Source organism: Saccopteryx leptura, chromosome 2 (assembly GCF_036850995.1).
Source record: "Saccopteryx leptura isolate mSacLep1 chromosome 2, mSacLep1_pri_phased_curated, whole genome shotgun sequence".
Taxonomy (NCBI): Eukaryota; Metazoa; Chordata; class Mammalia; order Chiroptera; family Emballonuridae; genus Saccopteryx; species Saccopteryx leptura.
This window is the reverse complement of record NC_089504.1, coordinates 160,155,693-160,220,884: the sequence shown is the minus strand read 5'-3', so window position 1 is coordinate 160,220,884 and position 65,192 is coordinate 160,155,693. Positions and strand designations below refer to the sequence as shown.

General features: G+C 38.9%; 1 protein-coding gene across 6 annotated transcripts; it reads left to right on the top strand.

Moving 5' to 3' along the window:
* Positions 1-7,160: 7,160 nt before the first annotated feature.
* On the top strand, positions 7,161-56,056 carry MTMR6 (myotubularin related protein 6). Of its 6 annotated transcripts, none has more exons than XM_066369158.1 (14): positions 7,161-7,318; positions 17,279-17,395; positions 23,391-23,553; positions 25,160-25,317; positions 25,840-25,968; positions 29,878-30,012; positions 32,162-32,294; positions 41,661-41,770; positions 42,164-42,289; positions 44,839-44,888; positions 45,665-45,865; positions 47,798-47,929; positions 48,012-48,138; positions 51,076-56,056. In XM_066369158.1, exons 1-14 carry the CDS (start codon positions 7,295-7,297, stop codon positions 51,334-51,336), a joined length of 1,866 nt encoding a protein of 621 aa, XP_066225255.1. In that variant the 5' UTR covers positions 7,161-7,294; the 3' UTR covers positions 51,337-56,056. The 6 variants fall into 6 exon arrangements, with proteins under 6 accessions (XP_066225255.1, XP_066225259.1, XP_066225256.1 ...); XM_066369157.1 differs by lacking the exon at positions 7,161-7,318 and adding an exon at positions 7,482-7,556; XM_066369160.1 differs by lacking the exon at positions 7,161-7,318 and adding an exon at positions 7,485-7,606.
* The last annotated feature ends 9,136 nt before the right edge of the window (positions 56,057-65,192 follow it).

Genomic DNA, 65,192 nt, shown 5'->3' with positions numbered 1-65,192 from the left:
GAGCGTTGGACTGGGATGCAGAGGACCCGGGTTTGAGACCCCGAGGTCGCCAGCTTGAGTGCGGGCTCATCTGGTTTGAGGAAAAAAAAGTAAGGAATGTAAATTTGTGGTTTCCACATTGGGCTGCTGCCCAGGCGCCCACCTTAGAGAGAACCCTGATCACAAGTGCCATTTTAACAACCACTTCACTTAACAAAAATTAGGTATGAGTTCTGCCGAGGTCCTGTTGAGGAGGGGTGAGAGGAGAGCCTACAAAGCAGGCGTGGAGAGTGGCTGTGGAGAGTAAGAAAGCTGCTGCCTGGTCACCCCAAAGGAGACCAGTGTTCAATAAAGTGCTTGCTCAGCATGGAACACAACCAACCACTGTATTGACTAATGGAAATAGCCAAGTACGAATGGACAGAAAGACCAGACACAGATACCATTTTGGTAAATCAAGATTTACTTATCTAAAGGATTCAGAGGGAAGATCACATAAATCAGGATACACAGAAAAATGATTGGTAACCTTCTTTAAGACAATGAGCAAGCTCCTAAACTCTCAAATCCTGAGAGTTAGAGTTACACTGACCTTCTGGAAACATAATAATATGTCTCTCTCCAACCAAATGTGAGACTAAGACAGTTCTGGATGTTGCCTAATCTGGATATGTATACTTCACTGGGCCAGGTGCACCTCAATTGCAGGGTTATGGAATATTATAATATGATCACTTGAGTACAACATACAGTGTGCTCAGTTAAGAACAAATGTTTTGTCCTTCACTCAGCCTCCTGAAATGAACACAGCCTAATTCAGATAAATTTCTGAACTCATTGTTGAAGAATTAGAATGAGGGTCAGCAGGTATCCAGACATTTCTGGGAATACTAGAATGCATTCTGCTTAACAAATACATCCACATAACTATTATTTTTTTTTTCTTTTTTTTTTTTTCTTTCATTTTTCTGAAGCTGGAAACAGGGAGAGACAGTCAGACAGACTCCCGCAAGCGCCCGACCGGGATCCACCCGGCACGCCCACCAGGGGCAACGCTCTGCCCACCAGGGAGCGATGCTCTGCCCATCCTGGGCGTCGCCATGTTGCGACCAGAGCCACTCCAGCTCCTGAGGCAGAGGCCACAGAGCCATCCCCAGCGCCTGGGCCATCTTTGCTCCAATGGAGCCTTGGCTGCGGGAGGGGAAGAGAGAGACAGAGAGGAAAGCGAGGCGGAGGGGTGGAGAAGCAAATGGGCGCTTCTCCTGTGTGCCCTGGCCAGGAATCGAACCCGGGTCCTCCGCACGCTAGGCCGACGCTCTACCGCTGAGCCAACCGGCTAGGGCCATAACTATTATTTATTGAGGTCAGCCACTAGGCTTAAGTAAGTATTTATGTTCAATTATTTCATTTAACCAACACAAATAACTCATTGGATGAGATGATAAATACTGCTAGATAAGAAAACCAAGAGTTAGAGAAATTAAATAATTTTACTAAACTCACACAGCTAGTAAGTGGCAAAAATGAGATTTGAATTCAGATAGTTTTGATCTCAGAAATAATCCTCATCATAAACTTCATCTTCTGCAATAACACACCTAAAAATAAAAGTTGAGAAATATGCTCAACCTGTGATGATGCAGTGGATAAAGCGTCAACCTCGAATGCTGAGATGGCTGTTTCAAATCCTTGGGCTTAGTCAAGGCACATATGGGAAGCAACTACTACTACAAGTTGATGCTTCTGGCTCCTTCTCTTTCCCCTTTCTCTCCTCTGAAAATCAATAAATAAAATCTGGAAAAAAAAGTTGAGATATATAATCAAGTGAAATATTCTTACTCTTTTAATGTTTTATATTTATTTGAGAACAGATTAGGAAACATGATTGCTTTTATAACAGCCCATTTGCTGGTAAACAGTAAATATAATTCTAAAAGCATTAACATTTAAAATATGAAATGTTTTCTCACATGCCAATCACAGCATTAGACATCTCTTGGGCATTTTATAGGGAAAGGGTGTTTTTTTTTTAACAGTATAAAAATAAACATTAAACAGGGAGAAATGAATGCAGAAGACTCTGATTCCTCATTATTTCAAACTATCATGATTCTTTATTTTTTTGTGTATATTTGTTATCTTTTGTTACAAAAAAAACTTCATCTTTAAAGAAAAGGTCAATGCCATGACTAGATACCTCAATTGGTTAGAGCATCATCCTGAAGCTCAGAGGTTGCTGGTTCAATCCCTGGTCAGAGCACATACGGGAACATATAGATGTTCCTTTCTCTCTCCTGCTCTCTCCCTTCTTCCCTCTAAAATCAGTAAAATAAACATTTAAAATAAATAAGTAAAAGGTCAATTAAGAAAATGTTATTATTAAAATCATCAATAACTAGTGATGTCACTATTTTGTTTTTGTAGGCACATAAAAGGCAAAAATCTACATGTCCCCTAGAACTTGGATGAGAAGGGAGATTACAATATACACATAAAAATGAAGTGATCAAAGCATAGATGTTTTAAGACTCCTTAAAGAGACAGCAAGGCTTCTAGATCACATCCTGAAGATAGGAGCTTGACACAGTAGCATACTGAAAGAAAGAACAGGATTCTCAGAAGGGGAGTTGTTCAGCAATGAAGACTAAATTAGGGATATGTGATATATCTCTAATAATGAGGTTTCAGAGCTGCTTCCAATAGCTTCCCTGTTCAGAATCTCTACTATCTTGTTTTGCAGTTTGTATATCCCCATTGGGTTTATGGATGGATCCAGATGTTGCCTGAATTATGACAGCTTTAGAGGAAGAGGAAGAATATGCTGACTGACTCTCATGCTTGTCTTCTTTAAACTTTTATTTCTCCTGGTCAATGATTAAGTTGGTATTTTGAAATTCACCAGTCTTACAAATCCTAAGAAATAGGTCTCAGCTGTCTGGTCTTCTTTCAAATTGGCTTGTAACTTCAGTGGACTTTTCCACTGAAACTAACTATTAAATGCTCTGTTTGCATGAGTAAGGAGATCAAGACAGCAGAAAATACTTAACTTGAACAATTCTATTGGATTCAACATTTTTAGGGAAGGTTAAGTTTTAGAAACACTGGTGACCAGTGAAGTCTTCTTAAACTGGACTGCATGCTTTATAAACATGAGTAGGAATAGAACTAAGCCTCAGTAAACAAACCTCTTCTCCTTTCTCATGTCTCTTTATTTATTTTATTTATTTATTTATTTTTTTACAGAGGCAGAGATAGACAGGGACAGACAGACAGGAACGGAGAGAGATGAGAAGCATCAATCATCAGTTTCTCGTTGCGCGTTGCTACTTCTTAGTTGTTCATTGATTGCTTTCTCACATGTGCCTTGACCGTGGGCCTTCAGCAGACCGAGTAACCCCTTGCTGGAGCCAGCGACCTTGGGTCCAAGCTGGTGAGCTCTTTGCTCAAGCCAGATGAGCCCGCGCTCAAGCTGGTGAGCTCGGGGTCTCGAACCTGGGTCCTTCCGCATCCCAGTCCGACGCTCTATCCACTGCGCCACCACCTGGTCAGGCTCTTTATTTTTCTTAAGTGAACCTACTCCTCTGTAGTGACAGAGGAATTGGGGCTTTTTGTTACTTGCAGTAACCACCAGGTGGTATGAATCTAGGCTGTAAATCCAATCTAAAAATCTTTCTTCTTTTCTTCAAGGTGAGAGGAGGGGCAACAGAGACAAACTCTCGCATGCGCCTCTATTCCCCCCCACTCCAGCTATTTTTAGTGGCTGGCAGGCTGGCAAAGCTGCTCTCAGCACCCAGGCCATTCACTCCAGCCAATCCGGCCACGGCTGTGGGAGGGGGAAGGGGGAGAGAGAGAGAGGGAGAGAAAGAGAGTGAGAAAGAGAGAGAGAAAGAGAAAGAGAAAGAGAAAGAGAGAGAGAAGGGAGAGGAAGGTGTGGAGAAGCAGATGGTAGCTTCTCCTGCGTGCCCTGACTGGGAATCAAACCCAGGACATCCACACGCTGTGCTGATGCTCTGCTACTGAGCCAACTGGCCAGGGCCCAATCTAATAACTTTTCAGTAATTACTTAATATTGCCAAGACAGGTAATTATGCCCCCACCCCTTTTATTTTCTCTATGTCAATTTCCTGCAGTGTTCTGGGGCTTGGATTGGATGAGTTTGCTTCTGGCCCTGGTGTCATTGTAAGGAGCGTCCCCACAATATAATCCTCATTGGGGTGGGCCCTAGACTTTGACTTCTGAGCTTTGTGTTTTGTAAAGGCATCAAAACAGGTACTACATTTGTCTGGTTTGAAAATGGCCCTCTAGCACCAATTTCAGTATCCTGCTCACCATGTTCCCTTATATTTTGCACTTAAGTCCTCACTATCTTGTCAGTTACTTTGATGCTTTATAGAAATAGAAACTTACTATTTCCGTTTTTTAAAATGCAGTCATTTTGATAAGGTATCAAAATAGTATACAATCAATAACATGTATATATACAGTATATGATTGCTAGTGCACCACATGTAACCTATTTTCTAGGTGGTCTTTAGCACCCTCGCCCAGGAATGCAGGAGAACTACTGAAGCCTGATGCTCCCATACTCCTGAGGAGAACTACTGAAGCCTGATGCTCCTATACCCCTGAGGAGATGTCTGGCGCCCCAAAAGCAATCAAGTCCGCGATTAGGTTGGAATACCATGGAGAAGAAATTATGATCCTGAGAACCGGCCATGCTGCTTGATGACTCTTACAATGCCAGAACCAGCTATCCTGCTTTATGTTAAAACACAGACTCTACAGTCAAACTGCCTCTTTTTCATAGATCTAGGCTTTATCTGCTGTATGGTATTAGGCAAGTCATTCAACTTCATTGTTTTACTTTCCTCGTTTTTAAAACAAGGTAAGCAATAATTTTCTTCATAATACAGATAATGCACTTAGTACACTTTCTGCCACGATAATCACTAAGTGTTGGTTAACATCATTAATATTACCTCTCTAAAAGAATTCATAAGGGGAAATATGAGAACCGATAAGAGACAAGAATGGGAAAGGTAACCTGGGATGTGAGGTTAGCCTGTCTGGGAATAGGGAACAGGAAAAATGACAAAACCCTAGGGGAAAATAACATTGGAAAAAAGGTTTTATTAAGGAAGTCTTGTTCTATGTTATATAATGTAATTTGTCCTTTCCTGCTTTCTCAAAAGATCTTCAGTAAAGACCTGCATTGGTTTTCAATGTTTTTATTTGGGGTGGTGGTGGCAGGATTCGTATTTCTTTTGGATGTGAAAATGCACCCATACCAGTTTCTAGGTGGCTCAACCTTGTTCTTATTACATATTTTATCTTACAGGAGTACGTACCTTTGCCACAAAGACTGTTGTGTTTAATAAGCATCACCATTGCTTTGGCGATCTGTCTAAAACATAGCAGATACTCAAAACAGAGCGACACCAAGACAAGTTGTGTAAGATCAGCAAATGAAATGCTGACAAAATGAAACAGAAATTTTAATTAGAAAATTTAGTTGTCAAGGATCTGTGCTTTGACATAGGACATTAATCTGAAGAAAATTCTTATTGTTCCAAATATTTGCTTCTGTTCCTTTCTCTCTTTCTTTTCTTCAGATATTCCCACTACAGGTATGCCACGCCTTTTGTAACTGTCCCGCAGTTCTTAAATATTCTGTTCTATTTTTGGGGGGTCATTTTTTGTCTTTGCTTTTCAGTTTTGGAGGTTTCTACCAAAGCCCAGAGAGTTATTCCTCAGCCATGTCCAGCCTACTTAAATCTATCAAAGGCATTTTTCATAACTGTTTCAGTGTTGTTGTTTTTTTATCTCTAGCATTTCTTCTTGGTTCTTTCTTAGGATATGCGTCTCTCTGCTTACATTGCACATCTGTTCTTGCAGTGTCTACCCATTAGACCTGTTAGTATATAAATATAACTGTTTTACATGCCCTGTATGATCATTTCAATATCCTTACCATATGTGAACCTGGTTTTGATGCTTTCTATGTCTCTTCAAACTGTGCTCCTTTGCCTTTTTGTGTCTTGTAATTTTTTTTGATAGTCAGATATACTATAATAAGTAAAAGGAACTGCCATGCATTGATTCCCATGAAGGTTTCTGTTTGTGGGTTTCTGCTCCCACAGTTGTGATTGTCTGTATTCGCTTGTCTCCCTCTTTAATTTGGGGGGCAGTGGTTTGACCTGTGATCAGTTCTTTTTCAGGTATGAAAAGTTGTTGATTTTTCAGTTTGTTCAGGTTTTACTTGCTGTTAAGGTCTACTGCACATTTTTAACTGGATGTTAATGTAAAAAATACATATAACTGAGTCACTTAAAGATGGAATTGAAAATCCTATTCCAGAATTGCCTTGCACACCTTATGCCTCAAACAGGGCAAATTAGCTTTTGGACTGGGCCTAAAAGAATAGTGCATCGCAGACAAGAAACAGATATTATTGCTACTGGACTGATGGCTATACGAGTGAAAATTAAAAACATTGTTTAGAATTAACATCATTATATTTTATCTGCACCAATAAAAAAACCTTTCTTCTATTAATATAATTGTTTCCTTTCTATTATTTCTCATCAACAGCCCTTGCCTTTGTCTCCTAATCCAAACATTATTCGGATTTCTCTCTGAATTAGTGCTTCCTGAATAGCTTTTATTTTTTTTACTTCAAGTAAGTATTTGCTGCATCTTACTTTGGCTTTTTATATTTATGTCATCCCATAGCATCGAATATTTTGATTGTTTCAAACAAGGCTAAACTCAATATAGATTATTGTTTCCTTAGACTAAATTCTTGTGAGTAGAATTGCAGCTTAAAGAGAATGCACTGAAATTTGATGCTGTCCACTAGCAGGGTGATGGACTTCACGGACAAATCGCCCTCATTTACCAATTTTTTCATCCACGGCAAGTTCACAGAATTTATTCTTCAGAGGAACCAAATCCTTACAGGACCTTCCCCACATCCCTGTTTATCTGCCAGTGGTCCAGTGGACCGCTTTATGTCAGAGTTTATGAGCCCTCCACTGATAGGGGGCGCTATAGGAAGCGCCGCGTCCCCTGGACGAATCAGGCACCTCTCTTCTCCAGCCCATGCTCAGTTCCACCCCACTACCCCTTGGCCAACACCTAGTTTGGGGAAGTGTTTCTAGGCGACAACGCAGCCAGCTGCGCCTGCGCGGTGGGCTGGGCTGACGGTTGGCCGCGCTGGCCTGCGGAGCTAGTTCCTGCGGGGTCTGGCCACCGCCCACATTGTCCCACCACACGATACGCCGGCGAGGTGGGCTGCGGCCGCCATCTCCTCGGGATGGAGCATATCCGTACGACTAAGGTAGTCGGGCAAGGGAGACCGATGGCGCTGGCCTGGGTCTGGCGGGCGGAGGCGGCAGACGAGGAGAGCTTCGTGGGCCGGACGAGGGCTGAGGACCGGGCGTGCCCAGGAGGGCGGCGGCTGTGTGGGCCGGGAGGAGGGCGGAGGCCTCCGGTCCCCACGGAAATCCAGTTCCAGTCGTCAGTCCGGGGCGTCGGGTGCGATGACTTCGGCTGCTTGGGGCCGAGTCCCTGGAAAAGTACCGTCACCTTCTCAGCATATTCTTGGGCACAAACGGGGCTGTCTGAGGTGCGGGGTCTTTCGGCCTTTCGCCGTCTCGGACTGGAGAGCCGGTCGGCTCTCCGTGGCCATTCCGGTGTTGTGTAAGCTGTTCCGGATTCGCGGTGAACCGCCCGTGTGGCGCGGGGCGTCCCGGCGCAAGTTGTGGGGACGCTGAGGCCGCGCCGGGCGCGCCGCGCTCCTGTCCGCACTCCGGGCGTGAGGTCTGTGCTTCCGTCCCTGCGCTGGAGCTCCGTGGTCTTCGGGCGGGGAAGGAAAACACGGAATCCCGCATGATAAAGGGTCTGATGGGATTGATATTCAGCTGAGTTTATCAAATCCTGTGTGTCAGGTTTGTACGTTAAAAGGCGGCTGTTTAAGCCGTTCGCAAACCTGGCCTGTTGTGGTTCCGTTACGGCCCTTAAAGCGGAAGGACAGGACGTCACAATGATACCAGGTTGCTTTACCGAGGACACTTAAATTAGTCTTCGACTCTTCCGGGGGTGGGGGCGCCCTGGAGATGAGAAGAGACCGATACCTTGATTTTAAGATCGCTAGAGGGGAAACGGACGCAGCCCTGGGCGTCCCGGACTGCTGTTCGTGCTTTGCTGAAACGGGTTAACACCCTTTAAAGAATCTTTTCTCTTTAAAAAAAAAGGAAAGGAAAGGAACTCTAGAATTCAGGTGCCTGACACTCAGACTTTGAAAATAGAAGGGTGGGTGAATAACCAAACTAGTAGAAGTAGAAGGTGGAGAGGTGGAAAGGAGGACTGGAGCAGGCACCCAGTCAGGTTCTAGTGCGAGTTTCAAGGTTCCAGACGTGTGTTATATAGTAGCTGGCCTCACGTGACTTCCTTCTGTACCAGATTGAACCTCATTGGCGCATCTTTCATAATGCTGGGGACAGCAACAACACAGTAAAAGTGAACCCAGTTTAGTCAATTAGGTGATTGATTAGGTAAGTGACAGTTGGACTTTGTAAGGACTAAAATACTTATGACTAATTTTCTATTAAAATTACTTCTCAGGTGTTCTCCTTTATTACTTTGGATTATTTTTCTAGCATTGAATCACTACCACCACCCTGGAATAATCTTAAATGGCTTCATGTGTACTGCAATTAAACAGATATTTGCTAAGTACCTGTTTTGTGCCAGGCGCTGTACAGACACTAGGTATACAACAATGAACACAAGAAACATGGACCTCATAATGTATTTTGATAGTTGTTGGGTGGAGTATGATAGCTTCTTAAATTATAATTTACTTATAAGAATAACTTTATAATTTATACATTATAAAGATTGATTTGACAGAAAAAACAAGAACTACATGATTCCATACATTGGTGGAACATAAAAACAAGACTAAGAGACATGGACAAGAGTGTGGTGGTTACCAGGGGTGGGGGGAGGGAGGACGCAGGAGGGAGGGAGGGAGAGATTTAGGGGGAGGGGGAGGGGCACAGAGAAAACTAGATAGTGGGTGACAGAGGACAATCCTACTCTGGGCGAGGGGTATGCAACATAATTTAATGAGAAGATAACCTAGACATGTTTTCTTTGAATATATGTACCCTGAATTATTAATGTCATCCCATTAACATTAATAAAAATTTATTAAAATAAAAAAAAAGATTGATTTGAACGTAGCCAACTTTTTTTCTATTATGCATAGCCTTCACCTAGACGTAATTAATTTGCTGCAGAAATAATTTATTTCAAATTAAAAATGAATTACTTTGTTTAGCTGTCTTGAACTCTAGTCACTATGATCAAGAATTGACTATGAAGTAGGACTGTGTAACTAGTGACTCCTTTGTTGTGTAGACAGCTATATAGTTGATCCGTTGACACTTGAACAATGTGAGATTTAGAGACACTGACCCTATGCAGTTGAAAATCTGTTTATAACTTTATACTCACTCAAGGGGGATTAGTTCCAGGAACGTACCCCCCCCACACACACACACACACATACAGCCTGCTGTTGATATCAGAATGTATGGATATAAAATGGTATAGATCAATGCATACAGTTGGCCTTCTGCATCTGTCGATGCCCCACCATGGATTGAAAACAAGTAAAAGTGTTTATTGGAAAAAAAAATTCGTGTATAAGTGGACTGGCACAATTCAAACCTGTGTTGTTCAAGAGTCAACTATATTCAAAAAGTAGTAATTCTGTATCAATATAGCCAATTATCCAATATCATTTCACAATATTTACAGTTTCACAAATATGGTAGTTTATATAAAATGATCACATCTCTTAAAATGACACCACCGGTTGGGTACATTATTTCAGTTTACAAATGAAGAAATAGGGTTAGAGTGGTAGTAATCTACCCGATTAGATGTCGAGGTGTAGAGCAGGGGTCCCCAAACTACAGCCCGCGGGCCACATACGGCCCCCTGACGCCATTTATCCGGCCCCTGACGCACTTCCGGAAGGGACACCTTTTTCATTAGTGGTCAGTGAGAGGAGCACATTGACCATTTCATTAGCTAAAAGCAGGCCCATAGTTCCCATTGAAATAATGGTCAGTTTGTTGATTTGTCTGAGGGACAGTGACCTGGCCCCCTGTGTAAAAAGTTGGGGACCCCTGGTGTAGAGTGAAGATTTAAACCAAGGTTTGTCTAAATTCAAAGACTATGTAATGTTGCCTGGCATGTGGTGGTGCAGTGCATAGAGCGTTGACCTAGGTCCTAGGATGATGAGGTTGCAGGTTGAAACCCTGGGCTTGCCCGGTCAAGGGACACACAGCAAACAATGAACAACGAAAGTGAAGCAACTGTAAGTCGACACTTCTTGCTCCCCTCCACTCCTCTCTCTGTACAATCAATAGTTAAAATCTTAAGAAAAGACTATATAATGTGTTTTTCATTACCTCTAGTTTTAATCTTAATATAAAATGTATTAATATTAATTCAGAAATAAATCCTAAGAAAATTCTAAAAGCTGTATCTTCCTCAAACATCTTTTTTAAAAAAAAATTTATTTTATTTTATTACAGAGACAGAGAGTCAGAGAGAGGGAGAGATAGGGACAGACAGACAGGAACAGAGAGAAATGAGAAGCATCAATCATCAGTTTTTCATTGCGACACCTTAGTTGTTCATTGATTGATTTCTCATATGTGCCTTGATCATGGGCCTTCAGTAGACCGAGTAACCCCTTGCTGGAGCCAGCGACCTAGGGTCCAAAGTGGTGAGCTTTGCTCAAACCAGATGAGCCCACGCTCAAGCTGGTGACCTTGGGGTCTCGAACCTGGGTCCTCCGCATCCCAGTCAGGCTCAAACATCTTTTTTTTTTTTTACATTTTTATTAATTTTTTTAGAGAGAGGAGACGCACAGAGAGAAAGAGACAGAGAGAGGAAAGAGATAGAAAGAACAGAGGGAGGAGCAGGAAGCATCAACTACCATATGTGCCTTGACCAGGCAAGCCTGGGGTTTCGAACCGGTGACCTCAGCGTTCCAGGTCGACGCTTTTACCCACTGCGCCACCACGGGTCAGGCAAACATCTTCTTGACATAAGTAAATAATGTTTGTGGTATTGTTTCTTGTACTGTTTATGGTTATTGTTTTGTTTTTCTTACTAACAAGAGATTTATCAGGTAAAATATTTTAGCTGAATACTAATTAAATGGTTTTATAGTTTTAAATTTTAGGAATGGGTAATATACTGTTTTGGTCACATTTTTGTTTATTAATTGAATAGCATCAGTAAAAATGTCAAGCCTGAATTTGAAATTCTGAAAGAGCATTCCCTTAGCTATACTTACAAAGTGTCGCTACTTCCTGCCACTTTCAGTGCTCATTTTGCCATAATGAGATAGTCTTGCCAAGAAACAATGGGCATTATGTAGAGACAGTTCTTCTTTATGCAGTCTTTCTTCTTTCCCTGCCAGGCTCCGGTCCTTTGGCTGACATCATGTGTTGATGTAGAAATTTGTGCTGTTTGTGAATGGAACTTTACAGAATGAAATGAAAGAATATTTTCTTAACCTCTATATGAAAGACTGCTTCCTATTGATAGAATTTGTTAAATAATGGAATGTTTCATGAAAATCTGACACTAGGACTCAAATGGAATTATTCCAAAAATAATGCCCAGTTTGTCTTAGCTTGCTATCTCTTTTTATCATTAGAATGTAAAGTCATATATGTATGTACACAAACATGTTACCTGTTACAAGTAGCGTAGGAGATACAAAACTAAGATGGACCAAGGGTAAAGAGAAAATATGTTTTAATTGTCTTTGAAATATGAGCCAGTAGATTTTGAGGAGCACCTGAAAGCTTTCCCTACAAAATATTAAAGTGCCATTTTGACCTTTATTAATATTATCCCAGTGTACAGGTGAGAAAACTGAAACTTGCAGATATTAAATGAAATAACTTGTCCTGACTCAACAGCTATCTCTACTAAGGAACAGGTGGAGCTGGGAAATTGAATCCTGGTCTTTATGATACCAGTCATGTTCTCTTAAGCATTATACTCTCCAGCCTCACAAAGTATCATATTTCCCCGTGTATAAGACGCTCCCATGTATAAGACACACCTTAATTTGGGGCCTGAAATTTGAAAAAAATGTATTACATAAAGTTATTGAACTCAAGTTTTACTCATCATAAAATTCATACAACTCCTCATCATTGTCAAAACTCCCATCCATTAGTTCATCCTCATCTGTGTGATGACAAAACACTGTCTTCAACAATGAGCACAAAAACAAGTGTGAAAAAGTGGGAAATGCAAGTAAAAAAACCCCTTCAACCACTATATAAGATGCACCCAGCTTCTAGACCCCTAAATTTTCAAAAAGGTGCGTCTTGTAAATGGAGAAATATGGTAATTATCTAATGAAGAGATTTGAATAGTGATGTAAGTCGGTATGAGTAGGAACTGAAAGAAGGAGATGGTTGAGAGGAACTTAGGTGGTATGATTTTGTCTAGTAGGTAGATTTTTATGAGGGTAAATGTCCCAGATAAGTAGATTTGGGAGTTGTCCATGTTTAGGTAATCATTGAAATTTCCTATTGTGGATGAGCTTATTTATGCAAGAATATGCAGAGAAGAGTGCAAAGGTTAGAACCGTGGGAATACTTAAAAAGGGGCAAGCAGAAGAGCCAGGGAAAGAGTATTAAGGATTAAATGGGAAGTGGTGAATCACAGATGGGGAGGGAATAGTCTCACATATCTAATTTCCTTCTTTGCTTCCTCTGCCTCCCTTATTTGGCCCCTCCTCTTCTGCTCCCTCATTTTCTGTGGGGCAGGCACTATTACAGGTACAGGGGAAATGGTGGTGAATAAATCAGGCAAAAATCTCTGTCCATTAAATTTTTGTAGTTGGGGGAAGATAGAACAATAAACAAAATAAGACAAATATATAATCTGGTAGATGGTGGTAAATTCTGTGGAATGCAAGTGGGGTTGGGGAGGACAGTTGTAAATATGGTAATTAGGGAAGTCCTTATAGAGATAGTGACACTTGAGTATAGACCTGAAAGAGGTAAGGAAGTGAGGCATCTTTACGTGGGTGGGAGAGGTTACAGGAAGAGTTCCAGCAAAGGAAACAGCAAGAGCAAAAACCCTATGGTGGGCATGCTTGGTTGGTAAGAGCTAGCAAGACCAGTGTGTTTTGAGCAGAGTGAGTGAAGGAGAGAGCGTAGAAGGTTAAAGTTGGGGATAGGAACAAGTTACTATAGAGCCTTGAAAGCTGATGTGACATCTTTGCTTTTACTGTGTGAGACAGGAAGCCATTTATGGAATGTCAGCTGTGTCTAGCGCAGTAGGAAAGCAAAGCAAGAAAGCACAGTGAAGTGTCCCCAGATTTATGATGTTTCATTTGGTGATTGATTCAGCTAGATGCTGTTGTAGGAACTGGGGATACATAGACAAAAAAGATAAAAATCTCTGTCTTTTTTTTTTTTTTTTTGTATTTTTCTGAAGCTGGAAACAGGGAGAGATAGTCAGACAGACTCCCGCATGCGCCCGACCGGGATCCACCCGGCTCGCCCACCAGGGGGCGACGCTCTGCCCCTCCGGAGCATCGCTCTGTTGCGACCAGAGCCACTCTAGCGCCTGGGGCAGAGGCCAAGGAGCTGTCCCCAGCGCCCAGGCCATCTTTGCTCCAATGGAGCCTCGGCTGCGGGAGGGGAAGAAAGAGACAGAGAGGAAGGAGAGGGGGAGGGGTGGAGAAGCAGATGGGCGCTTCTCCTGTGTGCCCTGGTCGGGAATCGAACCCGGGACTTCTGCACGCCAGGCTGACGCTCTACCACTGAGCCAATCGGCCAGGGCCAAATCTCTGTCATTTTGATGGAAGGCAACTCAATACTCTTGAGGGGGAGGGAAGAGAGAAAGGAAGGGAGAGAGAGGTGAGAAGCATCAACTAACTTGTAATTGTGTCACTTTAGTTGTTCATTGATTGCTTTTCATTTGTGCCTTGACTGGGGGGGCTCCAGCAGAGCCAGTGACCCCTAGCTCAGGCCAGTGACCATGGGATCATGTCACCCACGCTCAAGTCTGTGACCTCAAGATTTTGAACCTGGGACTTCAGCATCCCAGGTCAACTCTGTCCACTGTGCCACCACTGGTCAGGCTCTTTCTTTTTGATAGCTAATTATTGGCAAGATGTCAGTGCTATGAGTGTGTGATAATGGTTCTAAGAGCCTCAGATGGGTACCTGGCTGAAGAAGTCTTACCAGTGTGACTTCTGCTTCAGCAGCCATTGCTGTGTAGTTGTCAAGTACAGCTGTTGTTCAGAGAGCTTCTTTGTTTGTTTTTTTTAATCTTATTTTTATTAATTTTAATGCAGTAACATTGATAAATCAGGGTACATATGTTCCGAGAAAACATCTCCAGATTATTTTGACCTTTGATTATGCTGCGTACCCCTCACTCAAAGTCAAATCGTCTTCCGAACCCATGCATAGATGGGACATAAAAATGAGACTCAAAGACATGGACAAGAATGTGATGGTAACAGGGAGTGGGGTGGAGGGGTGGGGAGGAGGCGAGGAAGGAGAGGGAGAGGGTAGGGGGAGGGTAGGGGCACAAAGAAAACCAGATAGAAGGTGACGGAGGTCAGATAGTTTTGAGGCTACCTTTTTCCCTCTTGGGGGTTGATAAGTAAGTTTTCCAAGTGTGATTCTGTATATGTGTGATTTCCTGTGTTTTTCACCTTTCTGTTTGTAATCAGCTGAAAGTTGAACTTTATTGACCATTAGAGTACCTTTTAGTATAGGCCCCTTGTTGGCAACAGTTCAACTGAATGTTCCTTTAAGTAATGTGTTGGCATTGCCCAGTCTCACCATAATGACCCCACCCTCCAGTTCTTTTCTTCCTGCTGTTTTCTTTTTCTTTCTTTATTATTTTTTCCCATGCCTTTTTCCTATTCCCCATTTCCATTTGCTTTGGTGATACCTATAATTAAAGGATCCTAACATTGTTTTTGCAGTGCATTAGTGCTAGTGACCTGAAAGCGTTTTAGATGCTTCCTAAATATCTGACTTAAAACATTTAAAGAAAACCCTGTAAAATACTTTTAGTTCCTCGGTGAAAAAGGAAAATATGAAGCAGCCATTGGTATATAGAAAATAGCTAAGTCTTTAGTTTGAAATTTGTATGCTGATGATTTTAGCAAAGAAAAATATTGATTTTCTTTATTTTATAAAAATTTATCTTAAGATTTACAGTAAAGAACTGAGTAATCAGTATATTTTCTCAGAAGTTCTCTCTTTTTTTCTCTAGAACTTAAAGTTGATCAATTTTATTATCTGTTACATCCGTGGAGAGATTGCCATATTGATAGTTATGTAATGATTTTCTATTACATTTTCTTGACTTTAATATAGTTTTGCATTACTAATGTAATGAGCAATCCTCAAGTTATTATGGTCAATATGAATACCTTTTTTCTGCAAAAGGAAATATTTTAATTTTGCCTTTAAATATTTTATTTGGAGCAGGTACTGTTACAAGGAAGAAAACTTTCTCTGAAATTAAATTTCTTGAGGGAGCACTCACTAATAACCATTTAAATAGTAGTTACTGATTATTTTGGAAATCATAATTTCAAAATAGGGGTATTTTTTCTTAAATTTTAGTAAGGGAAAAGAAGATACAGGGTGGAGCAAAAGTAGGTTTACAGTTGTTTGTAACCTACTTTTGCCCCGCCCTTTATATGTGGAGAGAAAGCAGAATTAATGAGATAATGATTAGCTGTCTGGTTCTGAATACACAATTTAAGGAACTATCAACAACCTACTACTATAACTGTGGATTAAAATTTTTAACTTGGTAATGGTTATTTTAACAACCTTCTCCCCCCCCAATAATGGATAGTAAGAGTATTTTTTCAAAATAGTTGTCTCCTGCACTGCCCTGGCCAACTCTAGCCCCCATTTTCAGTGACAGCTTTGTGCATGTGCCTGTATGTGTATCTCTCTACTATTGATAAAGATGTACTATGGGCCTGACCTGTACTGGCGCAGTGGATAAAGAATCGACCTGGAATGCTGAGGTTGGCAGTTTGAAGTCCTGGATTTGTCCAGTAAAGGCATAAACAAGAAGCAACTGCTGTGAGTGATGCTTCTTGCTCCCCTACCCCTCTCTTTTCTCTCAAATAAAAAAATAAAATCTAAAATAAATAAATATGTACTATCTACCTCACTGCCTAGGCTACTAAAGGACACAGAAGCAGCATAGGACATAATCTATGCCAGGGAATTCAGGGCAATGAAGAAATACAAAGCTAAGGCATTAAGTAATTAATTTTCTGAGAAGGATTCCTGTTAGGAAACAGGGCATCAGTGAGCCTTGAAGAATGCTAAGCAGAAGAGACTGTTGTAGGAAGGGAGAACAGTATGAGTAAAAGCACAAAGCTGGACACAAAGCGCTGTCCTGGGTGCAGTGGTGAGGAGACTAAGTTGAAGTTTGAAGCCATTTAACTGTTTTCTGATTTAATTTTTCTGGTAATTCACTTCTATAACTCTACATGATAACCTTACATATTTATTACTTGAACCTTCAACTTTAAATAAATTATATTGATCCTTAGATATGAAAAACATTTTTGCTTATTTATACCATATCCCTCCTTCCTGTTCCCCTTAATATCTATGTTACCTTTTTACAAGGTTCTTTTCTTTGGTTATATTTGTAACATAAATAATAATCTTGTTTGTGGTTTATATATTTTCCAAGATGTATGAAATTTAACATTCAACATTAAATAAACTCATGTTTGGCCCTGGCCAGTTGGCTCAGGAGGAGTGTTGGCCCTGTGTGTGGAAGTCTTAGGTTCAATTCCCTGTCTGGGCACACAGGAGAAATGACCTTCTGCTTCTCTATTCCTCCCCCACTTCCTCCTGCAGCCATGGCTGAATGAGCAAGTTGGCTCCAGGGCACTGAGGATGGCTCCCATAGCCTCACTGCAGGTCAATAGACCTTGCCCCCCATTGGCAGAACATCAGCCCTAGAGTGAGGGTTGCCTGGTGGATCCATTGGGGTGCATGCAGGAGTCTGTGTCTGCCTCCTTGCCTCTCACTGGATTAAAAAATAATAGTAATAAATAAAAAACTCATGTTTTTGAACAGGAGGAAAAAGCTTTAAAGTGATACATTTAGATCCTGGGATAACAAAAATAATTTATACTACCTTTGAAATGAGAAGTAACATCTTTTTTTTTTCTTAGGTTGAACAAGTGAAATTACTTGACCGATTCAGTACCAGCAACAAGTCATTAACAGGAACACTGTATCTTACGGCCACACATCTGTTGTTTATAGACTCTTACCAAAAAGAAACCTGGGTAAGGGAGTATCTCTATTGTACTTGATTATACTAATGGCCTTTAGTTTGTTGCTGTGTTTTATTTTGAATGTGTACAAAAAAATTTAATCACTGGTTACCTATCTCAACTAAAAAGTTTTCAGTCACCTAAACATTTCTGCCCTCCCTCTTAATGAAACTAATATTAATATGGAATATGAAATATTTTTTGTAGAATACCAGAAAGACTCTTTTGAGCTACATAAATAATTATAAAAGACTTACGTGTTCCTTTTAATTTTTAAAACTCTAAATAATATAGGTACATGTTAACAGATCAAATGTCATATTCCACAGTATTTTTATACCAAATTGCAATGAGAGTGTTTATTTATTTCTTTTTTGCTAGTACAAACAATGAAGTAACGGATGTTTTCTGTGTTTCTTCATGTATGCCCTGTGTCACAATTTCTCTGGGATATTTACTTGGGAGTAAAGTTACTTAAATAAGTGCATATTCAACCTTAGTAAGTATATCACCTCTCCAAAATGGTTGTTCTCAACATATTCTCAATAGAATGTAACTCTATTGATAGAATTCACTATCCTCAGCAACATAGATATTGCCAACTTAAAAATTTTGTCTATCTAGTGGATATATAATTGTGATTTTAATTTGCTGATTTTTTACAAGGAAGTTACCTTTTCAGATATTTTGGCTTTAGATTTCCCTTTTCCTGTTGGATTGTTTGTCCTGTTATTAGTTTTGAAGGAGTTCCAGTTTTCCATGTGGTATCAGGTATATGTGTTTGAGATGACTTGGCTTGTCTTGTTTGTGTGTGTGTCTTTTAAGCTTTAAAATTTTAGAGTAATAGATTTTCATTTTTTCTTTTATGGTTTATGCTGTTTTGTGACTTAAGGAATACTTTTCTACATCAAGGCCATAGAAATTCTCCTATATTTTCTTCTAAAAACTTAACATTTTGTATTCTAAATATAAGTTGTTAATATATCTAGGAAATATTTTAGTGGATGAAATGACATAATGATTGATTGTTTTATTCCATTAATGTCCTGTTTTGCTCTATCCTTCCACCTCTCTCTCCCCCTCCCAACATAGCTGTCTCCCTGATATCTATGTATGAGTCTATCTCTATTTTGCTTGTTAGTTCATTTTGTACATTAGATTCCATGAGTGGAATCATATGGTACTTGTCTTTCTCTAGCTGGCTTATTTCACTTAGCATAAGTCAATCTCCAGGCCCATCTATGCTGTTACAAAAGGCAAGATTTTCTTCTTTTTTTTTTATGGCTGAATAGTATTCCATTGTGTAAATGTACCACAGCTTTTTTTATTCACTCATTTACTGATTGGCTATTTCCAGATATTGGCTATTGTAAATAATGCTACAATGAACACGGGTGCGTATATTCTGTAGAATTAGTGTTTTTAATTTCTGGAGATATATTCACAGAATTAGAATTGTGGGTCAAAAGGCAATCCCATTTTTAATTTTTTGAGATGACTCCATAATGCTATCCACAGTGGCTGTACCAGTCTGCATTTCCACCAACAGTGCATGAGGGTTTCCTTTTCCCCACACCCTCACCAACACTTCTTGTTTATTTATTGGTGATAGCTATTCTGACAGGTGTGAGGTGACATCTCATTGTGGTTTTAATTTGCATTTCTCTGATGATTAGTGACCTTGAGCATCCTTTTATATGTCTATTGGCCATCTGTATGTCCTCTTTAGAAAATCTTCTATTCAGGTCCTTTGTCAGTTTTTAAATTTGGGTTGTTTTTTTGGTGTTGAGTTTTATAAATATATTAATTTATATATATTAATACCTCATCAGATGTATCAGCGAATATGTTCTCTTATTCACTGGTTTTTCTTTTCATTTTGTTGGTTTCCTTTGCTGTGCAGAAATTTTTTAGTTTGATGTCCCATTTGTTTATCTTTTCTCTCATTTCTCTTGGTCAAGTAGATATATCTGAAATAATATTGCTATGAGAAATGCTTGAGATTTTACTTACCTGTGTTTTCTTCTAGGGTTTTTATAGTTTTGTGTCTAATACTTAAGTCTTTAATCCATTTTGAATTTGTTCTTTTGTATGGTGTAAGATTCTTTATTTTTCACATATCTGTTCACTTTTCCCAACAGCATTTATTGAAGACTGTCTTTACTCCATTGTATATTCTTGCCTCTTTTGTCAAATAATAATTCACTATATAGGCATGGATTGATTTATGGGCTCTCTAGTCTGTTCCATTGATTTATGTTTGTTTTTAATGCCAGTACTGTCTTGTTTTGGTAACAATGGCCTTGTAGTATAGTTTGATATCAGGTAGCATGATACCTCCAACTTTGTTCTTCTTTTTCAAGATTGTTGTGGCTGTTTGGGTCTTTTGTGGTTCCATACAAATTTTTGGAATACTTGTTCTAGTTCTCCTAAATACACCATTAATATCTTGATGGAAATTGTGTTGAATCTGTAAATTACTTGAGGTAATATGGACATTAATGATGTTAATTCTTCCTGTCCATGAACACTGTATATACTTCCACTTATTTGTATTTTCTCCAATTTCTTTCTTCAATGTCTTTTTAAAAAAATTGTTTTAGACTTTATTAATTTTAGAGAGGCGAGAAGAGAGAGAGAGAGGGAGGGAGGGAAGGAGCAGGAAACATCAACTCCCATATGTGCCTTGATTGGGCAAGCCCAGGGTTTTGAATCAGTGACCTTAGCATTCCAGGTCAATGCTTTAACCACTGTGCCACCACAGGTCAGGCTCTTCAGTGTCTTAAATTCTCTGAGTACAGGTCTTTTATATTCTTGGTTAAATTTATTTATAGGTGTTTTATTCTTTTTGAAGATTGTGAATGGTGTTGTTCTCCCTTTCTGATACATCATTATTGCTATATAAAAATGCAACTGATTTCTGGGTATTTTATTATGTATCCTACTACTTGACTGAATTCATTTATCAGCTCTGATAGTTTTTTGATGAAATCTTTAGGGTTCTTTATATACAGTATCATGTCATTGGCAAATAATGACAGTGGTACTACTAACTTTCCAATTTGAGTACCTTTAATTTCTTTTTCTTGTCTGATTGCTAGGGCTAGGACTTGGTTGGCAAACTCATTAGTCAACAGAGCCAAATATCAACAGTACGATGATTGAAATTTCTTTTGAGAGCCAAATTTTTTAAACTATATAGGTAGGTAAATTCCTCATTGAGGTAGCGCCCACACATGGTATTTTGTGGAAGAGCCACACTCAAGGGGCCAAAGAGCTGCATGTGCCTCGCGAATCGCAGTTTGCTGACCAGGGCTATTGAATAAGAGTGGTGATAGCAGACATCCCTGTCTTGTTCCTGATTTTAAGGGAAATGTGTGTAGTTTTTGCCCATTGAATATGATGTTGGCTGTGAGTTTGTCATATATGACTTTTATTATGTGAGCTATATTTCTTCTATTCTCACTTTGCTGAAAGTTTTTAACATAAATGCTGAATTTTATCAATTGCCTTTTCTGCATCTTTTGACATGATCATGTGACTTTTCATCCTGTTTATGTGGTATATAACATTGATTTGTGGATGTTGTACCAATTTTGCTCCCCAGAATTAATCCCACTTGATTATGGTGTATGACCTTTTTAATGTATTGCTGTATCTGGTTTGATATTTTGTTGAGGATTTTAGCATCTACGTGCATCAGGGATATTATAATTTTCTTTCTTTGCAGTGTCTTTATCTAGTTTTGGAGTTAGGATAATGCATGCCTCATGAAATGAGCTTGGGAGTCTTCCCTCCTTTTGAGTTTTTTTTGAGGGGGGGATAGTTTGAGAAGGATAGGTATTAATTCTTCTTTGAATGTTTGGTAAAATTCATTGGTGAAGGCATCTGGTCCATAACTTTGTTTATTAGGAATTTTTGATTACTGCTTCAGTTTTCTTAGCTGTAATTTGTTTATTCATGTTGCATGATTTCAGTTTTGGAAGATTGTATATTTCTAGGAATTTATCCATTTTGCACAGATTGTCCAATTTGTTGACATATAATTGTTTGCAATATCTTCTTATAGTTCTTTAGTTTCTGTTGTTACTTCTCTTTCATCTCTGATTTTATTTGTTTGGGTCCTCTTTCTTTTTTTCTTGATGACTCTGGTTAGAGGTTTTGTCTATCTTGTTGATCATTTCAAAGAATCAGCTCTTGGTTTTGTTGATCTTTTGTATTTTTTTAAGTCTATTTTGTTTATTTGTTTTGATCTTTATTATTTCCTTCTCCTTACTTTGGATATTGTTTTGTTTTTCAAGTTTCTTTAAGTGTAAGGTTAGATTGTTCATTTGAGATTTTTCTTTTTTCTTGAAATAGGCCTGTGATGTTATATATTTCCATCTTTTCACTGTGTCCCATAGATTTTGGGTTGTGTTCTCATTTTCATTTGTCTCAAGGTATGTTTTGATTTTTTCTTTGATCTTATTGCTAACCCTTTAATTATTTAGTAGCATGTATGTTTAGCCTCCATGTCTTTGTGTGTTTTTCAGTTTTTGTGATTGATTTCTAGTTTTATACCATTATGGTCAGAGACGATGCTTGATATGATTTCAGTCTTTAAATTTATTGAGACTTGTTTTGTGTGTGGTCTGACTGAGAGGATGTTCCACGTGCACTTGAAAAGAATGTATGTTCTGCTGCTTTGGGGTGATGTGCTCTGAAGATATCAATTAAATCCAACTGATCTAATGTGTCATTTAAGGCTGCTGTTTCCTTATTGACTTTCTGTCTAGAAGCTATATCTGTTGATGTAGTAGGGGTTTAAAATCCCCTACTATGACTATATCGCTGTCAGTCTTTCCTGTTATGTTAATCAAGATTTGCTTTACATATTTAGCTGCTCCTATATTGGGTGTGTAAGTGTTTATTTAACAGGGTTGTCTGCTGTTGTTGGATTGCTCCCTTTATCATTATATAGTGTCCTTCTTTGTCTCTTACTATAGCCTTTATTTTAAAGTCTATTTTGTCAAATATAAATATTGCTACCCCAACTTTGTTTTCATTTCCATTTGCATAAAATACCTTTTCTCAGTAATGAGTTTTAAGTGAAGGCCAGAAATAATACTAGAAGTTCATAGTTGAAGAGTTATATCTACAGTGTCCCAATTGAGTGTGTATAAAGGAGTTTGTCTCATTTGAGGAGCTAAAATAACACTATTGTCACTAGAACTTAGTGATGTTGGGAGTGGAACTCAAAATGAGGCTATAAAGTGGGAAAGTTTCTGGTCATACCATGCTGAATGTTGTCTGCCCTCGACTGATTTCAGAAGTTAGGCTGGTTTAGGCCTGGTTAGTATTTGGATGGGAGAAATGGGAAACAGTGTAGAATAGCCTTACCTTTTTTATTTTTTTTAAAAGTTTTTATGTTATTGATTCTAGAAAGTGAGTGAAGAGGGAGAGAGAGAGAAAGGAAAATCAATCTGTTCCTGAATGTGCCTGGACCTGGGATCAGACCAGCAGCCTCTGTGCTTTGGGACAGCACTCCAACCAACCTAGCTATCTGACCAGGCCTTTCTTTTTTTTTTTTTTTATTGGGTTTAATGGTGAATTGTGTGCCTTGTAGAAAATAGATTAGGGGTCATCAAGAGTAGGATATGGAGGGAGCATTTAGGAAGATAGTTACAGTAATTCCGGTGAGAAACACTAGGAACATTGCAACTGGGAGAGTGACAAGTGGAAATGAAGAGAAGTTGACAGGTTACAGAGATATTTGGGGGATGCAATTCTTGGGATTGAATGATATATATAAATAATTAATGATTAAATTCTTGGGATTTAAATATGTGGAATGATCAGGGCACATTTCTGGCTTGGGCAATTTTATTTAAAAAATTTAAGTTTGAATATGTAGTGTATAACATTTGAGACTTTATTTGAAGAGGACATTTCTAACATTTATGACTGTGGAAGAGAATAAGATACTTAGTGCTTTTAATAATGATCAAATGTTTCTTTCATGCTGTAGATATTGCATCACCATATTGCCTCAGTGGAGAAACTGGCTTTGACCACCTCTGGATGCCCACTTGTGATTCAGTGCAAGAATTTCAGGATTGTGCATTTCATTGTTCCTAGAGAAAGAGATTGTCATGATATTTACAATTCTTTGCTACAATTGTCAAAACAAGGTACTGTTCTTAGTTACTTGTTCAATTTTGAGATGGATTGTTTAAGGTACTTTACTTAAAATCTTATTATATTATACTTTAAATTACTCTTAAATTGAGTTCTTGTGCACTCTATTCTAAAAGATTTGACCTAGAAGGAATTAAAAACTTATGATCTGAGCCATAATAATGGTTTCCAAAGAAGGGATAATATAGTAAGGACAAAGTGAAGCATTTGTAGGACAGACTTTAATAAAACTATAGATTTATATTAATGTTTTAGAAGTCTGTTGATAGCTTTTCTCTCTCTTTTTTTTTTTTTCTGAAGCTGGAAACGGGGAGAGACAGTCAGACAGACTCCCGCATGCGCCCGACCGGGATCCACCCGGCACGCCCACCAGGGGCGATGCTCTGCCCACCAGGGGGCGATGCTCTGCCCCTCCGGGGTGTCGCTCTGCCGTGACCAGAGCCACTCTAGCGCCTGGGGCAGAGACCAAGGAGCCATCCCCAGCGCCGGGGCCATCTTTGCTCCAATGGAGCCTTGGCTGCGGGAGGGGAAGAGAGAGACAGGAGGAAGGAGGGGGGAGTGGAGAAGCAAATGGGCGCTTCTCCTATGTGCCCTGGCCGGTAATCGAACCCGGGTCCCCCACACGCCAGGCCGACGCTCTACTGCTGAGCCAACCGGCCAGGGCCTTTTCTCTTTTTTTTTTGAAAGACTCCCCCAGCTGAGAGGAGTGACTGGGAAATGGATCACTAAGGAAAACATTGAGGAAGGTCAGGTTCTTCTGATAGCAGTGGGCCTAATATATCTACCTGACCGGAGTGGAGTGTAAGAGAGATGAGCAGAGGGAAAGAGGGTGAATCCTACCTTAGTAGAGATAGGAGTGAGAGGAAGATAGGCCCTAAAGAGGAATCTTATCTCTACTCTGACATAGGGGTCTGGAGGCTTTATTCAAACAACATAACTTGAGTTATATAGATCTCCAGGGAGACAAAGCACATTAGTTACTGGATGTTACTTTGTTGGACACCAGGCTTGCAGTGGTCTAGCAGCAGATTATTGTTCACTCTTCTAACACGTAAAGGCTTTAACACTTACCAATTGTCCCAATTAGGTCAAATCTTATGATCAGATTGTTTTGTGACTTCAGGGGCTTATTCAGAAGAGTGTTCTCTGAACCTCTGTGCAGTCATTGCTGTTTTTGCCCAAAACCGCACTTACTGGAGGAATGTGTAGGCAATTTCATGTTTTATACGACACCTCTAACTTTTCATTATAGCATTAGTCTTTATTTTACCTGTCATTTGGAAAAAGTAGTGGGTAGGAATGTTTTTTTTTAATTTTACTTTTTTGTATGTGTGTCTTTAAAATTTTACTTTTAAGAAAAGGAAATATTGCAGTAATGTATAAGTCTTATTATTTACTAGCTTTTACTGATAAAGATAAAATTTCAGATTGATATATTTATGCCTTTAGATGTAATCATTTGCATCAAAGAACTGAGAAAATTTTAAGTTCAAATATCTTAAGATATAAGTCATCTCTGAAAAGTTTAAAGAAAAAATGGACCGAAAGTTACTTTTATTTGTCACGTATTTTGACATTTATGCATTTTGTGTACTGCAGCAAAATATGAAGATCTCTATGCGTTCTCTTATAATCCCAAACAAAATGATTCGGATCGACTGCGAGGTTGGCAGCTTTTTGACCTTGCTGAGGAATATAAGAGGATGGGTGTGCCAAATTCAAACTGGCAGTTATCTGATGCCAACCGAGAATACAAGGTAACTTAGCTACCTTCTGGAGAACTTCAGAAAATCTTAGTACCAGAGAGTCAGCAAGTGTCTCAGTAACAAGTTGGCTCTGTATTGCTATGTTCTGTTCTTGCATTATTAACTTTTCAAGTTTTGTAAAGGTTCCATATTTTTCCATGTATTTAAGATGCACCCTTTATTGAAAAATTTGGAGTCTAAAAACTGGGTGCGTCTTATACAGTGGTTGTGGCCATTTCAAATGCCATAGATGGAACTGAGGACAAGGCAATATATGAAGACAGTGATTTGTCATCAGACACAGATGAGGACAAGCTTAATGGATGGGAGTTTTGACAGTGATGAGGAGTTGTATGAATTTTATGATAAATAAAACTTGAATTCAATACATTACAACTTTATGTACGTAATACATTTTTTTCAAATTTTGGGCCCCCAAATTAAGGTGTGTCTTATACATGGGGAATTATGGTAGTTTTTAATCTCTTGATTTTTGAACTACATAGAATGGTTATATGTTATTTATTTTTACAGATTTGTGAAACTTATCCTAGAGAACTTTATGTTCCCCGAATAGCAAGCAAACCGATCATTGTTGGTAGTTCTAAGTTCCGGAGCAAGGGAAGATTTCCAGTTCTTTCCTACTATCATCAAAATAAGGAGGTAGGCAGCTTTCCTTTTGATTTTACCAGTGTAGTATATAACCCCTCTTCAGGTGTGTGTAAGTATTCAAAAGAACGCTCACATTTATATTAAGGTGTCATTACTATATTGCTGACAGAGAAGCACTAACTTTTCACTTAATGACATTTTAAAACAAAATTATCCTGAAATACAGAAGCTTTTGTACTTGTCATCTTTCCCCTTTACTTCCTCCTTCATTCTTTCCTTCCTTCCTTTCTTTTAATAGTGACTTGAAAATAATGGCATTAGATAGGTTCTCTTTTTTGCCTACGGCTATCTTTTGATCCTGCTGTATTGGGGGGAACCAGACAATTTGACAAGTCAACTATTGAGAAAAGAGAGAACCACGGTTATTTAAAGCTCCCATTTTAAAAGTAAACTCTTCAAGTTGGAAGGATTTTTCAGTATGAAGAGGCGGAGGAGGCTACTTTATACTGATATACTGTAATATGGATTGCACATTACAATAAACTTACCTCTGTAGCCTGTAGCAGTAGGCCAGAAAGTACTGCGGTATATGTTAAGTGCTTTCTATGCACGAAATCTTTATAGGAACTTTATGAGGCGGGCTCTGCTAATTACCTCTAACTTTCAAGTGGGAGAACTGTGGTTCAGAGAGGGTAAATCACTTTTTCTATATCTCTCAGATGGTAAGTTGAGGATTTGGATGCCATTTCTGACTCCCAGGTTTTTGTGACCTGATTTTTTTCCTTAGGAAGCTTTTAAAAACTCTTCTTTATCTCCAACGTTCTGAAACTTCACGGTTCTGTGCCTTGGTGTGCTGTATTAAATTCCATCTAGAAACTGAGGTCTCAGTTTTGGGGAGTTGCCTCTCTATTTCTTTGGTAACTTCCTTTTATTAATTTTTTGGTACTTTTGTTTGTATTACTTGACAAGTGGGCTTCCTAGCATAAACCTTCATTTTTCTTAATTTTCTCTCCTATTTTCCATCTTTCTATGCTCAGACAGGTCTGTAAGTCTCACTGCAAGATTTGAGGTAGAGGGCAAGATTTCCTGAACCTCACTTCTAATCCATCTCTTAAATTCTTTATTTTTTGGCAATAGTGTTTTAAAAATCCAAGAATTAGCCCTGGCCTGTTGGCTCAGCAGTAGAGCGTCGGCCTGGCGTGTGGGGGACCCGGGTTCGATTCCCAGCCAGGGCACATAGGAGAAGCGCCCATTTGCTTCTCCACCCCCACCCCCTCCTTTCTCTCTGTCTCTCTCTTCCCCTCCCGCAGCCAAGGCTCCATTGGAGCAAAGATGGCCCCGGCGCTGGGGATGGCTCCTTGGCCTCTGCCCCAGATGCTAGAGTGGCTCTGGTCGTGGCAGAGCGCCGCCCCAGAGGGGCAGAGCATCGCCCCTGGTGGGCGTGCCGGGTGGATCCCGGTCGGGTGCATGCGGGAGTCAGTCTGACTGTCTCTCCCCGTTTCCAGCTTCAGAAAAAGACAAAAAAAAAAAAAAAAAAAATCCAAGAATTAGCCCTGGCCGGTTGGCTCAGTGGTAGAGTGTCAGCCTGGCGTGCGGAAGTCCCGGGTTCGTTTCCCGACCAGGGCACACAGGAGAGGCGCCCATCTGCTTCTCCACCCCTCCCCCTCTCCTTCCTCTCTGTCTCTCTCTTTCCCTCCCGCAGCCAAGGCTCCATTGGAACAAAAGATGGCCCGGGCACTGGGGATGGCTCCTTGGCCTCTGCCCCAGGCGCTAGAGTGGCTCTGGTCACGACAGAGCAACGCCCCGGAGGGGCAGAGCATTGCCCCCTGGTGGGCGTGCCGGGTGGATCCCGGACAGGTGCATGCGGGAGTCTGTCTGACTGCCTCCCTGTTTCCAGCTTCAGAAAAAAAATACAAAAAAAAGAAAAAATCCAAGAATTGTTTTCTGTTTTCTGAACTTCTTAGACAGTTTTCTATTTTTGGATGTGATGACTTAGTTCTCTGAAGATGTTAAGGATTTTTGAAAAGAATTCTTGTGCTCCCCACATTAGTTTGTACTTTTACTCAATTTCTTTTTTTCCTATTTATTTTGTTTTGTTTTTTCATGTCCTTTAAATATCAAATTCTTGGTTGGCTGTTTTGTTTGTATCATGAGTGATTGCTATCTTTGGATTCTTCCTTCTGTATTAATGTTAAACAGAAAGTCGCACGAGGATCGAAGTGTGGGGAGAGTGATAGGAAGACTATGCATTTTGTACTGTAGGCTTTACTTAATCCTCCTGTTTTGGGGGATGGTGTAAAGCTTCACCGCCAATTATATAGCTTTGCCTGTTGTCCAATCTTCAGGTTAATCATCTTAGAATAAACGTTTTCTTCAGGGTGAGTGAAAGTCGGGGATTGTTAATTAGTTTTTATACGGACATTCAGCCAGTTTTATTGCTTTCAGTTGTACCCCTACTCAGGTTTTCAGAGGTACCAAATCCTGAACCTGTCTGGGACTTTGTTGCTCAAGATACCTGCTTCTTATTGACTCATAACGATGAGGCAGCTTTCTTTGCTCTGGTAAATTAGCTATTGTGAATCTGCTTTCATTTCCCCAGTTTTTATTAACATCTCTGTTTTTGTTTCTTTTCCCATTCTCTTTGATCTTTTTGTTGTATACATATTAAATACTTTTATTAAAACTTCAAATTGGGCTTAGAAGGGAGCCAGAAATAATAAATAAAACTTTAAACAAAAGTTTCTAATTTACTTTTCATAACAAAGTTATAGGGAGTTATGACTGGTTATAGGCCATTGTTTGACACACCCATGTTTGTATATATTTTTAATTGGAAATCTAGGCTAAAAAAGGTTTGAAAAAAATTTAATTAGGCAGTCCTCATTTTCTTCTATTTTATTACATTTTTATGAGGGTTTTTATATACATGTAATTTTTTTTTTAACAGAGAGAGAGTCAGAGAGAGAGATAGATAGGAACAGACAGGAAGGGAGAGAGATGAGAAGCATCAATTTTTCATTGCAGCACCTTAGTTATTCATTGCTTGCTTTCTCATATGTGCCTTGACCATGGGGCTACAGCAGACCAAGTAATCCCTTGCTTAAGTCAACGACCTTGGGTCCAACCTGGTGAGCTTTGCTCAAACCAGATGAGCCCACGCTCAAGCTGACGACCTTGAGATCTCGAAGCTGGGTCCTTTATGTCCCAGTCCAACACTCTATCCACTGCACCACCGCTTGGTCAGGCTGTACATGTAATTTTAAAATAGGTGATATGTAAATTTATGTATCCTTTTTTTCCCTTAATGATTCGGTGGTTAAAATGAGTAGGATTAAGTTAGGATTGGTATGGATAAGATTGGATAAAGGGTGTATGGGTCTAAATCTTATTCTTTTTTTAAGACTGTAAACAACAGTAAATATCTAATACAGTATTTATTACTTCTTATAGAAATTTTTTCCCCTCTTAGTTTGACTATAGTTTGACTTAAATTTGACTTGGAGTTCATTTTCTCATTTTATGTCTCATTTTATATAAAGATTGCTGATTTCTAATTAGAAGTCTGAAAGCCTTTAGAAGGTGTAAAAGTTCAAATGTCTTGCAATTTTAAAAAATCCTGTTCTGCATTTGAAAATATCTTGTAATCGAGGGCACAGAATGCACCTATTATAGTAAGCTACATAGAATAGACCAAGTGTTGCTTCCAAGGACCTAAGATGTTTTTTATTGAAGTAGGTAAGGAGGCATTTAGATTTCTTTGAAGAGAATATTGGGAAACATTAAGTAACATCAAGAGGTTAAAATAGTATTTAATTCAAATAGGATTTCAAAGATAATGCCTTCTAATTGTTCTGCCAATGTTTAAATAGTGCGTTTGATTTTAACTTTTTTTCTTTTAGACATTTTATGAATCATGTTTTAGACATTTTTGAATAATCTGTTTTCTGTCTTTAAAATTAGGCTGCCATTTGTCGATGTAGTCAACCACTGTCAGGATTCAGTGCCAGGTGCCTGGAGGATGAACATTTACTTCAAGCCATCAGCAAAGCCAATCCCGCCAATCGCTATATGTATGTCGTGGACACCAGGCCCAAAGTATGTGCCTTAACATAGTACAGTCTGTTAATCATCTTTGTTATTTTATTTAATGAGAATTAATTTGTTTATATTTAACATACTGAATCCTCGTTTTAAATTAACCAAGGCTAATGATACTAAGGAAATTAGTCTTTTAGAGGATGTCAATTTAAAAGATCAATTTCCCAGTAACCCAGATGGTGACTTTTTATGTTTTCCAATATATAAATTTAGGAAAGCTGAGTTTTATTGGGAACTATTGATGGTATATAAGTATTATATTATTGTAAAGAAATACTAGTGTGTATTATGAAAAATTAGAACTTCAGTTAGAATTTTCATTTGGCAAAACACTTTAAGTTAATTTGAAATAGTCTGGAAAATACATAGTGAGTTAACTTAGGAAACTTTGAAATAGAGAATTATAAATAGTGAACAGGAAATAATTGTTATGTTAGCATCCATTTTATAAGGTAAAGGTTTTATTATTGGGACAAATGTCACAATCTTTTTTCTTTTTATGTTAGCATCCATTTTATAAGGTAAAGGTTTTATTATTGGGACAAATGTCACAATCTTTTTTCTTTTTATCAATACAGTTAAACAACTAATTCATATAGGATCCTGAAGCTAAAGTAATTTAAATCCACAATGGTAATAGCTAACATTACTTTTAATTTTTATTATAGCATCGCATGCAGAGCTGGTGGGCTACACAAAAGAACGTTGGCAGAATTATAGAGAGGATTTCTTCAAAAATCTGGAATGATGAGAAAATAAAAGAAAGCGATGAGAAAAAGCGAGTGAGCCATTTAGATCACAATTGTAGGCAGCTCTGTTGAAAGGAATGGTACCTGTTTTAGAAGTAATTCTCATCATTATGCAGTCTTACAAAAAAAATAATAGAGAAAACATGAAAAGATTAATTTGGAGTATTAAATTTAGGAGTATTAAAAATTAGAAACCAATACTTCAGTAATCTTTTATTAAAGATTTCCTTAGAAGTCAAGAGCATTATCTCTTGTAAGATAAATTTTATTTTACTTGGATAATCTGGGTGGAATAATTGGTTAGAACTATATTTAGGTGATGTTAGATATAAAAGATGATTGTAATACAAGACTTTCTGAATATATGGTCTCAGGACAGTTTGTTTCTCAGGACCTAATATGTCTTATTTGTATAACTGACTTCTACAGAGAAAATATATCTTCTTTGTTTTGTTTTATTCCTTAAATTTAAATTCAAGTAGTGATAATATGGAAAAAATTTAAATATCTAACCCTTAACCTTAGTAATCATAGGTGCTGAATAACCAACCAGTGAGTCAGTAAATATAGTTTAACTGTATTTGTTAGCAACCTGGGCTCCAATTCACTGAATGAACAGCTACTCTTTCTTCCTCAAATTTGGGTTCTATTTTATCCTAGTTCATAAGAATATTTAGTAAATTGTAATAATATGCTCTATGAAATCCTAGTCTGAAAAAATTAAACATGACAAATTTTAAGTGAACTTCTGATAGTTTGATTTAAAAATCAACGTTCATGGGTTTACAGGTAGTATGTTTTGTCCCTTACCAACTGGTTTATTTTTGGCCCAATTCTTGGAGCTGTATCAAGCTAGAGGATTATATGCCATGTTATATACTGTGTTGGCCTCCAGCAGTCTCTAATGTGGAGGACCTCAAATAATCTCACAGATATTTCAGATCTGAATTTAAGAGTTCCTGTACCTTTCTGAATGATCAAGTGCTCTAGGCTGTTTTGAGGTAAATCTCATAGGTTTATTGTCAAAAATAAAAATCCATCTCTGCTCATCTTTGAGTAATTTAGGATTTAGATAGGAGCTCTTTCTGGTTTTAGATTTTGAAATATTACACACATACGGAAAATTAACTAAAATACTTTAGTTTCATGAATTATTTGTGAGGAACTTCTTATCTGACCTTTCCATTATATAGCAATCATGTTTCTTTAGAGTATCCTTCTTTGCTATTATTAACATATGAGACTTTTAATTGTTAAAAAATAGTTAGCATATTTAGTTGTTATGAGTTCCTTTAAACTGTCGACTAGCTAAAATGTAATTTATTTAGTGTTTTCATAATATTTTGGTAAGTTACAAGATAAATTTGTCTCTAAATATCTAAAATTTAAATTTTTAGCTGAATGCAATGGCCAACAGAGCAGCCGGAAAAGGTTATGAAAATGAAGATAACTATTCTAATATTAGATTTCAGTTTGTTGGAATTGAGAATATTCATGTCATGCGGTCCAGCCTTCAGAAGTTACTGGAAGGTATGATTATTGCTTACCTTCTAGTCAGCTTTGTTCCATAGAAATATAATGCTAGTCAAACATTTTAAGATTTTAAATTATATAATTTGAAATTTTCTAGTAGTCACATTTTTAAAAATAAAAAGAAACAGTTGAAATTAACTTTAATAATATACTTAACCTAATATATTGAAAACATTGTTAAACATGTAATCAGTATAAATATTTATAATGATATATAACTTTTTTGCCTTAGTCTTAGAGATTTTATACTTATAGTGCACCTCAGTTTGGACTACCTAGATGTTAGGTGTTCAGTAGCCATATTTGGGTAGTGGCTACTGTGTTAGTACTATTCTAATTGCTTTACAAGAAATTGCTGTTAGATATTCTTGATAAGTCAGTACAGTTAAGACTAATTTATGATAATGTTCAATTTAAATACACTGCTCACAAAAATTAGGAGATATTTTATCACCTCATATTCATTTTGAAGTATTCTCTAATTTTTGTGAGCAGTATATTAAAGTATCTTTCTAGTCATGGTATGAAATTGTAAAAATTAAAATACTAGGCAACTTTTTTTAAATTCATTTTAATTTATTGTGTTTACATAGATTCTAGTGTTGCCCTGAATGCAATCCCCCTCCCCTGTATTCCTCAACCGCTCCGTTGTCCCCTCCCCATAACGCCCTCCCCCCTTCCCTTCAGCTTTATCCCATCCTGTCATCCTCTTTCTCTCTGTTCTCTTTTCCTCTGGTCCCTTTGATCTCTCCTCTGTCTCAATTCTTTTCCTCAGTTCACATTGTTCATTGGATTCCTCAACTGAGTGAGGTCATATGTTTTTTTTTTCTGCATGGCTTATTTCACTTAACATAATAGTTTCCATGTCCATCCATGTTGTCGCAAAAGGTAAGATTTCCTTATTTTCATGGCCCCATAGTATTCCATTGTGTATATATACCACAGCTTTTTAATCCATTTGTCCACTGATGGACACTTGGGCTGTTTCTAGATCTTCTCTATTGTGAATAATGCTGCCATAAACATAGGGGTGCATTTCTCCTTTTGAAACAGTGCTATGGTTTTGGGGGGGTAAATTCCTAAAACTGGGATAGCTGGGTCAAAAGGCAGTTCAATTTTTAATATTTTGAGGAATCTCCATACTGTTTTTCACAGTGGCTGCACGAGTCTGCATTCCCACCAGCAGTGCAGGAGGGTCCCCTTTTCTCCGTATCCTCGCCAGCACTTATTCTGTGTTTTTTTTTTTGTTTTTTTGTTTTTTGTATTTTTCTGAAGCTGGAAACGGGGAGAGAAAGTCAGACAGACTCCCGCATGTGCCCGACCGGGATCCACCCGGCACGCCCACCAGGGGCGATGCTCTGCCTACCAGGGGGCGATGCTCTGCCCCTCCAGGGCGTCGCTCTGCCGCTACCAGAGCCACTCTAGCGCCTGGGGCAGAGGCCAAGGAGCCATCCCCAGCGCCCGGGCCATCTTTGCTCCAGTGGAGCCTTGGCTGCGGGAGGGGAAGAGAGAGACAGAGAGGAAGGAGGGGGGGGTGGAGAAGCAAATGGGCGCCTCTCCTATGTGCCCTGGCAGGGAATTGAACCCGGGTCCCCCGCATGCCAGGCCAACGCTCTACCGCTGAGCCAACTGGCCAGGGCCTTCTGTGTTGTTTTGTTGATGAGAACCATTCTGACTGGTGTGAGGTGATATCTCATTATGGTTTCAATTTGCATTTCTCTAATGATTACTTATGTTGAGCATTTTTTCATATGCCTATTGGCCATCTGTATGTATGTCCTCTTTGGAGAAGTGTCTATTCATTTCTTTTGCCCTTTTTTTTTTTTTTTCTTTTTTTGTATTTTTCTGAAGCTAGAAACGGGGAGAGACAGTCAGACAGACTCCTGCATGCGCCCGACCGGGATCCACCCGGCACACCCACCGGGGGCGATGCTCTGCCCCTCCGGGGCATTGCTCTGCCATGACCAGAGCCACTCTAGCGCCTGGGGCAGAGGCCAAGGAGCCATCCCCAGTGCCCGGGCCATCTTTGCTCCAATGGAGCCTTGGCTGCGGGAGGGGAAGAGAGAGACAGAGAGGAAGGAGAGGGGGAGGGGTGGAGAAGCAAATGGGCGCTTCTCCTGTGTGCCCTGGCCAGGAATCGAACCCGGGACTTCTGCACGCCAGGCCGACGCTCTACCACTGAGCCAACCGGCCAGGGCCTTTTGCCCATTTTTTGATTGGATTGTTTATCTTCCTGGTGTTGAGTTTTACAAGTTCTTTATAAATTTTGGTTATTAACCCCTTATCAGACGTATTGTTGAATATGTTCTCCCATTGTGTGTTTTTTTTTATTCTGTTCTTACTGTTTTTAGCTGTGCAAAAGCTTTTTAGTTTGATATAGTCCCATTTGTTTATCCCGTCTTTTATTTCACTTGCCTGTGGAGATAAATCGGCAAATATATTGCTGCGAGAGATGTCAGAGAGCTTACTGCCTATGTTTTCTTCTAAGATGCTTATGGTTTCATGGCTTACATTTATGTCTTTTATCCATTTTGAGTTTATTTTTGTGAATGGTGTAAGTTGGTGGTCTAGTTTCATTTTATTGCAGGTAGCTGTCCAATTTTCCCAACTCCATTTGTTGAAGAGGCTGTCTTTTCTCCATTGTATGCTCTTACCTCCTTTGTCAAATATCAGTTGTCCATAAGGTGTGGGTTTATTTCTGGGTTCTCTGTTCTGTTCCATTGATCTGTATGCCTGTTCTTAGGCCAGTACCAGACTGTTTTGAGTACAATGGCCTTGTAGTATAACTTGATATCAGGAACTGTGATACCTCCCACTTTATTCTTCCTTTCCAGGATTGCTGAGGCTATTCGTGTTCTTTTTTGGTTCCATGTAAATTTTTAGAATATGTGTTCTCTATCTTTGAAGTATGTCATTGGTATTTTAATTGATATTGCATTGAATTTATAAATTGCTTTGGGTAATACAGACATTTTAATGATGTTTATTCTTCCTAACCATGAGCATGGTACATGCTTCCATTTGTTTGTAATTTCCTTGATTTCTTTTATCAATGTTTTATAATTTTTTGGGTACAAGTCTTTAATCTCCTAGGTTAAATTTACTCCTAGGTACTTTATTTTTTTGGTTGCAATAGTGAAGGGGATTATTTCCTTAATTTCTCTTTCTGGCAGTTCATTGTTGGTGTATAAAAATTCCACTGATTTCTGACTATTAATTTTATATCCTGCCACCTTCCTGAATTCATTTATAAGGTCCAGTAGTTTTTTGACTGAGACCTTTTTTTTTTACAAAGACAGAGAGAGAGTCAGAGCTAGAGATAGACAGATAGGAACAGAGAGAGATGAGAAGCATCAATCATCAGTTTTGCGTTGCAACACCTTAGTTCATTGATTGCTTTCTCATATGTGCCTTGACCGTGGACCCTCAGCAGACTGAGTAACCCCTTGCTCGAGCCAGTGACCTTGAGTGCAAGCTGGTGAGGTTTTTTTTGCTCAAGCCAGATGAGCCCGTGTTCAAACTGGCAACTTCAGTCTTGAACCTGGGTCGTCCGCTCCCCATTCCGACGCTCTATCCACTGCGCCACCACCTGGTCAGGTTTGACTGAGACTTTAGGGTTTTCTATATACAATATCATATCATCGACAAATAATGCTCGTTTTAGTTCTTCTTTTTCAATTTCTATGCCTTTTACTTCTTCTTCTTGTCTGATTGCTGTGGCTAGGAGTTCCAGAACTATGTTGAATAAGTGGTGAAAGGGGGCACTCCTGCCTTATTCCTGATGTTAAGGGAATTGCTTTTAATTTTTACTCATTGAGTATGATGTTGGCTGTGGGTTTGTCATAGATGTCTTTTATCATGTTGAGGTATTGGGTTGGGGAATAAGTTCGTAGTGTTTTTACCAAAGACTTTTATTTAAACAAAAAACAATAATTATATCAATAAGTTAATCAATTATAAATTCGCCGTTGCTGTTTACAACCTCTTCCCACCTCTCAACCAATTTGTTGATGCTCTTCTGCCAAAAATCGCCTGGTCTGGTGTCAAAGAAGTTGTTGAGCCAGTTTTTAAGGACCTCTTTGTTATGGAAGGTAACGCCCTTCATATGGTTTGACAGGGAGCGGAAAAGATGGTAATCGGTCAGTGCAAGGTCCGGAGAATACGGCAGATGCTGAAGGACCTCCCATTCGAGCTCTTGGAGTGCGGCTTTGACGACTTGTGCAACATGGGGCCTGGCGTTGTCGTGAAGGAGTATGGTTTGACCATGTCTATCAGGTCTTTTCAGTCAAATAGCCTCATTCACGCGGTGTAGCTGGGCAATGTAGAGCTCCTTGTTGACTGTGGCATTCTTTTCGAGCATTTCCCAGTTCTTCATCGAATTCAGAAGGCCTTCCGCTGCGGCACGTGTCATCGACGTCAAAGTCGCCATTTTTGAACTTTGCAAACCATTTCCGTGCTGTAGACTTGCCTATGACACCTTCCCCATACACGTCGCAAATGTCCCGGGCTGCTTCGTCAGCTTTTTGACCTCGATGAAAAGCAAAGAAGAGCAGGTGTCGAAAATGTTGATTTTTGCCTCCTGGGTATTCCATTTCTAAGCCTCAAAACTAATAAAAAATTAAATAAGTCAAAAATACAATTAACATAGTTTTGTAGAGCAGAAAGAGTTTTATCGAATGAATACTTACCCTTTGCCAAACAGCAAACAAATCGTAAAATAAAATATAAAAACGCTACGAACTTATTCCCCAACCCAATATGTTCCCTGTATTCCCACTTTGCTGAGAGTTTTGATCGTGAATGGGTGCTGGATTTTATCAAATGCTTTTCTGCATCTATTGAAATTATCATATGGTAATTTCATATGAAGAAATTACCATATGATAATTCCATATGAAGAATTCTCCTTTTTGTTTATGTGATGAATCACATTGTTTGATATGCGAATACTGTACCAGCCTTGCCTTCCCAGAATAAATCCCACTTGATCATGGTGTATGATTTTTTTCACATATTGCTGTATCCGGTTGGCTAATATTTTGTTGAGGATTTTAGCATCTAGATTCATCAGGAATATTGGCCTATAATTTTCTTTCTTTGTCTTGTCTTTGCCTGGTTTTGGAATCAGAATTATACTCACCTCATAAAAGGAGCTTGGAAGTCTTCCTTCCTCTGAATTTTTTGAAATAGCTTGAGAAGAATAGGAGTTAGTTCTTGTTTGAATATTTGGTAGAATTCACTTATGAAGCAATCTGGCCCAAGACTTTTCTTTGTTGGGAGTTTTTTGATAACTGTTTTGATCTCATTTGGTTTTATTGGTCTGTTTAGGTTTTCTGATTCTTCCAGATTGATTTTTAAAATATTATATGTTTCAAGGAATTTGTCCATTTCATCTAGGTTGTCTTATTTTTTGGTGTACAGTTCTTCATAGTATTTTCTTACAATATTTTGTATTTCTGTTGTGTCAGTTGTTATTTCTCCCCTCTCATTTCTAATTTTATTTATTTGAGTCCTCTCTCTTTTTTTCTTGGTCAGTCTGGTTAAAGGTTCATCGATCTTGTTTACCTTTTCAAAGAACCAGCTCCTGGTTTCATTGATTCTGTGTATTGTTTCTTTAGCCTCTATGTCATTTATTTCCACTCTGATCTTTATTATTTCCTTTCTTCTACTAGCTCTGGGCTTTACTTGCTGTTCTTTTTCTAGATCTTTTAGATGCAGGGTTAAGTTGTTTATTTGAGCTTGTTCTAGCTTCTTAAAGTATGCCTGTAGTGCTATGAACTTCCCTCTCAGCACTGCTTTTGCTGTGTCCCATAAATTTTGAGTTGTTGCATGCTCATTATCATTCGTTTCTAAGAATTTTTTTATTTCTTCTTTGATCTCATTGTTAATCCATTCGTTATTTAACAACCTGCTATTTAGTTTCCAAGTGTCTGAGTATTTTTAATTTTTTTGTTGTGGTTGATTTCTAGTTTCATGTCATTGTGATCAGAGAAAATGCTTGATATGGTTTCAGTCTTCTTAAATTTGTTGAGACCACTTTTGTGCCCTATCATGTGGTCTGTCCTAGGAATGTACCATGAACAGTTGAAAAGAATGTATATTCTGCTTTAGGGTGAAAGGTTCTGAAGTTATCTATTAAATCGAGTTGATCTAGTGTGTCTTTAAGTCTGCTGTTTCTTTGTTAATTTTCTTTCTTGAGGATCTATCTAGTGATGTTAGTGGGGTATTGAAATCCCCTATTATTATAATATTTCTGTTGATCTCGCCCCTCATATCCATCTAAGTCTGCTTTATATATTTAGGTGCTCCTATATTAGGTGCGTAGATATTTATAATGGTATATCTTCCTGTTCAATTGCTCCCTTTATTATTATGTAGTGCTCTTCTTTATCTCTTACTAAAGTCCATTTTGTCTGATATAAGTATTGCTACCCCAGTTTTTTTTTTCATTTCCATTTGCTTGAAATATTTTTTTCCATCCTTTTACCTTAAGTCTATGTGTATCTTATGTTTTAAGGTATGTCTCTTGTAGACAGCATATGTATGGGTCCTGTTTTCTGTATAAGTACTGTGTGCTAACCGATTGCGCCACTGGAGCTCCAGGTCCTGTTTTCTTATCCATGCATCTACCTATGTCTTTTCATTGGATCATTTAATCCATTTACATTTAAGGTTATTGATATGTAGTGGTTTCTTGCCATTTTATTCTTTAAAGCTGTATTCCTCTTTTGCTATATTCTTTTCCCCCTTTGATAGGGAAACAGGCCCTTTAATATTTTACAACAGACCCTTTAATATTTCTTGTAGCATTGGTTTAGTTGTAATGAATTCCTTGAGTTTTTTTTGTTTGTTTGGGGAGCTTTTTATTTCTCCTTCAATTTTAAACGATAGCCTTGCTGGATATAGTAGTCTGGTTGTAGGCTCTTGTTCTGCATTATTTGAATATTTCTTGCCATTCCCTTCTGGCCTCAAGTGTTTTTGTTGAGAAGTCGCATGTCATCCTTATGGGGGCTCCTTTGTAGGTGATAGCCTTTTTTCTCTAGCAGCTTTGAATATTTTCTCTTTATCACTTAGCTTTGGTTTTTTAATTATGATGTGTGTTGGTGTAGATTTCTTTCCATTTCTCTTTAATGGAATTCTCTGTTCTTCTTGAACTTGTGTTAATTTTTCTTGCATCAATTTAGGGAAGTTTTTAGCTATAATTTGATTGAACAAAGTCTCTATTCCTTGTTCTTTCTCTTCTTTTTCAGGAACCCCTATGTTGCGGATTGTATTTCTCTTCATGTTGTCACAGAGCTCTCTTAGAGTTTCCTCAGATATTTTGAGTCTCTTTTCTTTTTGCTGGTCTGCTTCCGTGCCTTCATTTATCTTGTCCTCTATCTTGATGATTTGATCCTCAGCTTCATCCATCCTGCTCTTAATTCCTTACATTGTGTTCTTTATTTCTGATATTGTATTTGTCATTTCTGACTTATTCTTTTTTATTTCAATGTCCTTTTTTATGCTTGCTATCTCTTTAGTTATTCGTTATGATCATCTATTGTTCTAAGATCTTTGAACATCTTAATCATTATTTTTAAATCTGCATCTGGTAATTTGGTTATATCTGACTCATTCAAGTTCTTTTCTGGAGATTTCTCTTGATTCAATTGGGTTGCATTTCTCTGCCTTCCCATTTTGTCTGTGTATAAGGAGGGTGTGGCCACTGTAGTCCAATGGGTGTGGCCTCTGTGGTCCCTAGGTGTGGTCTGTCTGCAGCCCCACCACCTTCTCTGCGGCTTCCTCAGGCGTTAGGGTATGGGCATTGCCGGTGCTGGCCGGCAGCTGCTGTTGCTGTGGTTTCCACCTCTCCTCCACTAGAGGGGCTGTGTCACATGCCTTGGTCTACAAGAATTGGCCTTCGCCCTGCCAATGCAGGTGGGGTTGCATGCATCGCCCTGTGCGGCAAACCTCCTCACTGAGAGCAGGAGTGAGCACCTTTGCTCAGCGAAGAGTCTCTGCCTATTCCAGTGCTTTCACTCTGCCCCCACGGGCGGAACTGTGCTTGCGAGTCAGGCTGGGCAGGGCTGCATGCCTGCGCTCAGCTACAGGTCTGCGCCTGTTCCCGGGCTTTTGCCCTGCCCCCATGGGCAGAGTTGTGCTCACAGGTCTGGCTGCAAGCCCCTACTCTGTGGGCTGTGGGGCGCTGTGTGTCGGCGCTCAGCTGTGAGTCTCTGCTGATCCCAGTCTGGCACTTTTCCCTTGTGATGTGGATTGCAGGTGGCCCGCATCTAGCTAGACTGCTTTCGTGTGCCACTTCCACCCCTGCTGGGCGAGACTGAGCTCGTTCCTGACCTCAGTCCCTGCCCCGCCGCTGCCTGCCCTCCCTCCGCCTGCCCTCCCTCCAGCTAGCCCTCTGCAGTGTGGTTGGGGGCACTGCACCTCAGATCCTAGCGCTCAATACTGTATTCTCTTTCTAAATGACTCTGCTCTGAGTTCCGCAGAAGAGCTTGTTTGGCTGGTGTCCTCCTTCCCTTTGCTGGTATTGCTGGTTTCAGGGGAAATATTCACTTCCGATTTGGGGAGTGACTCAGCCCAGGGGTTAGGGTGGCTGTCCCTCAAAGTGTTTCTCCCTGTGCCTCCTAGATTACGCTCTCTTCCCGCTGCTCTGGTTCTCTCCTCTCTCCCCGTCCCCCTGAGCTCCTGTGGGTGGTTGTGAGAGAGGTTTTCTGCGCTGACCCTTTAAGAAGAATCCTGGGTCTGAGAAATCTGTCTCTTTCTCACAAACAGTATCCTGACTTGTTTCGCAGGTAAGTACTGTCTATCTGCTTCTAGGCTCTGGGGCTGCAGGCTGGGGCTTTGTTCATGGGTCTCAGGGCCCTCCCTTCTCTGCTAAACTTACTTCCTGCTACGTGAGTCTCTCGGGGCTGCTGTTGGCTCCTGGGAGTCTCTGCATTTTCGTTTTTCCTAGCAGTCTCTGTGTGGTTTCTTCTGTGTTCCTTGGTTAGTCCAAAGTTGTTTTTTCCAGATGATGGTCTTAAAATTGAGTTGTAATCCACTTTGGTTCTGGGAGGTGGAAGTTGGATGTTTGCCTACTCCATTGCCATCTTTGCCGCCTCCAATACCAGACAATTTTTAATTAAACATTGTGCTGCAAATTTTAAAAAAAAAAGAGGAGCATTTTTTTAAGCAATAGAAATGATGAGCAACGTGCAACAGAAAATTTGTCATTGAGCTTCTAATTGCATCTTTTCATTTATACAGAGTCTTGCCTATTTAATTTGTCCTCTTCTCCTCTTCCCCAACCTACTCACCTGGAGATACAGTGACTAGAAATGGAGTCTCTAGTCATTCTAACTGGAATGTTGTCTCTTCCTTCTGTAGTTAATGGAACCAAGGGGCTTTCTGTCAGTGACTTCTACTCTGGTTTGGAGAGCTCGGGCTGGCTGCGTCACATCAAAGCTGTCTTGGATGCAGCCATCTTCTTAGCCAAGGTAACTCTTCATCGCTTGTGTTTGGTTTGGGGTGTGTAATGGGAAGGAATGGAATTTTTTATTTTGAGTGCTGGCATCTTTTCTAGTCAGGTCATTTTCATTGTTTCACCTCTAATGAGGTTCACTTTGAGCTTTAAAAATATGAGGCAGCATCTCGTGTAAGGACTTAAAAATTTTTTAACTGCTTTGATATAGCATTTCTGTCTTTGTTTTTGTTTGTTTGCTTTGTGTTTTATCTTGGTATTTTTCTTTTTTGAAATTGTTATGCCAGCATTATTGTAGTCCTATCTCTTCTTTATAATGTAATACTTAATGGTTTTTAAGTAAGTAGAATTTATTGATTCAGTTAATATGTATTCTGCTAGAATCTAAGTATATGATCTTTCTTTTCAGGCAATAATGGTTGAAAATGCAAGTGTGTTGGTTCATTGTTCTGATGGCTGGGACAGGACTTCCCAGGTTTGTTCCCTTGGCTCTCTTTTATTGGATTCCTACTACAGGACAGTCAAAGGATTCATGGTAAGGAGTTACCTGGCTAAGCCTGTGGTTATCCCAGAGGAGTGATTTTGTTCCCCCAGGAGACATTGGGTAATGTTAGGAGACAGTTTTAATGTTACAGTTAACAGAAAGGCTGCAACCAACATGTAGCTGGTAGAGAGCCCCAGGATGCTACTACATATCCTAGATTGCACAGTACAGCCCTACAGCAAAGAATTATCTGGTCCAAAATGTCGGTAGTGCTGATATTGAGAAACCTTGAGTTAGACTGATTTTCATTTACGTCACCTCTCTGACAAAAAGTTCTAGATTTAAAATTATTTTGTCCAAAAATGTAACAATAGAAATAGTATTTTGCCCTCATATTTATCTTCTGACTGTAAATAATATAGCAGAAACAACGTATAAGTAAGAGTACTTAAAAATTATATTTTAAAATAAGATTTTTGTTTTAAACTCCTACTTTTGTTAGTTATAATTACGTGTTAGGTAGAATATTTTAAGTTTTTAGTTGAAAATAGTTAATGCTCTGGCTTCTGTTTTGTTTGTTTTTTAATGTATGATCACATTAACTCATCTTTTCAAAATTTATATCTCAACTCATGGCAAGTAAATGAAGAGATGAGAAAGTTTTCAATAGTTTAGAATTATTAAATACAGTGTCATCAGAAGCAACGAAACGTTTAACATCACTTGGTCCCTTTTAGCACCATTATTTTGTGCACTAACATTGAATCTGGGGTAGGACAGATGAAAGTGCTATTAATAAAATAATGTTCAGCTTACTTCAAGATAAGAAATATTTTCCTTGGCCATCGTAAGCTTTAATTATTTGTTGGACATCCAAATGGATGTAATGGTTGACCAGGGACAGTATGAGAGCTTCCTAGGCAAAAGGAACAGGGAGAGCTAAAGCATAGATCCTTTAGGTGGCTATAGGTAATGTGTAGTGAATGGGATTCAGGGTGGATATTGGGTGGCGGCCTTGGGTGCAGAACAATATAGTGGGATGAGGGCCTGAGGAAGAGAAAACTAGAGTTTAGGTATTAAACCCTGACCCTGACCCTAACCAACAGATGAAAGTGCTATTACTAAAATAATGTTCAGCTTACTTCAAGATAAGACATATTTCCATTAGAGGGAGCCATTAGAGGCCTTTAAGCAGGAGAAATATTACCTTGTTGAAAAAAAATGATGTATCATCTTGAAGGAAGAAAGGAGTGGGAACAGAGACTAGGAGACCAGTGTAGAAACTGTTGTGATAATTCAAGAGAGGAAAAAAAAGGTCAGAACTACAGCAGTACCACACGAATGGAGGATGATGTGATGGGCCAACTTTCAAGGATGTTAAGACAGTGCAATCAGTTAGAGTTGTTTATGGATTGGATATGGAGTATGAGAGAGGAATCCTCTTCTAGGATGATTTCCAGGCTAAGGCCTCTGTTGTCAGGATGGATGGTACTGGTCTGCTCTTCACTGAAGTAAGTGGAAGAAAGAATAAGTTTAGTGAGAGAGATTTTAAGTTTTAGATGTTGGTATGTAGAAGAGTGGCAGAGAGCTCGTAGTAAAATCTGAGGCTACAGCCTGAAGGTCGTGTGCCTGAGGTCACACAGGTATGAAAGTGGTGACACTAGGACCTGAATGACAGAAAACAGATACAGTCTATTCAAGAGATTAGATACTAACATTTGAATTTGAATATAAACTTTTTAGTGGTCTATCATTGTATTATTATAAGTAATGTACAAGTAAGCAAAAAGGTTTAAAAATAACCCCAGCCTACCACCCACAATTAACCACTGTTAACATTTTTTTTTTTTTTGGTATTTTTCTGAAGCTGGAAACGGGGAGAGACAGTCAGACAGAGTCCCGCATGCGCCCGACCGGGATCCACCCGGCATGCCCACCAGGGGCGATGCTCTGCCCACCAGGGGGCGATGCTCTGCCCCTCCGGGGCGTCGCTCTGCCGCGACCAGAGCCACTCTTGCACCTGGGGCAGAGGCCAAGGAGTCATCCCCAGCGCCCGGGCCATCTTTGCTTCAATGGAGCCTTGGCTGCGGGAGGGGAAGAGAGAGACAGAGAGGAAGGAGGGGGTGGGGGTGGAGAAGCAAATGGGCGCTTCTCCTATGTGCCCTGGCCGGGAATCGAACCCGGGTCCCCCGCACTCCAGGCCGACGCTCTACTGCTGAGCCAACCGGCCAGGGCACCACTGTTAACATTTTGATTTACATTTTCCTAGGCTTTTTTTTAGGCAACTATCACTATATTATATATACAAAAACGTAAATCCAGTAGTGCATTATAACATATACTTTTCAGTTAAAATGTAACAAATACACGGGAAATAATTTAATTGATAAAACTCTGTTTCTTTTTATGTATCTATCATCTTCATTGTTTGTTAAACTAACTTCTAATCCAGGTTCTTGCTGTCTTTTTCCTAGAATCTTAAAAAATAATTTTGTTTTGTTTGCAATGTATAATGCTGTTTTTGAGATAATAGGATTTAACCCATTCTAAACAAAAAAATTGAAAGTAGTTATAAATGGATTTTACTTTTTCTCATTAAGGTTTTAATAGAAAAGGATTGGATCTCCTTTGGACACAAATTTTCAGAGAGGTGAGTCACAATTACACGTTTATATATTTTGTAAAATTAGAAAAAATAGTGCCAAATGTTTCTGTTTTTCATGAACTTGCATGTCCAGTGGGAGGTGAGAGTGTGATTCAGTTTTTCTTATGAGGACTGATTTAATATTTTTGTCCTCTCTTTCAAATCTCTTACTTTGTTAACTTACATGGCAATTTATTACCTTCCTGTTTGTCTAGAGCAGGAGTAGTCAACATTTTTATACCTGCCGCCCACTTTTATATCTGTTAGTAGTAAAATTTATCCACCCACCAGTTCCACAGTAATGGTGATTTATAAAGTAGGGAAGTAACTTTACTTTATAAAGTTTATAAAGCAGAGTTACAGCAAGTTAAAGCAATAGTAATAATTACTTACCAAGGACTTTATGTCAGATTTTTGCTAAGTTTGGCAAAATAAATCTTTATAAAACAATTTACTATAGTTAAATCTATCTTTTTATTTATACTTTGGTTGCTCCGCTACTGCCTACCATGAAAGCTGGAACACCCACTAGTGGGCGGTAGGGGCCAGATTGACTACCACTGTGATAGATTGTAGTATATACAAGGTAATAGACCCTTAAAACTGTAGTTGAAAAACTCGTAGGTATAAATGGTTTCAGTAGAAACATTACAGTTATTTTATGCCAATGGCACAATGTTTTAGGAACTTTTTTTTATGTATGCTTAAATTTAACAGCACCTGAACAATTGATTTTTTTCAGAGGCATTTTTAAAAGCTTGTACTTTTCTGGGGGGGGTTAGGTGTGGCCATTTGGATGGTGACCCAAAGGAAGTCTCACCGGTGTTTACTCAGTTCTTGGAATGTGTGTGGCATTTGACTGAACAGTTTCCACAAGCCTTTGAATTCAATGAAGCATTTCTTCTTCAGATCCATGAACATATTCATTCATGCCAATTTGGAAACTTCCTTGGAAATTGTCAGAAGGAAAGAGAAGAACTCAAGTAAGACGGTTTGATTAAATGGGCTCTTTTTTCCTCCTTAGCTGAGGCCTAACATAAATTATAGTTGAACTTTATCTTGACAGTATAAAATAGAAATGACTTTTTTTTTTAAAGATTGTATATTTCTGAAACCAAATCTATGCTCTGAATATCGCTCACACCCTCAGGTTAATGGTAGAAATATGTTTTAAAAATGTGTTTTGAAGTGTACCATGTATACAGAAAATCACATATATCATAAGTGTATAGTGCTCAATAAATCTTAAACTCATCTGCCTATGTAACCAGCACTCAGAATAAGAAATACTACCAACATCTTAGGAACATCCCTAATGCTCCTTTTTATTCTGAATCTTAAAATCTCTACGTTATTTCATTTCTTAGAAAGTATTGGTTACTAAGTCTTAAAATGTGGTATAAGATTTAAAAATTGTCATGCAATTTAAGATAAAATGCGTCTTATAGCTCTTCTCACATCTGAACAGGTAGTTCTTTGGGAGAAATAGGTCAGCCTATGTTTACTCCAGTGTGTCTGTCCCTGATTGGAACTCACACTTGTTCTTCCCTAACCAGTCTTTGGGATTAGGGGCTTCTAGCTGAATTTTGGTGCAGGGATCTATCTCATAGCATTAGCCCAGATCTCCTTGTACCAAAATTTAGCCAGAAGCTATATATATATAATATATATCTATGTTAGGTTGAGCTTCTAAGTTTAGATTTCTTACAGTAGCCAATGAAGAGCAGTTATAGATTTTTGAACATTCAGGTGACATATTAGAGAGGTTAAAATCTGGTGGTAGTTTGAAGACAGCCACATACTGTCACAGATTTGAAGGCAGAACTGAGAGCATGTGGAGAATTCTAAGAATGTGTGTGTGAAGGGAATAACAAGTGAAATAGAGTATGGTAGAGATGAACAAATAAAGAACGTTAGGACTTTAGCTCTGTGCTCTAGTATCTCTCAGTAGTTTTTTTATAATTAGGAGGGGTGAATTGAAGTACAGAGCTGTGTTAGGAAAAACTATTCTCAGTGCCAAAATTCTTATAAATAAAAAGATGGTAACAAACACTTTTCCTAGGAGCCTTTCATTAGGAGCACATCTATTTCTCTTAGAAACAGCTTCTCCACCTCTTCCTCTGTATCCCTATCCATTTTGTATTTATTTGGTATATATACTATCCAAAACCATTCTAACCATTATCCATCTACATCACCTACTTACTGTTGGATTGGCAAGTATAATTGGCATTTTTAAACTCTTGAATAACATCCTGATTAGTTCTAAGTCCCTTTTTCTGTACCTGTTCACACTTAAATTTGTCCCTGCCCTGTAATACATGCTATTACAGCCAGATATGTGGCTAGGAGAATAAGGCCAAACAGAAATATAGCACATTAGTATCTTATTCTATATACAATTGAGCCTGTACAGTTGAAAATCTGCATATAATTTAAATCCTCCACAGCCATGGATTCTAGAGTACTGTTTCAGTCGTGGTTGGGTGAGTCTGTGGATGTGAAACCCAGGGACATGAAGGACCAATTCAGTATTTATTGAACAAAATCCATGTGTAAGTGGACCTGTGCAGTTCACACCTGTGTCAGTCAAGGGTCAGCTGTGTGTGTGTGGGGGGGGGGGGGGATTTGAAATAGGAGTAATAGAGACCAAGATTGTGAAATTGTGAGTTAAGAGAGGAATCTCTTAAAAGTGTATGGTTTGAGAGAAAATGGTATACCTGTGTTGTGTTCAGTAGACATGGTTTTATACAATATAAATGAAAAAGGAGAAGGAGAATACAAAGACAAGGGGACATTAGACTTGAATAGAAGGAAAAACTAAAATTTAAATCTACTTGGGCTACAATGGCCTGATTTATAAAACAGTATTGGTATCTGTGGGAAAGCTTTTTATGTCCCTCTCATTATGTAAGGTTGAAAGAGAAGACTTACTCCCTGTGGCCATTTCTTCTGGATGACCAAAAGAAGTACTTAAATCCTCTCTACAGTTGCAAATCTCAGACATTTGCTGTTTTGGAGCCATGTACAGTATCTTTCAATTTTAAGTAAGTTAGCATCTTTGAATATTTATATGGTTTTTCTCAAACACATTTATTTATTGAAACTTTTCTTTTTTTGATCATAAAGATTTTGGAGAAACATGTACCACCAATTTGATCGAACATTGCATCCCAGGGAGTCGTTGTGTAACATAATTATGAATATGAATGAGCAAAATAAACAGTTAGAGAAAGACCTTAAAGACTTAGAATCTGTAAGTATTCTGAATTATCTAATGTGTAATATGTTTGGAATATTAAATTAGTTGATTTTCTTACTTGTGTTCTTAGTGTAAATTAGTGTATGGAGAAACCTCCTAAGTACACATGGTTTCTTCAAAGTCTGATCTCTACTGTGAATAGGTTAGTTTGAGTCACTTTTCCTGAATATTGAAATATATTGGAATATATAGAAAAGTAGAGATATAAAATAATAATATGGGGTATGCACTACCTAGCTTTGTGAGATTATAGCATTGGATCATATTTGCTTCAGATCTTCATGTTTTTGTGCTGAGAAATGAAACGTTATGTTTGAAGACCCTTATACTTTTCCTCAGGCTTCCCCCACCTATTTTCACTTCATTTGGTGTTAATTATTCCTGTGAACATTTGCATACTTCTACTATATACGTTTGTATCCATAAAAATTTATAATACTGTTTTGTGTGATTTAAGTACTATTTTTATTACAGATTGAAAAATTGAGTATTTTTGTATACTATATAAAGGGCAATGAGCAACATGAATGCCCACATACCCTTCATTCAGCTAAGAAACTGCATATTTTAAAAATACGTAGTGATTGGCATACTGTCGTGCTTCATTTTGCTTAACATTGTTTTGAAATTTATCCAGGTTGATATGATACATTTATTTTAGTAATAACTACTGTATAATATTGTCCTGTATAAGTAGATCACAGTCTCCCCATTCAGTTGCTGAACATTTAAATTGTATGTTCAGCATACAATTAGTTTTGGATGTCCATGATATCAAGTGGTTCATATGGTTGTTGGACATTTGGTTTCTCTTCTCTGTGAGTGACCTATTTAAATCTCTGCTCATTTTTCTGTTGGAATAGCTACCTTAAAATTTTTTTTTTAATTTACTGATTTTAGAGGGGTGGGGGAGACTTCATTTGTTCCACTTACTTCTGCATTTATTCGTTGCTCTTTTTGTGTGCCCTGATGGGGGATTGAACCCACAACCTTGGTGTATCAGGATGACTCTAACCAACCGAACTACCCAGCCAGGGCCATATCTGCTTTTTTCTTATTGATTTGTAAGAATTCTTTATATATTAGGCTGACTTTTTACTCACACACACACACACACACACACACGACTTTGTCTAGTCTATTGTCCTTTCCATTTTATTTATGGTATATTTTATATAGATGCTTTGAATTTCAATGTAGTCAAGTTGATCAATTTTTTTATGCTTTTTTATGTACCTTGTTTAAGAAATATTTTATTGTTTTGCCATCATATATAACCAAAAAGAATTAGTAAGTACATATTTTAAAAATCCTAGACAGTTGTACCTTTGTCTGCCTCTGAGGCAGGAGTGTTCCTTAGTCATCCAAGTAGTGACTGCTTGAATAAACTTAAGAGGATGTGTAAAAAGAGACAGATACAAGAGATATAGCTAATTCAAAAAGTTTTGTCTGCAGTTCAGTCCAAGGATTTGAGAATGTGACACTGCCAAAATTACTTTTTGAATCTTCTATTCAGTTTTTTTTTTAAATTCTTTTGTGTTTCTAAAGCCTGTTGTATTCACCTAACAAACTATTATGGGAAAACCGTGATAGAAAGCTTTTTAGGCAATAAAATCTTTAGCTAAGTAAGTGTATATTGCAGTGGTTCTCAAAGTGTGAAGATTTCCAAGTGCACGCTATGGTATTCCAGAGAAATATGTGCCTGTTGGGACCAAAAAACCAACAGGTTTTTGGAGTTTAGATTTTGGGGGACAGAGGTGTGGGAAATTGGCTGTAAGCTGACAGTCTGCCCAACCCCCTACCTCACTTGCCTGATTAGGTTGCAAAAGGCTGTTAAGCTGTGATGCTGGTCTACACTACCCCCATGTTCCCCAGAAAGACTGGAGGCAAGTTTCTTCTATCCTTTGGTGTAAAGTTAAGATGATATGTATGGTGGGGGTTTTGGATTGATGATTAAACATAAGGAATTGTCTCTTGAAGCCTTTTGGATTTCTATAAAAGAAGAATATGTGGCAATATCTATAAAAGCTTTGAACATTTTATTACAATTTTCAACATCCTATTTATGTGAATTAGGATTTTCTACCCTCAGTACAATTAAGAGTAAAAAGAAGGAATTCTTGAATGTATTGACGAGGAAATGAGAGTTTGCCTTTCAAATATATGCCAAACATAGAAGAAATCGCTAGGACACATCAGGCTCATGTTTCTCATAAACACAAGAATGAAAAAACTTAACACATTCACGCCGGGACCTGCCGAATTTACTAAATCTTACTAAGAATGTATCTATATATATAAAAAGATAACTTTTTTGTCGTTTTTTTTTTTAAATTTTTAACCCCTTTTTTATGAATTCTAAAAAGCATAGCTCAAAAAATGTAACATAAAAACATTTTTTAATGTCAGAATAAATTTAATTTTGTTGTATTTATTTCACTTAATTCCCATAAAAGCACGCTTGGACTTTATTTTTTTCTTTAATATTTGACTTAATTATTATAACATTTCTCAGAAATTTGTATATAGTGCGCCTACAATTTGTAGGATTTTAAATGCGCCTCGACTTCAAAAAGTTTGAGAACCATTGGCATATTGTTTTATTAGTTAGTTGTGATCTCAGGGTAAGTGTCTCATTTATATTTCTTAAGTTATAAAATGTTTTCATAATTTTAGGTAATGTATACTTTTTTTAAATATGAAGACCCAGTGAAGTCAAGTGTAAAACCTTAACATTTTACATTGCAAAAGTAGTAAACAGAATTCTCAACCATGTCTTATCTGCACTAGAGTTTACTAATTTTTTGAGTTTTAATTTTGTATTGTACCTAAAGGGAGCATTTACAGAAAGTTGGTTTCTTCTTTCATCTATGTTTTTGAATGTGTACTATATGCAATTAGTAATTTTTTTCAAATTTGTATTTATTCTAGAAAATAAATAATTGCAAAAATGAGCAAATAGATGGATTTCTCACCAAGGAATTGTTACATTCAGTTCATCCTGAGTCACCTCCCCTCAAAACCTCCCTACATTTTAAGGAGCAAACTCTGCTAACTGTGAATGATACTCTTCGAACTATAGAGGGCAGCAACCCTGAAGATAATCGTTACAGTGAATACACCGAGGAATTTTCCAAATCTGAACCTGCTGTGGTCAACTTAGAGTATGATGTAGCAAGAATGACTTGTTAAACTCATAGAGTACTTTCTGGACTGACTGTAGTGTAAGAAATGGTTTATTGTGAGGATGATCTGTGTGCCTGACCAAAAGGAATTTGTCTAATAATCTTAGAGTTTAACAGTAGGTTAATAATTGAAGGAAGGGGAATAACTGCCTTTGTGAGAGAAATAAAACAATGTAACTGCATTTGTAGCAAGGAATGACTTTCAGTTCTTTAAGAAACAGGTGATATTGGCAGATTTATTCAAAACACAATTTGCATTGTATACTAGCAAATTGACATTTCTGTATGATTTATATGTTAATTGCAGCCAAACATGAGTAGCCTTACTTAATATAATTTAATTGCTAGTAAACAGAACTTGACAAGACAGTCCCTTAATAATTGACATGGCATGTTCTTTCGATTATGCAACCATGTTACTATATTTACATATTTTACCTATTTAATGATGTTTAATGTTAAAGTGCCATGAAAAATATTTTTAAGAAAGCCTTAAAATCTCAGTTTATTCTTTACTCTTAGATTATAGCATAGAGCAGGATTTTTCTTGGGTTTTCCTTTTGTCAGCTTTGTTTTATCTGTGAAGATTGCACTCTCGTTGGTGCAGGCCATGCATGCTGTAGTACTCTTGTATAAACAGTTGGAGAGTTACATTGTTACTTTCCTGTTTAGCTGGTCTCTCTTCCATAGTCAGAATTAATGAAACTGCAGTTTTTATTTCACTTACAACTTGCTTAGTACTACATTTGCTGACTTACTATTTACAACATAGGTTACTGATTTTTTAAATATGTATTGAGCATATTTGACTCTCTTTTGTGTATGGGTTACTGCATTCTATTGATTCTTATTTTGTGGTTGGCTTTATTCCTTTGATAACTGAAATTTGAAAATTTAAAGTTTTAAAACTCTTAAAACAAATATATATACATATATATATATATATACATATATATATATATATATGTATATATATATTTGTTTTTTGTTTTTTTAACTGTTTTATCCCTCAGTGAGTTTTACTACTCTTCCTAGAATATTTTACTTTCAGGTTGCCCAAATATTTTTGGGTAAAAACAAAAGGGAAGTATAGATAGTTATATTTTGTTTGGTTATATGAATCTTAAAGCAGTCATCTCTATATAGAGTATTGTTTTCTGTTAATATATAAAAATGAAGGATAGCCTAATACAAAGTTAATTTTAACAAAATAACTTAAAAGCTAGGAAGAGTTTTGTGCTGCTATGTTATGTTAACTTGTACATATCTTTAAATTACAAGGAAAAAAAAGGACTTGTAGTTAATGGACTGCTGGGCTGGGGCAATCTACATTCACACAGGACCTGGATGCCTAAGGTCAGGACTGCCTGAGCCAGCTGGGTTGAAAATTGAAAATTTAAGAAACATAGGTGGAGGATTCCAAGATGGCAACAGAGTAGGCAGAACTTCCAACTGCCACCTCCCAGGACCAAATGGGATTACAACTTAATTTAAGAACAATCATCTTGAAAAAACAACTTTGTACTAAACGAAGAGGAGTCTATAACTACAAGGATCACAGAAGAAGCCACACCAATACCGGTAGGAAGGGCAGAGATGCAGAAAGGGCTGCCCCACTCCCAGGAATGAGTGGTGGCAAAGGGTCCAATGGGACTCTCACTGCGGGGAGGGTCGCCCTGAGAGAGGAGGGTCCTAAGCCCCAGGCCAGCGCTCCAGCCTAGAGCCCCAGAGCCTAGAGGAGGCGCCCACACAGTATTTGACAGTAAAAAGAGCATTTGATGTAAAGTCACACAAGTTCATAGACAGGTTTCTCTCTATGAGAGAGAGATGGAACTCTCGGAGATTTAGGCTCCATCTTAAAGGACCAGTGCAAAAAATCTTATTCACAGCCACTTACCTGGGGCTCCAGTTGGGGGGGGGGGGGCTGAGAGGATTAGAGTTGCATGAGGAGAGGGTGAAGTTGGTGGCCCAGGAAGAGACACTGTGGGGGATGGCCTTCAGAACCCCTGTGCTTAGTTCCCAATACTGCAGTTGCCATCTTTCTTGGGTGAAGCAGTCCTCTCTGTGTGGCATCATCCTGGGGTAAAGCAATTGCCTCACCTATGGAGACTGGGTCTTACTGAGAAGTAAGCCGGGAAGCAGGGGGTGTGTTAGTGACTCAGTTTGCTGGAGTTAAGGCCGGAAAATTTCCCCACACATTCCTGAGAATATGACTGGTACTTCTGCCTCATAGGATGCTCAGTAGAAACTTCAGATTGTGGGAAGACCATATCTCTGGGTCTCAGAGGCCACATCCACTGGACTTCTGGGACCCACACCCTGCTGAGGTCTGTGAAAGAAGCCTGGATAGACTGAACCTGGGGATGAGGGGTGGGAGCCATACCCACCACCCTTCCTAATCCCTGAATTGCCTTAAGCTCTTGACTCTACCAGAGGTTTTTTTCAGTGGCTGAGCACAACAAGCAGCCAGTGGACCAGCAGACAGAGGGCACAGGAGGTGGAGCTCAGGGAACCTTGGCCTTTTGCGGACCTTTCCCTAGGCCCAGTGTGGGTAACAGCCAGTGTAGGTGTGCAGGTTGGTATTTTCATGTGCACCTGGGCCCAGCAAAGGCAGCCACAAACTCTGGATTGCTTGTAGCTCCAAGAAGGTTGCTGAGGGGTCAGTCACAGGCCATGTCCCTGTTGGTCTGCGCTGGGTTCCCAACAGGGAGGCCCAGGGGTGGCACATCCAGTGGCCATCTGCAGAGAGCATCAGTTCAGGACCTAACGACCCTTGCTGGCATCGTGTCCTAAGGGAGGGCTCATCTGACACCGGGTCCAACTGAGGCAAGTTCCTCTCTCTGATCAGCACCGGCACAGCAGCTCCTGCACATTGGACAGGGTGGAGCTTCATGTCAGCCAGCCTGGGTGCTGGTTTCCTGCCCTGCTGGGCTAGATTCCATAGGGGGAAGGGAGAGAGGCTTGGAGCACAGACATTTAAAATGTGGATCTCCACAAGCCTATTTTATTGGTCTGGTCGAAGGGCTTAGCCACTTTCTGGGGGACACAGTCAGTCTCAGGGGAGACCTCTCTCAGTCTTCCTGAGATGAGGGGCTCACCAGCTGGAAGAACTTCTGCAGAGGGCACTATCAGTCCCACCCAATCTGAACCTACTGCTCATCTCGTTGGGAAGAAATGGAATTGGAGTATCCAGCGGTGTCTGAGGGATTAGGTTCTGGAGAGGGGCCACTTTTCCCATACTGAAATCCTGAAGTAGGGGTTTCCACTAAAGTTGTATTTCCAACTTCAGCAGTCCTAACCTATCAAGCTTGCAACCTGTAGAGGGGTTGGTGGGGTGAGGACAGTCTGAGCTCACACTACAACCTTTCTACAGAAGACTCTGTGGGAAGACCACATAGCTGCAGAAGAATGTGGAGGAGCTGAAAAGTAGAGGCAAATGTGGAGCTTAGGGCTTTTATGGAGCTGCTGTCATCTCTAAGCAGGAGGAAGCTGATCCTTATACACAGGTGGGCCCCTTCTACACTACCCAGGCACAGAAAACGTAGACACAAACAGCAAATAGAATAGTAGCTCTGGACAGGCAGCGCACGGCAGGTTATAAACAACAGCTGACGCCAACCCAAGAAGACCCAGAACCAACACAACCAGCAGTGGGTGGCAGATAGCACCAATGCTAGATTCAGCTAGCTACCCAAGCAGCCAGCCCAAGGGAGGAGTCCAGCAGACATCAGCCACTGTGCAGAATAAATACGCCCCACAGGACAGACATTGCACAGTGTCTAGTACACATGATCAAGGTTGACCCTTAGAGTCAGCCAACCTGAAGGTATAACTGCACCCATAAAAGGACCAATTGTATTTAATACAACAAGAGGGTAAATACTAACCTCAAGAAGCACTCCTAAAGCAAGGATCTTGGGTGACCTGATGTCAGTACCACTGAGTTCATTTTCCTCATAAAGACACCACAACAAATTTCAAAGTTAGCACTACCTAATACACAGACAAAATGAGCAATGAAATATGACCCAGAGGAGTAAACAAGAGAAATCCGCAGAAAAAGAGCTAAATGAAAAGGAAGTAAACTACTAGACACCGAGTTTAAAATAATGATTTTTAGGATGCTCAAGGACCTTAGAGCAACAATAAATGAGAACCTAAAGAGATAGCAAGCATGAAAAAGAACAAATCATAAATAAGAACCATTCAGAAATAACAAGTACAATATCAGAAATGAAGACTGCACTTGAAGAAATCAACAGCAGGTTGGATGAAGTAGAGCATCAGATCAGCAATTTAGAGGACAAGATAAACATACGCATAGAAGCAGAGCAGCAAAAGGAAAAGAGGCTCAAAAAATCTGAGGAAACTCTTAAGAGAATTCTGCGACAACATGAAGAGAAGCAACATTTTCATCATAGCGGTTCCTGAAGGAGAAGAGAACGAACAAGGGATAAAGAACCTTTTTGAAGAAATCATAGCTGAAAATTTCCCTAAATTGATGAAGGAAAAAGTCACACAAGTTCAGGAATCACAGAGAATCCCATTAAAGAGGAACCCAAGGAGGCCTATACCAAGACACATCATAATTAAAGTGCCAAAGTTAAGAGAAAGAGTACTAAAAGATGCAAGAGAAAAGAGTTAATTACCTACAGAGGAACCCCCATAAGGATGACATCTGACTTCTCAACAGAAACACGTGAAGCTGAAGGGATTGGCAAGAAATATTCAGTGATGCAAAACAAGAGCCTACAACCAAGACTACTTTATCCAGCAAGGCTATCATTTAAAATTGAAAGAGAAATAAAAAGCCTCCCAGACAAAGAAAGTCAAGGAATTTATTAAAACCAAACCAGTACTGCAAGAAATGGAACACTACACAAACACGAAAAAGAAAGAAATCTTACCTTTTGTGATGTCATGGATGGACCTGGAGATTATTATGTTAAGTGAAATAAGCCAGGCAGAGAAAGACAAATATGATTTCACTTATATGTGGAATCTAATGAACATGGTGAACTGAGGAACGAAATATAGAGGTGGGATCACAGTTACCAGAGGGACAGTTGTCAGAAGGAAGGGGGATGAGATTAGAGAAGGTAAAGGTATTAGTGAAATTATATGTATTTATACATAACAGAGATACAGATAACAGGACAGCCAATCTCAGAGGGGAGGGGGTACGGAGTCAGAGGAAGGGAGTCTTGACTAAATAAAGATGAAAGGAATTCTCCTTCACCCCTGGTAAATTCTCTTTATTTGGTAGGATAGCAGGGCAGGTTGGTAATATCAGGATAGCCTTTTTTTCTTTCCTTTTTTTTTTTTTTTTGCCTTATGTTTTAGAGTACCTATTTAGAGTCGTTTTAGGTTCACAGCAAAATTGAGAGGACAGTCTAGAGATTTTCCATGTACCCCTGCACCCACACATTCATAGCTTTCTCTATTATTAACATCCCCCATCAGAGTGGTATGGTTTAAAACTGATGAGCATACATTGATACATCGTAATAACCCAAAATCCATAATTTACTTTAGAGTTCTCTTTGGGTATATATTCTGTGGGTTTAAATGTACAAATGACCTTTAATAATATATAGAGTATTTTCACTTACATAAAAATCCTCTGTGCTCTGCCTATTCATTCCTCCTCCTCCTCTTTGTCCCTAGTGTCCACTGAGTTTTTTTACTGTCTCCATAGTTTAACCATTTCCAGGATGTTATATAGTTGGAGCCATACAGTATGTAGCCTTTAAAATTAGCTTCTTTCACTTGAAAATATGCAATTAAGATTCCTTCATGTTTCTTTAGGGCTTGATGGCCCTGTTTTTCTCAGCACTGCATAACCTTCCACTGTGTGGATGTACCAGAGTTTATTTGTCCATTCATCCACAGAAAGACATCTTGGTTGCTTCCAGGTTTTAGTAATTGTGAATAAAGTTGCTATATACATCCATGTGCAGGTTTTGTGTGGACCAAAAGTTTTCAACCCCTTTGAGTCAAGCACAATAGCTAGTTTGAATGGTAACAGTGTATTCAGTTTTGCAAGAAACCGCCAAACTCTTCAAAAGTGGCTGTACCGTTTTTATTCTCACAGCAATGAGTAGAGTTCTTACTGTTCCACATCCTCCCTGGTGTATGGTGTTGTCTGTGTTCTTGATTTTAGGCATTCTGATAGGTGTGTAGCTAGTCTGGCCTTTTTTTTTTAGTTTTAGTTTTAGTGAGAGGAGGGGAGGCAGAGAGACAGACTTTTGCATGCCCCCTGACCAAGAACCACCCAACAATCCCACTAGGGGGCGATGCTCTGCCCATCTGGAGCTGTTGCTCCACCAAGCCATTTTTTTAGCGCCTGAGGTGGAGGTAACAGTCATTTTCAGTACCTGAGGCCAACTCGCTTGCACCAATTGAGCCATGGCTAAAGGAGAGGAAGAGAGATAGTGTGTGTGTGTGTGTGTGTGGGGGGGGGGTTGGAGAAGTAGATGGTCACTTCTCCAGTGTGCCCTGACAGTCAAACCTGGGACATCCACGTGCCAGGCCAATGCTTTACCACTGAGCCAACTGGCCAGGTCTAGCCTGGTCTTTTTTTACTTTTTTTTCCCCCGAATGTCTACTTTAAAATACTGAAAAACTTTCAGGGGGCATTCTGAGTGAATGAAATGCCGATCATCTTCACACTCTTGTCAGTGACATTAATCCATTTTTTTAAGAGAAGTTTTAGCTATTTTGTTGGCTTTTCCATGGTGTAATCCAGTTGGCATTAGCATGTCTTGATTGAGTAAAAGGTAATGTAGAACCTGTTTTTAAAAATACTTAACTAAGCTTTAGGAGCCTATATCTAGAAAAAGAGAACCTATAATCAAGAGTGACGGATTATTTTAGAAAGAGTGTATGTACTATTGTACTTACTATCTTGTAAGAGAAAAATACTAATTTCTATTTTATTTTATTTTATTTTTATTTATTTATTTTTTATCTTTCTGAAGCTGGAAACGGAGAGAGACAGTCAGATAGACTTCCGCATGCGCCCAACCGGGATCCACCCGGCACGCCTACCAGGGGGCGACGCTCTGCCCACCAGGGGGCGATGCTCTGCCCCTCCTGGACGTCGCTCTGCCGCGACCAGAGCCACTCTAGCGCCTGGGGCAAAGGCCAAGGAGCCATCCCCAGCGCCCGGGCCATCCTTGCTCCAATGGAGCCTCGCTGCAGGAGGGGAAGAGACAGAGAGGAAGGAGAGGGGGAGGGGTGGAGAAGCAGATAGGCGCTTCTCCTGTGTGCCCTGGCCGGGAATCGAACCTGGGACCCTTGCACGCCAGGCCGACGCTCTACCACCGAGCCAACCACCCAGGGCATAATTTCTTCTATTTTATAAACTGCTACTCTAGTTATTTCTAGATAAGTAAGATATCCTTTTGTATATCATAAATAGTGGGATGTATAACAAAGCAATTTTCAGAAACTACTTAGTTGTAGACTCTTAAAGTCCTGCTCTTTGAGTTTCTGGTTCAGCAAGTATGTATTGGGACTCTGGAGTTCTAAGTGTTTGCATAGATACCAAAAAAGTGTTTGCATTTAACAATATTTTTGGAGATTATGAAACAAAATGGTAGGGGAGATAGATAGACTCCCACATGCAACCCGACGGATCCACCAGGTGACCCCATCTGGGGCCAATGCTCAAATCAACCAAACTATCCTCAGCACCCAGGGGTGACACTCGGACCAATCAAGTCACTGGCTGTGGGAAAAGACAGAAGTGGAAAAGGGTAGGAGAGAGAAGCGGATGGTCGCTTCTCGTGTGTGCCCTGACCAGGAATCAAATGCAGGACAACTGCACAGTGGGTTGATTCTCTAGGACAGGACCTCTCTCCATTTTTAATTGGATTGTTTGCTTGTTTGTTGCTGAGCTTTGTGAGTTCTTTATATATTTTGAATATTAACCCCTTATCGGAGCTGTTGTTTGTAAATATCTCCCATTTGGTTGGCTGCCTTTTTGTTTTGTCAGTTTCTTTTTCTGTGAAGAAGCTTTTTAGTTTGATATGATCTCATTCATTTATTTTCACCTTTACTTCCCTTGCCTCTGGGGGTCAGATTTATAAAATGTTCTCTACAGCCAAGGTCCATAAGTTTAGTACCTTTTTATTAATGTAATTTATTGTTTCAGATCTTATATTTAGGTCTTTGATCCATGTTGAACTAATTTTTGTGCATGGAAACAAGGTGTAGTCAAGTTTCATTGTTTTGTATGTGGCTTTCCAATTTTTCCCATACCATTTATTGAAGAACCTTTCTTCATTATGTGTTTTTTGGCTCCTTTGTTAAAGATTATTTGTCCATATATGTATATGTGGTTTTATTTCTGGGCTCTCAATTCTCTTCCATTGGTCTGTATGTCTGGGTTTTTCTCATTCTTTTTCTATTTTCTTCTCTCTTTTTTTTATTTTTTATTTTATTTTTTTGCCAGTACTATGCTGTTTTGATTATCGTAGCTTTGTAGTATATTATGAAGTCAGGTAGTGGGATACCTCTGGTTTCATTCTTTTTTCTTAGGATTGCTTTGGCTATTCAGGGTTGGTTTTTTTTTTTGATTCTGTACAAACCTGGTGGTTTTCTGTTCTATTTCTTTTAAAAAAAATGACTTTGGAATTTTAGGGGATTTCATTAAATGTGTAGATTGTTTTGGGTAATGTGGCCATTTTAACAATGTTGATTCTTCTGATCCATGAACATGGAATATTTCCCATTCTCATGTGTCTTTTTCAATAATGCTTTGTAGTTTTCAGTTTATAGGTCCTTCACATCCTTTTGTAAGTTTATTCCTAGGTATTTAATTTAATTATTATTATTTTTTTTTTGCAATTGTGAGAGGATTGCTTTTTGAGTTCATTATCTGAGGTTTTATTGTCTGGTGTATAGGAAAGCAGTAGACTTTTCTATATTGATTTTTTATCCTGTGACTTTACTGTATTTGTTTATTGTTTCTAATATTTTTTAAATATAGTCTTTGAGGTTTTCTATATACAGGATCATGTCATCTGCAAAAAGTGATACCTTTACTTCTTTCCCCTTATGGATGCCTTCAATTTCTTTTTCTTGTCTGCTTGCTCTGTCTAAAACTTCCAGCACTATGTTGACTAGGAGTAGAGAGAGTGGGCAGCCTTGTCTTGATGATATTGGCTGTTGATTCATCATATATGGCCTTTAGTATGTTGAGGTACTTTCCTTCTATACCCTTCTATATATTGAATGTTTTAAGCATAAATGGATGTTTTATCTTATAGAATACCTTTTCTGCATCTCTTGATAGAATCATTATTATTATTTTTGTCCTTTGTTTTGTTGATGTGTATTATATTGATCAATTTACATATGTTGAACCATCCTTGTGCTCCTGCAATGAATCCCACTTGATTGTGATGGATTATTTTAATGTATTGTTGTATTTGATATGCTAGTATTTTGTTTAAGATTTTTTCATCTGTATTCATTAGAAATATTGGTCTATAGCTTTCTTTTTTTATGTTGTTTTTGCCAGGTTTTGATATCAACGTTATGTTGGCCTCATTAAATATATTAGGGTGTATTGCCTCCTATTCTTTTTTTTGGAAGACTTTGAGAAGGTTAGGTACCAAATGTTTTTTGAATGTTTGATAGAATTCACTAGTGTAGCCAGGTGGTCCTGGACTTTTATTTTTGTGGAGGTTTTGATAGTTGTATTTCCTCCCTGCTTATGGGTCTATTTAGGTTTTCTATTTCTTCATGTCTCGGTCTAGGAAGATTGTATAGTTCTAGGAACTTATCCATCTCTTCTAGACTGTTGAATTTGGTGGTATATAGTCATTTGTGGTACTCTACTATGATCCTTTATATATCTGTGATGTCTGTGGTAATTTCTCCTCTTTCATTTCAGATTTTGTTTATGAGTCATTTCTCATCATCAGCTCTCCACTTTACTCAACCATAATCCCCACTGGTTTTTATAGCCAGAAGTTAGGGGTCTTCTCTTCCTGGTTCTGGAGCTGTGTACTTAGAGGCCTAGTGTGGGGCTGGGATTCCTCAGGGGAAATTTCACAGCCAAGATATTTCTCCCAATTTTAAACTACCACATGTTGGTGTGGGACCAGCCCATTCTACATCTCCTCCCTCCTACCAGTCTAGATGCGGTTGTTGTTTTTTTAATTCCTTAGGTGTAGGATTTCCATTTAGTCAGATTTCAAGTGGTACTGAGTGATGGCTGTTCTGTAGTTTAGTTGTAATTTTGATGTGGTTGTGGGAGGATGTTAATATTGCCTTTACCTACATTACCATCTTGACTGGAAGTCCCTTTTGCTCTTTTTAATGCATCTTACTGTTTTATTTTTTCTTACATATTCATTTATTCTTTTAATGTACATATATTAACCATCTAAAGTGGAATTTAGTGGAACTTAGACCAAATTCAAAAAAACAACTGTCTCCATTGAAATATGCTTTAAACTTCATCAGTCCCTTAAATCTCAGTGTGAGTTTTAGATTCTTTCTTAAGAGGATAGAGAGCAGAGAGAAAAGAGGAAATTTTATAATTTTAAAGAGAATAAAAGGATATGGAAAGATGAATAGGAGGTCACCAAATTAAACTTTGTCAGTGACTCAACTTTCAAGGCATCTGAGGGGATGGCTGTTGACTGGTAAATTTACTAGTGTCAACAGAAAAAGTTGTTCCTAAATCGTACATTCTTTAAAGATGATTGAGCTGTGGGATCTTAACACCAAAGAAAATTTGGGTATCATCCTGTAGATGTTTAATCTTGGGTTGAATTTATAAAATTTAAGTGGGCAGTTTAATACTAACATACAAATGTTAGTTCCTTAGTTGTGACCATGTGCCATCGTGATGTTAGCTGTTAATAAGAGGGAAAACTGAGTATGAAGTGTATATAATTCCCTGTACCATCTTTGAAGATCCTCTGGAAACTTAACACTACTTTAAAATGAAACATTTCCAATAAAATTCTAAGCTAAAATAATGTTAATTCACTAATATTAGACTAAGAAATAAAAAACTGAAAAAAAAAAAAGGACCAAGCCCAACACCTCAATCCTGTTACTTCAAAGAGCAGTTAAGATGACACAGATGGAATCAGAAGCAGATCACGACTTTACCAAATGCTAATGACTTCAGATTTGGGATTTAGGATTTTGAAATTACAACTGTACATGCAGTAATTAATTATAAGACATTAACCAGACTATGATTCAATTTAAATTCTGAGTTTCAAATGTGCCCCCCTTTCTGCTGGGTAATCCCAACTCAACACATCTCTGACCTGCGAATTACATTTGCAGTGCTGCATCAGGAATACAAATCAAATGCTCTCCTCCAGGAGGATGGCTAGGTTCAAGAAAAGATGACCAGGTTCAAGAGAAGATGACCATTCAATACAAGAGTCCTCTCTTTTGCATCTGGCTTACCTAATGAAACTGAATCCACCACCAGCAGCAGTTAACCTTACGTTATGGAGCCAGAAAGGGATTTAGAGCAGGGGTCTCAAACTCGCGGCCCGCGGGCCGCATGCGGCCCGCCGAACAATTTTGTGCGGCCCGCAGACTAATCCACGAAGTTCAAAATATTTTGGATAAAATTAAGTAAGCCTAGGGACCTACTTGTATTTTTCATTTCTCTAGCATCTTGCTCTGCGGCCCACATGCTGAGTTGAGTTTGAGACCCCTGATTAGAGCTTTAGAACTTTAAGTCTCAACTTGCTGGTGGTGAAGACAACACTGGTGATGCTGGTGAGACCAGCTGCGTTTTCCTGCAGCTGTTTCTCAGTGGAGATGGTACTTGGAAGCTCATCTGGCCATGGCAACGGGGGTTGTCAACTCCCAGTCACTTTGAGTGGCGGCTCAGTAGGAAACCCAGCTCAGCACAACAAAAGCCCTGCTCCTTAAGGCCAACTCAGTAATAGACATCGCTCTTTTCCCAGGCCTCCTGAGGAAGGTGGAGGCGAGGCACAGGATGCCATGAAAGTGCCCCCTTTTCTGGCATTCCACTGTTTTGTTTCCCATCGCTGTCTTTTATCAATAAGCAAGCATTTATATATATAGTAAAAGTAATAAGATGGATGGGACAGTAGGTTTGATTTTGTCTTCCTAAGAAAGGAGGATGACAAAGGTTCCTTTCATCATATCCCAGCACAGCAGCACACAGAAGGGAGGTGGCCCTGAAAAGGTTACGTTTGCTGTGACAGGGTCAGATTGTATCTCGAGTGCACTGGGAAGTCACTGGAGGTTTCAGCCATTTAAAGACAGTGTGTGCTGAGAGTTTAAGAGACCTACCTGGAATAGGTGGGGGGACAGTTTATTAGCTCGTCATCTCCCTCATAAAATTTTTAAAAGGTTTTATTCATTTTAGAGAGGGGAGAAAAAGAGAGAGAGAAGGAGGGAGGAGCAGGAAGCATCAACTCCCATATGTGCCTTAACCAGGCAAGCCCAGGGTTTCGAACTGGCAACCTCAGCATTCCAGGTTGATGCTTTGTCCACTGCGCCACCACAGGTCAGGCTCCTTCATACATTTAAATGACATGGTAGAAAATTGGGGTCAAAAGAAACAATTTTCCCAAGTCTTGATTTCCTCGAAAAAGCTACCATGGACCCTACAAGCATCTATTTGCATGGGATCCCATAGGTGGAATTAGGTTTTAATTTGGGAAGGAGATGTGGGCACTTTATAGTGCAGCATTTTTATATTAAACCAATCAACATGTATTTATTCAGAAATAGCCTGGTCCTAGGTAGAGTGCTGGGAACCAGGAATAGTGCTGAAAAGAGGCAGTCATGGGTACTGATCTGGAAGGATCTGTTCCAATTTCTTCTGGCTTTTTAAATGCAAATTTTCTTAGTTTTCCTCTAATGCTCTTTTTTTTTGTTCCAGGGTCTTTTATGTAGGCTACTACATTATATTTAGGTGTCATAGCTCCTTAACCTCCTTTGGTCTGTGACAATTTCTCAACTTTTCCTCCTTTTACATGACCTTGACAGTTTTGCGGAATACTGGTCAGTGTGTGCTGAATTTAAGAGATCTACCCTTTGAATGTGTCTAATGACTTTCTCATGATTAGACCAGCGTTATGTGTTCTTGGGAGGAAGGGTCATAGAGGTATAGTGCCATTTTTATCACATTATATTAAGTGTATGTGTTATTAATGTGACTTAATACTGTTGATGTTGACCTTGATCACCTGGCCAAGGTGTTTGCCAGGTTTCTCTACTGTAGTACCTGGGGTTCTCCAGAAAAACAGAACCAATAAGATATCTCTGTCTCTGTCTCTATCATCTTTATCTATCTATATATATATATATATATATATATATATATATATATATACACATACATACACATATAGACTATTGTACATATGTATATTATAAGGTACTATTTTATCATTTATTATAGTAATATTGTAGTATATTATAAACTTTTATTTTTTTTTTATGAGGTATTGACTTACATTATTATGGATTCTAAGGAGCCTCATGATCTGCAATCTGCAAGCTTGAAACCCAGGAAGGGGCTGGTGTTGTCTGAAGGCCTGGGAGGCAAAAAAACAATGGTATAGTTCAGGGGTCAGGAACCTTTTTGGCTGAGAGAACCATGAATGCCACATATTTTAAAATGTAATTCTGTGAGAGCCATACAACGACCTGTGTATGTTACGTATTATCCAATAAAAATTTGGTGTTGTCCCGGAGGACAGCTGTGATTGGCTCCAGCCACCCACAACCATGAACACGAGCAGTAGGAAACGAATGGATTGTAATACATGAGAATGTTTTATATTTTTAACGTTATTATTTTTTTTATTAAAGATTTGTCTGTGAGCCAGATGCAAC

Coding starts and splice junctions, on each gene's coding strand:
- MTMR6 (XM_066369157.1), top strand. CDS start 7,521: ATGACTTCGGCTGCTTGGGGCCGAGTCCCTGGAAAA. Junction 42,290..44,838: donor GGACAGTCAAAGGATTCATG/GTAAGGAGTTAC, acceptor TTTCTCATTAAG/GTTTTAATAGAAAAGGATTG. Junction 48,139..51,075: donor ACCTTAAAGACTTAGAATCT/GTAAGTATTCTG, acceptor TATTTATTCTAG/AAAATAAATAATTGCAAAAA.